Raw genomic sequence first — 61011 nt, forward strand, 5'->3', positions numbered from 1 at the left:
AGATTAGCAGTGATGTCATCATGCATGTGGTTGGCTGACACTGAAATGTATCGAACTCCAGATAAAATGTCATATATTTTAAGAAGAGATAAAATAATTCTTTTAGTCCCTCAAATGGGAAATTCTCTTATAAGGAATATTTTCTTATCAGGATCTAATGACAAATCCTCAGCGCAGACAGGTGAGCTGGCACAAACACAGTGTAAACCATGTGTTAGCTGCGATCCTCAGAACTTTATCTGGGCTTATTTCTTTGAGCTATCTCGGTTTTCCAGCAATCGGTGTGTGTTTATTTGCACGAAAAGAGATGAGAGCCGTTCAGTCAGCTTAAAACTCAAGCAGTAAGTGCAGCGCAGGTAAACATGGCCTGCTTCACCTCTGGACTTACTGCATATGAACGGGTATAAAGGAAAAGGATCAGTGTGCAGCTGATGCATGGGAGCTTGTGCTCGCATCCTAAGTGACCCGCTGTGTAAATAATGATTATCAGGGGCCAGGTTGTGGGGGCAGCAGTCTAAGCAGAGACACTCAGACTTTAAAGAAAATGTTTTTACACAGAAGGGAGGCAACAAGTTTCACTTCTTCCTGTTCAGATGTGAAGACGCTTCATCCCCGTCGTCCACCCTCCATGTTACTCTGCGGCACGTGCATAAGCTCAAACAGAGCACTGTTTGTTTGAGCAGTGAGATCCATGTTTGTACTGAGTGATGAAGGATTTCAGTTTATCTGAAGGTGATGGAGAGTCTGAGGGTCAGTGTTGTTGTTTATCACCCGTTATCTGAGCTCCACATGCATTTGCTTGCTGAAAAAATCCGTGATAAACACGTTGAAGTGTGTGACGTACAGGTCGTCCTGTACATATTATGCACTATTTATCCAAATCTGTGTGCGTCCTTACACTGAGCCATCAGCACTGCCTTATTGACTGGGTCCTCCACCTGTGCAGGTGTAATACACTCACCTTCACAGTCTGGTCCAAGGAGGAAGTGGCAACTCTTGCCTGAGGTCCCATCAGCCCACAGTGAAGGTCTGTGATTGGTAGGGTGTGACGGGACAGGACATGTCTTGGCTCAGGGGTGTGGCTTATATCCAGCTGGATCACACTGAAACACACACAGATCGTGGCTCATTCCAAAACAACCTTTACAGCCGTTTCAGAGCTTCCCCGCCTCCTTACAGCTGTCATTTTGTCCACATTTACTATAGTGTGGTACAGGTGTTCATCAGGTGTGTGTGTGCCATTGACAGTTTGATTCTGATTTCTAAGCCCTAATATTATTAAAGCAAGTGGATTATAAAAAAAATTCACCCTCTGTACAGTTGACACCAAAAGAGAATGTATCAATAGAGACCAGGATCAGCCATGGGGACTGACTCACCTTTGAAGCCAGTCCCTAGAGGCTGTAGGGTGAACTGCAGTTTTCAACACTTCCTCATTGGTGTCATGTCTCAGCCCCAGAGGTGGCTGCTTTTTGTGTGTGTGTGTGTCTCTGTCTGTGTGTGTCTGTGTGTGTGTGTGTCTCTGTCTGTGTGTGTCTGTGTGTGTGTCTGTCTCTCTGTCTGTCTCTCTGTGTCTGTGTGTGTGTGTCTGTCTGTGTCTGTGTGTGTCTCTGTGTGTGTGTGTGTGTGTGTGTGTGTGTGTGTCTGTCTGTGTGTCTCTGTATGTGTGTGTGTCTCTGTGTCTGTGTGTCTCTGTATGTGTGTGTGTCTCTGTGTCTGTGTGTCTCTGTGTGTGTGTCTGTGTGTGTGTGTCTCTGTCTCTGTATGTGTGTGTGTCTCTGTGTCTGTGTGTGTCTCTGTGTGTGTGTGTGTCTGTGTGTGTGTCTCTGTGTGTGTGTCTACCTGTGCAGACTCCACACCAGTGCCAGGTTGTCTTTCCCTCCAGAAATAAAATGGCTGTTGTCATCTGTAAACTTCAGACAGGTGATGTCCTGATAGTGACGACTGAGGACAGACAGCAGCTTACCTGTGCACACCTGAGCAATCAGACATGAATACAAACACACTGTGACCAATCAGACATGAATACAAACACACTGTGACCAATCAGAGCAAAACATAGACTAATGATGATAATAATAATAAAGTGCGCCTAAACACACCGGAGCAAGTTAAACACGGTACAATGTACTGGTCCCTGTCAGGCTGGATGCCATGGAACATGAGTCTTTAATAGGGAGAAGAAGCAGAGCGGACTGACCTCCCACAGGTACACTGCCTCACCCACTCCAGTCGCGAGGAAGAGTCCGTTGTGTGAGGCGGTCAGACAGGTGACGACACCTGGACACACGATCTTCTGCTGCAGTTGGTCCTGGAAAACATGTATTGATGAAGTATCAGTGATTGTGTGGTTACAGACAAAGTCGACCGTTACTGCAGGCCGTGTAGGCGGAGCCAGACGTTCCGGACCATGTGGAGCCCCGCGTAAACTGAACTGTTCTCTGAGCTGTTCTGGCTCGATCCTGACCCACTCCGTAAACACCGAGAGTCTGTGGTTACGCTTTGTCCGACCGAGGATGAATGTTCAGGAGCGTCCACGACTTCCTCCATCAGTGTGTGTGTGTGTGTGTGTGTCAGAGAGACGGAGAGCTCGGTGTACCTTCCTCTGGATCTCCCACACATTGATGAAGTTCTTGCCCAGCTGGGCGGACAGCAGGTACTCTCCGCTCAGCACCGTCAGTGTCCGGGCCGCGCTGTTCCCTCCGCGGTAGGACAGCAGACTGGAGCCGCTGTGGAGGTCGAACACGGAGATGTTCCAGAGCTGAGCGCTGGAGTCACTGCTCACTATCACCTCCAGAGGAGCCGCCATGTTTATCACAACACAGCGCACACGCGAGACTGCTCTGCTACGTCATGTCCGGGACATTACGTCACAGCCTCCGCCTTCTTCGTGTTCGTATTAGTGTTGTTATTATTGCTGTGGTTTAACGGCGGGTTCAGCCCACATTATGGCGCTTAACTTAAAAAACAGAAGATCGCAGATTTCTGAGCGTCCCTTGAACGCAGCACAGGCGAGTTTCCCGAGAACAAAACACATGACACCAGAACAAAGTGTCTTTGTGAGACTTTGGATCTTACTGGACATTTTGGGATCCTTTTGTTATAACAATAATACTATAACAAATCAATATCCAACAGGATCAGATCCAGCCCTCTCTTGTGCTGCCCTCTGCTGGACTTCTTTTCATATGCTCACGCCATTCTGTCTGTCACTTCTTCAAGATTTATTGAATGCTGTTACCATAATATTATGTTGTTTAGATCTAAAACCACCTGACTGTGCTACTTGGACCGGTCTTCAGTGATGAACCCAGGATCACTGGGTCATCAGACACCCTCAGCAGGGGCTGGCATTGATCAGTTTCTGACTTGTGTCCAAGTGGCCCACTACATCATAGAATAGAATAGAATAGAATAGAATAGAATGAAAAATACACTACATTTCACTATTGTAGCAGCAAAATACAGGCACTCACTCATACTAAAAATATACCTCTAGTGGTAAACATGAAACAGTATAAACATTATTTACAGCAAAACACACAAAATAAACATAGGTGCAGAAGAAAAAAATGTACGTATAAACATAAGTCTAGACATGATATGAAAAAACAAAAACAACAGTGTGCAATTTGAAAGTTAAAAACCTGAACCTTGTTAAAAACCTGAACCTGAACCTTGTTTAAAACCTGAACCTTGTTAAAAACCTGAACCTGAACCTTGTTTAAAACCTGAACCTTGTTAAAAACCTGAACCTTGTTTAAAACCTGAACCTTGTTTAAAACCTGAACTTTGTTTAAAACCTGAACCTTGTTTAAAACCTGAACCTTGTTTAAAACCTGAACTTTGTTTAAAACCTGAACCTTGTTTAAAACCTGAACCTTGTTTAAAACCCGAACCTTGTTTAAAACCTGAACTTTGTTTAAAACCTGAACTTTGTTTAAAACCTGAACCTTGTTTAAAACCTGAACCTTGTTTAAAACCCGAACCTTGTTTAAAACCTGAACTTTGTTTAAAACCTGAACCTTGTTTAAAACCTGAACTTTGTTTAAAACCTGAACTTTGTTTAAAACCTGAACCTTGTTTAAAAACCTGAACTTTGTTTAAAACCTGAACTTTGTTAAAAACCTGAACTTTGTTTAAAACCTGAACTTTGTTAAAAACCTGAACTTTGTTTAAAACCTGAACTTTGTTTAAAACCTGAACCTTGTTTAGAAACCTGAACTTTGTTAAAAACCTGAACCTTGACTTATCTCTCTTGATAAACAGCCACCGTGAGGCTTTTTCCGCTGCCTCTTGGATGTTGTTGGTGGCTCTTTGTAGTTGCTGACCTTCGATTCCAAGGAGCCACAGAGCTCGTGGCAACGAAGGCCTGACAACCTGAACCTATCTCTCCTGGTTTGCAGCAGTCTCTCCAGGCATTGTCCTGGCATTTGGCAACCAGCTCGGCATATTTTCCTCTTTATGCCGATTGGCTTCTCCAATACAGTCTTCCCAATCAGAATCAGAAATATTTTATTAATCCCAGGGGGAAATTGCTTAAGGGGTGGTAAGTTCCAACAGGACCACTTGCTTTTGTTAACACCATATCCAGAAAGAGCAAGGGGCTGCGATTTGCTCCGGGAACTTAAGCTGCTTTCTTTGGTCGATCTGACCTGCCAGTCATGTGCGGTAGTAAGAAGCCCTCCTCAGGAGGGGAGTGGTGATGTATTTTCTCCCCAGCTCTAACGAAAGTGATGAACCTAGTTTGGGTTTGTGGTTTCTGCTGCCCTGGATGTTGTACAGACTGTGGCTGCTAGTACCCTGTCATACCTGTGCTCCAAGGACCCCCTCCTCAGGCACAGTTGACATGCTGGGTTTGGGAGGACATCATACACTGATGAGATAAGGAACCTGATGCAGAATGGTTCTGCTCTCCAGAGCTCTGACCAAACTCTCTTGCGTCACCGTGTTCCCACCTGGTCCAGGCACCTTGGACATACCTAGCATTCTCCTCTTAAGCAGCACCAACTCAGTTACATACAATGTGGCTAAACATCAGCCATTCTGTCTCCATTGTTGGGAACACAACATGTTCACAACTCACAAGACTTTGTTGTTGAAGTCAAACAGATTGACATGGACAGAAACAACGCCATGGTCTCATATGATGTAACTTGTCTTGTCCCAGTACAGATGCCAGGATGTTTGTGAGAGAACAGCTGGCCCGGCACAACACCCATGCAGACAGAACTCTCTTAACCCCAGACCACACGTGACATCTACCTAACCAGCACCTACTTTAAGTATGACAGCAAATTCTACAGACAGAATCATGGCTGTGCCATTGAGGTGTACAGGAAACCAACCCATTCACATTTTTCCATTTAATTTTATTTATATAGCGCCTTTTTACAATCAGACCCAGAGCCTGAACCCCCAAGCAAGCAGACAGTAAGACACGAAGAAACCTCATGTGTGAATATTGCTTCATATATTTCATTTAACATATGCTGTCTTGTTTGAGTGAAGAAGATTGCAGTGATGCCAAATCTAATTGAGATTCGGAGCAAAGGATGACCTTATTGAATTTCTCATTTTCTATCCATATCTATAATCTCTACTCTAAACACTGCTAAATGATCTAATGTTCTTCTTTCAAGTTTCCCATTGTGGGTCAGATAAAGGTTTTCATTGATGTCTAATGTTAATGCAGGGACTGTAACTGAAATCTTGTTTTTCCTGTATCGGGATTCAATTACATTTTTTCAGTTGAGTTGAATCCCAGTACTTCATGGAAAACAGGTACGAATACACAGGGTCTGCAAACAAACAGTACTGGAAGAAGTAAGATGGGAGAGTATGTTTAAGGATTATGTTGTTTTTAAAGATGGATCTAAAAAGACCAGATGGACCTTGTGAGCCGGGTCCGACCCAAGGTTATTTCCTGTTCAGGCTCTGGGTTTCTGTGTAGCAGCAAGAACTACACACCTGGTCCAAATTCCCTCAGAAGGCTTTAAGAAGGAAGGCTGCGCCCACATTTTCTCTTTGTTTCCCCAGCAGGCAGACTGGTTGGTTTAAGTTGTGCCTTTGTCTCATTTACACACATAAATGTGCTTCATTACTGAGCTTACAGATTTAAGATAGCAAATGAAATGGGGTTTAGCTGTCAGTCGTTGGTGGTGTGTGTGAGTTACCTGCTCAGCCGTGTCTGCTGTCAGCATCATGTCTGATAAATTAACATCAAGGGAATATAAGTGTTGTGCTGACTGAGCTCTGCTGCGTCTGAATGCACACATACACAGTGCTACTTGTACCTCCGGCAGTATCAGTCTTATCTGACAATATGAATGCACCAGGGCATGTTTGGTGGAAAGAATTTCGCCCCAGGGATAAATAAAGGAATTCTGATTCTGAATCTGTTCATGGTTGAGGAAATCAGCCATGTCTCCTCAGACGTCTCACTAAGTTCAGAGCCACTCATGACAGACCCACACCTGGTGGGTACATCCCAAAGGGAGGTCAACAGAGCTGGACAGAGTTTGTCCAGGAGGAACATGTGGGAGAGAATAGATAGCTATAACCAGGACAAAAAGAACCACAGTGGTAGCAAATAAGACCAGAAGGCATGATCAAACAGAAAAAAAACATATTTATGTTGATCATACATTCATTAATTTCACCATTCAATGCTCTTATATAACTGCATGGCCAGCCATACCATTCAGTCTCTCAGTGAGATGGATGTGAATCCCTCCCACTCACAGCAGTACCATTTAGTACAAACCATATGTTACCAGTTCACCCCGCCTACTTGCTTGCTACATAGGCCAGTATGTCAACCATGCTAGCGACAGATATCCTAAAGGGAATTATAATTCCCTAACTAGTAGAGTATAATAGCCAGGCAGAGTGGACTGCAGAATGCTTTTGATGGTTATATCCACAACATTATTTGTCAACGTTCAGACAGTATCATCAGAATTGATGTGATCACTAACAACACAACATAGCTGTTGTCACCGATCCTCTCGATGTTCAGTTGCGCATGACTCCTTCCACACTGCTTAATCCATACCTGACATCTGTCCAGCTGCGTTTTGGGTTGGGGTTGATTTATATAATCTGTATTCACACCACTAAAGCATTGTTACCTTGCCAGAAAGCTTGTCAGGCTCCCGCGCATATGGTTGCTAAGATATAATTGGCTAGTAGACGTTTGGGAGGAGCTTCCGTAGGGTGAATTGTAACTGAAATGGGGCAGACTATGTGAAAATATTGGCAGAATTGCTGACAAGCCCTTGGATTTTCACGTTTTTAATAGTTTTTAATGTTTAATGGCGTACCTCTAAGATGTGGATAATATCGTCCCTTTTCATTGAGATGAAGGATGGTGGGGGAGCAGAGAAAGGTCTTCCAGAGAACTCTACAAGTCCCGGGACCATATTCACAAAGAATCTTAGAATCCCTTCTGATCTTAGCCTAAAAAATCTTAGTAAGGACTCCAAGCTCAAACATGACTTAAGAGTGACTCTGAGGAAGGAGCAGACGTTTGAAAAGATACTATACAAATAAAGACGGAATTGAACTGAGTTAATGTGGTAGGTTGTTGTTGGTAGTGTCTGGTTTTGTTTCCAAGTGAAAAAACACTCAAACCTCTGGTTGAAGGTGCTTCAACCAAAGTGTTCTGAGCACAAACACACACATACACACTGGGTGTGCTGATGTAAACAGTGTGGTCTCATCAGGGTAATTGGACCTGACAAGCTTGTCTGTTTAATCCTCCTTCTCGGTCACACCGACCAATCATAGCTGCTGATGTCATACTCTCCCCTCCCCCACTATGCCTGTTCAGCTTCTTTGTGGCAGCTTGGTTACCACGGCAGCAGCAGAGTGAGGACAGAGCTCGCATGAAGCGGCGCCGCTTTCCTCTGAAAGGAGACCACAACCTGCTGACCCCCGACACACATACACTGTGAGTAACACACACACAACCTGCACACCCTGACACACACACACATCGCAGTGTGCTACACGTGTGTGTTGATCTTATGGAAATGAATACATGTTGTCATTTTTCAGAATTTTTTGTGTCTTCAAGTTCATTCTTCATCACTCATGATGAGTTCACTGTCAGGCTACAAACTTTTTTAAACTTGTAAATCCTTCATGTTTCAAGTCTGTGTTCAAATCGATACATTTAGGACACCACACTCACAAGGCTTCAGTGTTAAAAGCACAAAGGTCCTATAACTGAGCCATTTTGTCTGATTTATACAGCAACTACTTTGTCTCTTAACAACTTGTTTTAGTGCTTCTACAGTGTACGTGCATTTTACTTATTGCTGCTAAGTGTGACATGGAGCTGTGTTTCTTGTTTGCTAAGCCAGGGAAGGAGGAGCAGGAAAGCAGTTAGGGTGCAAAACACTGAAAACAGTAAGATCAGTATGAGGCCTTAGCTCATATAGTTATTGATGTGCCATCAAGTTTTCCTCTTTTACTATTTTTACTACTACCAAAGACACACACATGCACTCATACACACAAACTTCCTTCAGGCAGGAGGTTACGGTCCATTCAGACCAGAACCTCATGCCACAAGAACAGCTTCTCCCCCTCTGCTGTTGGACTAGTACTGCTCTGTCACTTTATAATGTCACTTTGCTGCAGTCACTGTGCCATGCTCCATGATCCACCTGATGACTATTTGCACTGTTTACTTTCCTGCTTGCACTACTTAGCACACTGTACCAGCTCACAGATCTGTATGTGCTGTCTGTTACACTGAAGCCATATCAGGCTCTGTCGTGCTCTGTCTGTCCCCTAAGCCCAATGCATGCTTCATATTTTTGCTTGGTTTATGTTTTACGTACGCACTACTCCCTAAGGTACATTCCTAGTAATGTGAAACCTCTTCACTTACATGGCAATAAACACAAGTCTGATTCTGAAACGCACACAACCTGCTGAGAAACACACACTGAGTAAAACACATGCACACACACACACCGTGCTAACCCCTGACACACGTCTGGACTTTGATGCCCTCTTACTGTTGTCTTTCTGCAGGTCGGGGGTCAGACAGGAGCCGTCGGGGTGTGTGGCCCTGCTGTCAGGACATCCAAGTAATCCATGTGCAGCAGCCTCCAGGTCAACAAGGCAACACCAGGGAGCTTCTCCAAATCGTCGTCTGCGTTTTGAGGATGAGACAGAGATGGAAGCAGAAACTCGATACTTGGAGCGACTGAGGAGGCCTGGGGGGCCGCGAGGTACAGGAGTTCTCGTAGCTAAACCAGACTTACATATGTACATCAATGGCAGAAAAGGGGTGTGGCTGAAGGATGTGAGGCATGTTGTTGACATGCAACAGAACGGACGAATTGCGATGGTGGGAACTCATCAGAGTGATTCTCAGACATTGTTAGGAGGTGGAGTCGGCTTGGACCTGAACCTCCAGGTACACCCACCTGTAACTGACAGGGGAAGGAATCTGAGCAGGTACAGCCAGGTGCGGACTGAGCCCATTAGAGAGACCTACATTGGCACTGTCACACTGAGTGACACCAGCAGAGGAAATGGCAGGGTCAGACAGGTCTCTCACATGCAGGTGAGACGAAGCGCCAGTCATGAGGAACTACAGGGATCACAGGTTACCGTCTTGGGGACATCAGCTACTGACTTACCAATAAACCCCTACGCCCCTCACATGGCCACGCCCAGTCCAGCCTCCTTTTTAGGGCATCCTCTGTCACAGAATGACAGGCTCAGTGGCACTAAGGCAGAGCCAGATCTGAACCAGAACCAGAAGGAGAGTTGCCCCTGTGTGAAGGAGAGAGATGTGAAGAGCACAATGAAGAACTCATCCTCCTCTTCCTCCTCCTCATTATCAGGAAAGAGCTCAGAGACAACAGGTCAGTGCAGCGGACATATTCACTTATTTAAGCATGAGGTTTATCTGTATAAGTGTATTTCTTCCTGTGTTGTTTATTTATTATTATATATCTTCAAGCCAGAGTAAAATATTGTTAGCTCGTCTGTTCCTGAGTCAATGTTTAGGCCGTCCAGGTCATTGTGTCTTCAAGACATGCCCTTGTTATTGATCCATTTCCTCTGCTTTTATAGATCAATACAGCTGTATGTCAATGGAGTAATGACATGATAATATAGCTATAAATAGATAGAATTTCCCAGGAGAAGCATGTATGAGGTGAAGACAATTGGTCCAAACACAGAACCTCATGGAATTCCTGGTCTTACATGTGTTTCATGACACATGCCTGTAAACATCAGTATCTTAACTTCTGATTGGTTTACAGCTGAGAACCAAACCCCGGCCGCCTCCCACAGCAGTGACGGACAGCCCCACAGTGACAAAGCTCCGCCCGTGGAACAGTGAGTGTAAATTCAAACTAAACTGTGATGGTGTCATTGTGATAGACGAGGGAAACAAGTTTATTAGCGATACAATTTATTAACAATTAGTAAAAGTTTGGTGAGATCAGATACAGCAGGTCGTATTGATTTATTGATTTCAGCTTTATCATCTGACCAAATGTAACCTAGACTGTCTTCAGCTGATGGGTCCAGTGTAATATACTTGATCAGAGCATGTAATGGACTGGATGACTTTTCTACATTTGTTGATCCACCTTTTCTTTCTGGTTTTTGAGGGTTTCTGCAGTGATGTCAGCCTTTAGGTTTGTAAGGTCACGGGGGTCATAGAGTTGTGTCTGATGTTTCTACACAGTAAAAGTAAACCTGTGTGTTTCCCTTAGCTTCAGCAGCAGAGACGATTCCTCTCGCCTGTCTCTGCGTCATCTTTTCTCCACTGTTAGACTGAGCAGGGCTCGAACTGGCAGCCTCGACCGTTTCAGCACAAAGGCCTGCAATTCTGATTCTGACCTGGGTCCCTCTGGTAACAAGAAGTCCTCCAGCCTGCTGAAGAAATCTCCTTCAGTTCAGTCTCTAAGTATGGTGAGTACATTAGTTATATCTTGTCATCAGGTGAGATGTCATTCAGGTGCTGTTAAGAGTGAGTGTGTTTCCTGCCTGCAGGGGTCGCCCATCTTGCAGTTGAAGAAGTCGTCCTCAGTTCACAGTTTTGGGTCAGAACAGAAAAAGAGCAAAGACCGTTCTGCTGACTACAGACCTGCTGATCAGTAAAATGCCTGCTTCTGTTGGACTCCAATTAGCCACTCATGTCTATGACTGACAATCACATCTCCACTGCCTGTTTGTCTGTCAGGTTCTTGCAACGTTGCCTCAGTGTCAAGGACGTCAGTCATCCCTGTTCTGCCCGTGCTGTGGGTCGAGTTCTTCAGGTTTGTTCTGATGGAACAATTGTATTGGAGCTAAACCAACCAATGGGCCGAACATATGGATTCATCATTAGCCGAGGAAAAGGCCGACCTGACTCTGGTACTGACACCATTTGACCTCACCTATCCATTTTAACTGCCAATTCTGGTCCCAGTGTCCCTCTAAGTAGCAGGGCCTTCTCATCTCATGGAGTAAATCATCTGATCCACCACTGAGATACATATGAGACCAGTAGGTGGATATGACACAGAATTTCTCAGACTGTGGGGTTCATTCAGAACTGATGGTCCTGCTGTGATCCTAGTCACTGGTAGACACAGATCCACCACTGAAAGGTGTTCAGTGGCCAGAGACCAGAGATGGCAGAGTCCCTGAAACTGATCAGACAGCTGTTGTTGTTACTAATGACAGAGTCTTATCTGGAAGGATGTGCGTGACGCTGCTAATTAGAGGGACATACCAGAAGCTTGTGGTACCTGTATTGGTGTATATACCATTGATAATGTGGTACTGCTGGAGGGCTCTTTACACTAAATCATTATTTAGTGTCAAATACAGTTTGTAGTTTAGTGATGATCCTGACATGGCAGTACTAAGGTATTCAAGCAGTGCATGTATAGCCCTGTACCCTAACAGTACAATATGTGTTGTAGGAGTGTACGTGGAGGACATGGGGGATAGCAACACTGCAAAGCTGTACGCTGGCCTGCTGGCAGTTGGAGACGAAATCCTAGAAGTAAATGGGGAGAAGGTGGCAAGTCTCAGTCTAGACCAGGTGACTTACCTGCTGGCCCAGAATCCATCTACAGCTGTCCGGGTCCTCCGACACAGGAAGACATCTTCACGGTGAAAACAACAGGCCTGTCTGTAAACAAAACAGGTGCCATGTCCACGACACACACTATTGAACTGTCTGAACTGGGCGTAAACTTTGACAGTATTTCTTTAGAAAACAATGCAGTATTTCTGTCTGTACCGTTCATGTGTTTCATATCTTTATGGTTTTGGACAAACTCAAGGAACTGTGATGATATTTTGTCCTAATGTTTCTAAACAAAGAAAACAATCAATTCCGAACAACTCTAACATGAAAAAAAACGACCTAGATGAATGAGAACTTCGTCAGAACTTCTTCTTCTTCTTGGGCAGCAGTGGCTCAGTGGCAGAGCAGGGTTGTCCAATAACCACTGGTTGGTGGTTCGATCCCAACTCCTCCCTAGTCACTGTTGTGTGTCCTTGGACAAGGCACTCTACCCGCATAGCCTATGGCGCTCTTTGCTGGGCTGCCTTAAGCAATTTCCCCATTGTGGTTTCTTAATTTAATTAAAGAACGCATTGCCAAAAAAACAAACAAACATCAATTTCATTGGTAAACAGGAATTCAGCTGATAAACATCTGTTAAAAAAGACCACTCTGCTTTTTCCAGTTTATTGAAATAAAACCTAACTGCACACACAGTAACTCAATAATAATGAAGACATTGAAACTCCTCATCGATAACAGTTTAACAGAGTCACCTGATCAGTAACAATTCAACCCTTATTTCGTCTCATACTCTGTTCTGTGTAATTGCTTTGTGGATTTATTTATAATACTGGTGAAATAATGGATGTGATGGCTCTGTGAGGCTGATGATTGCAAACACAGTGACCATTTCGGATGTAAACAGGTACATTGATGACCACAGTAAGATGAAATGTCATCTCATCTCCTGAGTGGGAAGTGTAGTGACAGTCCTCGGAGAACCATAACTTTAGATCTGCTTGACTCTGACCATCACTATGGACAGGACAACACAACCCAAACGGGTTATAAGGAACAGAGGAGTCCATGTCTTTGGACCTTGCTGGGCCAGACATCAGACAGCTGGACGTCCTGGTTCAATACAACTCTAGAAGGTTTTGTAAGTACACTGCACTCTTTAATTATAACTTGAAATGTTGTGTTATCTACAGAACACGGGTATGCTGTCAAATCTCCGTGAGTACCATAAGTCTCATGAATTATCTGCAGATCCTGTTTGAATTGTTAGGAAACAAATTGTCTAACACTGGAGAAGTTTTCAGTCAATAAACAAAAACAAGCTCAAAAACAAACTCAAAACATCAATGCAAACAGGAAGTTTTAGTGTTTCTATGGGGTTTCAAATAAGTGTTCACAACCAATTCAACCATTGAAATGTGAGCTAACAAGAAGTTGCTACAAAGGAATTAAAATGGAGTGAGCCAATAAAATAAATTAAAAATAAAAATGTTTGAACCCTGACCTCAGGAAGAGCCCAGCAGACTCCAGTAGATTCAGGGAGAACAGCTGGTTGAGGATTCTGTAGTGGAACATGAGAGGTCACAGACCAGAGGACAAGGAGTCCATTGGAGCACAGTCCAGTAGAGTTCAGGAGGGTGCAGTAGAGTCCAATACATTGCAGCACAGTTTAGCAGAGCCCAGTAAAGTAGATTCTAGTAGACACATGATTAAGACCAGTTTTGTGCCGGAATCAGTCAGAGGATGAAGAAGAGCAGGATGACGACGAAGATAATGGCAAGCAACACGCCGATAGCACACCACTGCCGGCGATCTGCAGAGACAAACAGTGTAGGTGATGCTTCGGTTCCTGCTAAAAGTGAGGCCTAATATCATAGTTATGCTGCCATAGGCCTACACCGCCGCCACCATCCCTACTCCCTCACCTCCAACCCTCTTCTTCTCTCTTCGGCTCTTCTTTTTTTAGTGGAATTGAAAGTATTTCTAGTCTATTTCAGGCCAGCCAGATCTGCATGCTGACCAACTCGAGTGTTTACTGTATATGCCTGCCTATGTTGTTCATCTCTGTAGTACTAGTATACTTAACAACCAGCAGTAATATGAAGTTTTTCAGCCTTATAACAACAATAGCCTGCCATGTATGATTGCTGTATCTTTGCCTTTAAGTGTTTGCTCGGAGGTCAGACTTCTGTGAAGCACATAGACAATCTAATAGTAAAATAGCCTGCACAAATCAAATTGAACTAAACTGAACCTTCAACCAATTGAAACTCACAGACCTCAGTCTTTGATGGATCTGTGCGGCACTCTCTCTGATAGCTAAACACTCATTTTTACAGCCTTATTTGTACTGCAACAGAAAGAGGTGATGGTTGTGGGGTGTTGGTTGCTGCTCAGATTACCACTGGTCATGTGGGACACTTTGGCCAGTTTCTTCATGACGTTGTCTAGTCTGGACTGAGTGTTATCCATCTCATGACTGAAGTCATCCAACATCCTGTGGGAAACAGCAAAGAGCACATCACACACAGGAGGACACGCACTGTGACCTACAGGCTGAATAATCTGTCATCAATCATCAGCTGGCCTGCAGCATCGTTCTTACACGGCCTGCTCGTCCAGCTCCATGCCGATCCTCTCTGACATGTTCTTCAGAACCCCTATTGTTCCTGACACAAGCTCCAGCTGTTCATCCTGCTGCTCTACAATCAGCTGACAGGGAAACAGACAGTCAGTTGGTCCACCAATTAGAAACATGTGTGGTTCCAGGTATTACTGTACCTGCTGCTGAGTCTGCTGCTCTCCGATGAACTGAGAGTTGGCATTCTGCAGCTGGCGGTCCAATCGGCTGTATTTATCAGGACCTGGCTGCCAAATGGGACTTTGACCAGCATGCTCACCGATTGTAGCCTGGACACCATGACATGAAGTTTACATTAGCACCAACTGCCAGATCCTTTACAGACCCCAGTGGAACCCCATGTTCTGACCACCCCCCCCCCCCCATGAATCTGTTTATTGTTTCTGTCCTTACATTTAATACATTTAACAGAAACCTTTGAACCACTTTGTTAAGAAGTGTTGGTCTGTGGCATCTTTTTTCTAAAGGTGGTGGTGGAAATACACTCGATGGTTGTGGGTCCCTTTGAGTATCTACCTGTTTGTTGTTTCTCTCAGAGGAAGCAGTAAATGGACTCGACATCTGTTCCTTCATTTCCTACAAACGAGACAAAATCAGCCAATCAGATGAGTTCTTCCAATACCTCAACACACTTGATGATGTACATGAATAATCTGGGAACACTGTGTTTACTCTCTTTACATCTTCAGCACAGGATCTGTAGGCCACAACTCATCACAGGTGTGTGCACAGCTCACACTGTAAATACAGTTTACCTTCACTGTCTGCCTGGTACTGGTGATGAAGGCTTTCCTCTTAGACAGCTCAGCAGCATCCAGGTTGAACTTCTTTGGGTTTGACTCAACGATACGTTCACTGACCATTAAGGAACACATTAATGTACCAAGAGCAATGTCTCAAACATATTTTAGAAAACCTGTGGCCTTTAGGTTTAAGGATATTGATGGTCTCATCGAGATCCTCCAGGTCCCACTCAATGGAGCGCAGGCTGTTCCTCAGCTCATTGGTTGTCCAGTCAATTTCTTCTTTGGAGGCCCCATCCCCCTGCTGTAGCAGCTCGCTCCACCTGTGATGTAGGCTTTGAGCTGCATTCACTGCCTTCTGCACCTCTCTGTAAATCACACATTTATTACAGTTATTAGTAAGATATTAGTAAGAATCATTTTGACACTCGTCGGAGATATTTAAACAGACACTTCGTTAAAAACAAGCTGTTTAGAACTCCTCATAAATAAACTGTAAAGATTTATATGAGGCCGAGCTGTTTCTGCAGGGTCACATCCAGATCCATCCACCCATCTTCGGAACCCGCTTTGTCCTGTAGTTTCAGACACAACTATGAAACAGCCGGTGCCTTGTAAATGTACATTCACATAAAACACTCATATCGGAACATTTCATTTCACTGAGGACTTAATCACAGTGAAGGGTCAGTGGGTCACAGTGTTCTGATAATACACCGAGTGGACCTCCTGTTAGCATAGACAAGCTGTGTTAACATGCCTGTGATCATACTGGCGGCTAGTGTTACCAAAGCCGTTCTGGTCGGTTCATTTAACATTAAGTGATTCTTGTCTTCGTGGCTCTTGCGCCGTTCTCCGCATGCTAACGCTAGCTGTTAGCTCCTTAGTTACGCTAGCTTTCAGTTAGCATAAGGTTCGTAAGCACAGTGCTACTTTTCTGACCCTTTGACGACGAAGAAGGGGTCTTCCATGGACATGATTGTGGTTCCACTTCATTCCATCAGTCACACCGTGGGCTCCAAAACCGTGACGCCAAACTCAGTGAATTCAGTTTGTGTGTTTGGATCGGCGCGTCTTCATCTGAGCCGCTGCCAACACCTCTTTGTTTACATGCAACACAGCTTCCGCAGTGGAAACTTCTCCCTCTTCTTCTGTGGTTTGAGACCAGACGCTTTCATCTCTGGCTCTGCTGTGGTTGACTCGAGAGCTTTTAACAGCGTTGCTACCACCTAGTGGAATGAAGTGTGCACAAAGCCTTTAAAATGCGAGTCACTGAGCAGCGTGTCATCGATTATCGAAGATGATCAGACAAGACTTTATTAATCCAGAAGGAAATCCTGCCACAGGGTATCAAGTTACATTAAATGCAGTTAAGTACAGACTACAGGAGTTTAAGTGTCACTACAATCCATCAGAGTGCAGTCTGCAGTATGAGCACAATATACGGAGCATGGATCCAGATACAGACCAGGAGGTTAACAGCTCACTGTAGAACGGTTCAGAGTATTTAGTGTGTTGTTTCCTACTACTGTTGATTTTGTGTTAGATTCGCCTACAGTTTGTAAACAATGAAGCGCTTTAGTTTTTACTGTCACAGGTTGTAATCATGTGTATCTGCAGTTCGTCCGGCAGGGGGCAGCAGTCACGTCCTTCTATTCTACATTAAAAGACGAAGAAGAACGGGCGGTCTCTGCTCGCGATATGTGATTCTGCGCAAGTTCTTTTTCTTTGTGTGCAGCGACTAACCTGCCTCTTATACGGCGTGTTAGCTTGGTGTTAGCAGGCCGTTCTTCTGCAGACCCATACACGTAGGAATTTACGTTTCGCTACTTATACAGGTAAGAACCACGACGTGTGTTCGGAGCCGGGCTTCTGTGTGTTCGCTTCGAACGACGCGCCAGCCGGCTTAGCTGCTTAGCAGACACGCAGCTAACACGCGGCTAATGCTAGCAGGCGTTAGCAGTTTAGGTCTGTTTATTTGTTTCAGTCTCTGATGACAGAACTTTCTCACTGGTCCCGGAGCGGCTGGACGTGAGTTTGGTCTCGGTGTGTTCGGTTTAGGCCTCAGACCTGCTCCAGTCAGTGAAATGTTGGTGTTCACGGGCTGAGGCTGTGAAAAGGAAACGGAACCGTAAATCACTTGATTCTTTCTGGGCTGTTTCTGCGTGCAGCCTTCAGTCTTCAGACGACGTCAGCTCATCACCTGCATTAATAATCGCAGAGTCCAGTGTTTAATGTGACCAGCTCTATGACCCCACACGTGTTTGATCAGTCAGATCTGAACGAGATCACAGCCACAGCTCCTCCGTCTTTGTAACGGTTAACTGTTGAATCTGCTCAATAACAGGAAGCCTGGTTCTTCTGGACGCGGTGAAACATCAGAGCTCTTCATGGCGCTAAGACGAGGACACATCCGGTACCTGAAGGTAAGCAGCCTGTCGGTTACATTCGGTATTGATTACTTGTAGTAGTTTCAATCACTAGTGACACCAAGCTGCTGGACGTTATCTACAGTCACTGCATCAGTCACAGTCAGTGCTGTGGGAGCAGAGAGTTCACAGTCACAGTCTGTTTGTTGCCACTTCACCATCAGAATTGTTAGAATGTTTGTACACATGGCTCTAGGTTTCTGTACAGTTGCATGTATTTGTTAGTGTTGCAGCGTAGTAGACCTGAAATACCACGGACCCTCAGCAGACTCAGTGAAAGTTTCTTTGATACATTTCCACAAACGAGGACACTGAAGCTGTTTAATGTTTGTGTTTCAGGTGTGTGAAGTTCAGAGTGATGTCAGAGACGGGCAGCTCACTTCCAAAGGAAGTGCTGGAAAGGTGAATACAGCTGGGTCCTTCTTTTCTAAAATGGTTCTTTAACTGTAGTTAAAACGGAACAGTTAAATGTTAATCATGGTAATCCTCCTTTTGAATCTGATGCAGCATCTTCAGTCGGAAGTTTTGGTGGTATGTAACTCTTTTAGATCAGAGACCCTCCTTCCTGTCTCCAGATTAATTACCGTCTTTAGCCTAAAATCTTTCAAAAATCGGCCGCCTTATGTATGGGTTGAGTACCTGACACAGGGATGTAATCTGTACGTACGGGACCAGCGCGGTATCGATACGCAGCACGGGGCATGAAAAGTCGGCTTTCGCTGTTGTTCTCGGTTGCCATGGTAATGGACAGAAACGCCCGCCTACCGCCAGGAGGAAGACGCTGCCAAAAGAACAGTTTCCAGCAGGAGTCATCGTGAAGGCCGATCTAAGGGGCTGGATGGACGAGGAGGAAACGAGTGGCTCAGGGAGGTGTATGAAAAGAGACCGGAGGGTTTTTTCACGCATCACCCTCGCTGCTGATCTGCGACTCCATGCACCGGTGTAAAAAACCAGGTGAAGCAGATGAATTCGGAGCTTGCCACGTTCCCGGGAGGGTTAATAAAAGAACTCCAACTGCTGGACATCGGCGTAAACAGGACGTTCAAAGTAAAGTTGTGAGCGATGTGGGAGCGATGGATGGCAGACGGCGAGCACTGCTTAAAGGCTGTTCCATACTCCACGAGAACAGAGAACTTGAGAGAAAACTGACGTCATTTTGTGGGCGTAACATCGGCAGGGGGGAGGGAGTTCTCTGTTCTCGTGGAGTATGGAACAGCCTTTACTGTGAGGCAGCGCCGGGCGAGTTACAGCCAGCCGGCAACGACAATGACTGACGGTGATGAGAGGGAAGCTGACATGTTTGAACTCGCACCGTTGTTTACTGTTCATTGTTATAATAAAGCTTCCGTTACCCTTTTTGGGTAGAATGTATGTTTTAGCGTAGCAAGCTTTAGTGCAGCAGTGGCGCAGTGGTATAGCAGGGTTGTCCAATAACCGGAAGGTTCGATCCCAACTCCTCCCTAGTCACTGTTGTGTGTTCTTGGGCAAGACACTTCACCCTAGCCTGTGGCGCGCCTTGCTAGTCATTGTATGACACTGCTTGGCAGCAGCCTTAAAGAATTTCCCTCTGGGATTACTAAAGTTTCGCAAAAACACGCTACATTTGTCTCTGATACAGAAACGGGACGAACAGCACCTCGGACCAGAGTTGGCACCGGAGCTCAGTTGCTGCATCAAATTCAAAACGATAAATTTCTGAAATGTTGCTAGTTCTGTTGAATCATTTTTCATCAAGTTTTTGTTTGCATTGAATGCACTGAGCTGCTGTTTAGATGACAAATATTTGATTATGTATTACTGTTATGTAACCATACTTTAGAATTATGTATTTTTGGGAGTATAACGGTTGTTTATGATGCAATACAGTTCTAATGCTGTAATCACCACAGGAGATGTATGATAACGGGTACGGGGAGCAGATGATGGAGGACGACGATGCCCGCACCAATCTGATCGTCAACTATCTGCCGCAGAGCATGAGTCAGGACGAACTGCGCAGCCTGTTCAGCAGCGTCGGCGAAGTTGAGTCCGCCAAACTCATCCGGGACAAAGTGGCAGGTAATTCCTGCGTTATGAGTAGTGCACATCTGTAATTCTTCAATACTGTAATACCACAGCAGTGCAGATCAGTACTCGTGCTACAGACCAACACCTTACAGAGCTACGTGCTCCCACTGCGGTCTGAGTGTTGGTATCAGTAGTGCTGCACTAGGTGACCAGAGGTAAACGCTGTAGGTGGACGTGTATTGTATTTGTTTTTTAATGCTAATGCTTAGTACAGATGCCACAGTACTTCTAGTTAAATGAATTGCTGTCTGATGCTGCAGTGCTGTTACAGCTAGTTTCATTCACTTTGTAGTAATTGGTTGGTTGCAGCACGTAGTCAGTCTAGTTGCACTGTATGCAGGTTCACTTCCCTGTGCTTTGTTTCTATTAAGCAGCTTTTTTGTTGGTTTTCACTGATGATCAGTGGATTTTTGTTTTTTTTCTCTGTTTTTAAATCACTGTTCATTTTTTCAGACAAAGTGATATTCGAGTCTTTGCTGTTGATGTGTTTGTTTTTTTTACACCAGGTTTTATGCCAACAGTTCTGAACAGGTATTTGATGGTGATTGGTGATACAGGGCTGGGTGACACATGTGACCTAACAGTAACAATATATAATGTAATATAATAATGCTTTAGTCTATAGAATTCACCCAACCTTCATGTGTTTTTTTTTTCATTTTCTGTGTACAACTGTTTAACGTGGTTTTTCACCTGTTTTTATTTATTTTTTTCAGGTTCTGAAAATGTTTGTAAAATATTGATTCAAATGTCTTTGTTCTGAACAAGTCCAGAAAATGTCAGGGGTTGAAGGTGAAAGCATTCCAACGTGTTCGTGTCCAGGGTGAGCCCAGACCCCAGCTAAATTGTATTAGCGGATTTCTTTTACATCAGCGTATTAATTTATCGGTAAAATAAAAAGATTTCATGCTTTTTTCCAGGTCCTTGCTGGCCTGAACTTCCAGCTGCTAGCACGGTGTTTTTTTCCTGTATGTTGTCATTCTTGGTCCATGTATTTTCATCTGGATTGGTCTGTGTGTGTGTAGGATTACTCCTTGTTATACTTTGAATTTTCTGGGTTTGTTCAGAAGGACGGTTGTTTCGCACCACTGTATGAACTCCGTGCTGATGATCATCTGTACTAAGTTTGAACTGTTTTTGTCCAGATTGTGTGGTGCTGTACCACAGACAGTTTTGTTATTTTATTTTGTTGTTTTCCTTTGTGTTTCTCTAGGCCACAGTTTAGGTTACGGCTTTGTTAACTTTGTTAACCATAGTGATGCAGAGAGGGCTATCAGTACCCTCAATGGCCTGAGGCTACAGTCTAAAACTATCAAGGTAATGTGCCACAGGTGCTCTTTGATTTTCCTGTCTCAACTGATAGATGTGTTATGTTCCCTGGACAGTAGAGGGCGCTGTCACCTGCAAACTGTCTAATGGATGAAGGTATTTTTTTTAAACTCTGCTGTTGTTTTTTTTCTAACTTGGTAAATTTATTGTTTATTTTTTATTTTTAACGACACATGTTGACACTGAATCTGTGATTTTCTTCAGTTCAGTGAGACCAAGTGCCAAAAGTTTTTTTTCTTTAATAAAGTAATGCTTTTATTTTGCTAAATGACTTATGATCTGAGCCCATTTGGATGCTTTTGTGTTTTTGTTTTGTTTTGTTTGGGGCAGTCTGAACAACTGATGTTTTTTTTTATCTTGAATATTTAAGCATATTGAAGTAATATGGATTTTTTTAACACTTGATGTAACTTGTACATTTTGTTCTGTTCAGTGTTAAATGTTTTTTTTTATTGTTCCTAGTTCTGCTGATGATAAGCTAAAAAAACTTCCCGTCTCCTCCTGCCAGGTTTCGTTTGCACGCCCGAGTTCGGACTTAATCAAAGATGCAAATTTGTACATCAGTGGTTTGCCCAGGACGATGAGTCAGCAGGACCTGGAAGACATGTTTGCTCACTATGGACACATCATCAATTCCAGAGTGCTGGTTGACCAGGCCTCCGGTAATGCAAATGTCCCATGAGCACTCAAGCCATGTAACCATTCAAGTCCCTTCTAACGGTTCTGTTCTATTGGTAAGGTCTGTCTCGGGGCGTGGCCTTTATTCGCTTTGACAAGAGGGCTGAGGCTGATGATGCTGTCAAACACCTGAATGGGCACACACCTCCTGGCAGCTCTGAACCAATCACAGTCAAGTTTGCTGCCAACCCAAATCAGACCAGGAACTCCCAGGTGATGTCACAGATGTACCATGGCCAGTCGCGGCGTTTTGGAGGCCCTGTCCATCACCAGGCGCAGAGGTTCAGGTACAAAGTGATTCAACCGCTGATGAAAGAACAAGCAGCAGATTATAGTAAACTGTGTTTCTCTTAAATTGCAAAGCTTAAAAAAGCCACAAGTTTACCATTGTGAGGGTGATGTATAACAATGCTGATGTACTCAGCCTCAGTGCTCTAATACAATTGTCGATTTCACTTGTTTGGTTCCAGATTTTCTCCCATGAGTGTGGATCACATGGGTGGAGGTGGTGGTAGTGGTGGTGGTGTCTCAGGGAACCCGTCCTCTGGTTGGTGCATCTTCATCTATAATCTGGGTCAAGATGCAGATGAGTCCCTACTGTGGCAGATGTTTGGACCATTTGGTGCTGTAGTCAATGTCAAAGTAATCAGAGATTTTAACACCAACAAGTGCAAAGGATTTGGCTTTGTTACCATGACCAACTACGAGGAGGCTGCCATGGCAATTCACAGCCTGAATGGGTATCGGATGGGGGACAAAGTCCTGCAGGTGTCTTTCAAGACCAGCAAAGGACACAAGTAAATAAACAGAGGGGTGTAAACAATTTATATTTTTTTCTTTTGGATTTTCTCCTACCCCCAGCATGCCCAGTGTCTATGACATCACTGTAAGCAGTTGGTTTGTTTTCCTGTGAATGTGTGGAGCTGTCACATCAGTTGTGGATTTAGCCGAAGGTTTGATTTACTTTCTGGGGAAAAAAATCACTGTAACAAATGGTAAATTGTCTTTTTAAGTGTCTGATGAGACACTTTTTTAATATTAAAGTGGTCATTTTGTATTTTACTTTGTAGATGTACATGTTTCTTTATCTTCAGATGTGGATGTCTGTTTAAATGATTATACACATCTTTCATACAGATACAGAAAGTGAGAAATATAAGGAACATCATCACGGCTTCAGATATGAGCGACTGGCATGTAATGACCATCTTTATTTAAGTTTTGTACTACAGCTTTATTGTGACTGTTGATTGGAAAATAAATTAGTTAGAAGCCCAAATGGTTTGACGTTGTCTGTGATGTCTCACTGTAAAAGGTTAAGGGTACATCCACAGAGACGATATTGTTTTCGTTTCATTAAATCTCTTTGTCCACACATCTTCTGATCCTCCCTCTCTGTCCTCGGGCTTCTCTCTGGCCACCTCCATATTGGAAAAGAGAGCCTTTTTCCTACATTTTAACAAATTGTCTGTGCTAATCCCTTATCCACCACTGTTTACCCACGGGGCCTTCACTATATACTTAGGCTACACTCTCCCACAATCAGTATTCTGTCTAACCCATAGGAGGAACCACCATCCTCAGGCTACATTCTGAACACCTCTATTTCTCTCTCCACAGTTTTTATCCTATGTCTTCGTAATCCTCTTATGTATTTAAAATATGAGAGGATATTCACTAATCTTAAAAAAGTAACCTCTGGCGAAAGAAAAAGTTTGATCCTATCTTAAGATCTCTACCAAAAGTGACATTCATATTCTTAACTTATCCAAAAAACACATACAGTCATGAAAAAACCCAGAAACAGAAAAATAACTTCTTTTTTTTAAAAAAATGTATTTATTTATTTTTTAAATTAACTTATTTTTTTCATTGATGGATCATAACCCGGCTCTAAGTAGATAAAACGCAAAAAGAATTAACGGGAGCAAGAGACAATTGTTAGTAGGAAACTCATTTTTATTTCTTTTACATGGAAAGAGGCTTTTCAGCAGCTCGGCAGAATTTGAGCAAAAACCTGGCTTTCATGTCATGTTTGTCTCAACACAACCTAGCAGTGAGTAGCCTCACCATAGTTGTTGATCACTTTAAACATTCATTTAGGCATGCTTGATACAAGTGTTTTCAAGAGGCTGGATAGAAACATTGCTCCATGTGGTAAACAAAAGAAAGTGCCCACCTACAGCCCACCTCTGTACCCAGAAATTCCATTCTAATCCCTAAACCTTCCATATTCTCCATATTTATCACTAATCCATAAGGGTCAGACACTGACCTCCTCACCCAGGGTTCCTCTTACTCTCCTCATGCCACCCACAGCTGACCTCTGTAGCCAAAAACACCATTCTGATCCCTAATCCTTCCATATTCCACATATTTATCACTAATCCACAGTACCCTAACCACGTTCAAAAAGGAGATATTAATCTCTAATGGGCCCATGAATTGCATATTTCTCCCTAACTGTGTTCACAAAGGAGATATTCATCTCTAATCTGTCCAGAAATTGTATTTTTCTCCCTAGTTTCTGCCACATTATAGACTAAAATCACCCGCACCCCCAATCCAAGATGGCGGCCAAGACAGATCTGTGTTCAGTGTCAGTACCTGAGGTCTGAGTTTTTGTGTTTTCTGTGTGAGATTTTCTTACGTTTGAGTTTTTATGGGTGGTACATGGGTGGTCTGCAATATTGACAGGCTCTCTGCAGAGGGGTTTCTCTGGTGGATACATGGTCATCGGATGACATTGGATTATCTCTGGCTTCGGCCTACCTACAATTCACCTGTTGGAGTAGTAATAGAAGACAGCTAGCATCGTTAGCTTCCACCTTCCATCTATTTCCTCCTGCCTCCGCCTGCTTGTGGGCCTTCAGGCAGAGGCCTGCTTGCTAGCCTCTTGTTAGCCTTCAATCATTGGTAGAGAAGATTGAAGCAAGGCGTCTGGACTTGTAGAGTTTTCTTGAAGACATTCAATCATTGGCCTGCCTGCTAGCCTTTGGCCTTCACCCTTGTTTGTTTGCTAGCCTCCAGACTCTCCAGCAATGAGCCTGCCTGCTAATCTCCAACCAGTGGCTTGCCTGTTACTCTCCAGGAATTAGCCTGCCTGCTTCTTTCTTCAGTATTGGGACTACCTGCTACATTCTACATACAGTAGTCTGAAACTTGGCTAAATCAATCTGTGCATAATAAAGATATTTACATCTCTGGCTATAATGTTTTCGTACTGATCACCATAGAAAAGGTGGTGGAGTAGCCATATATGTTAAGCGGAACCTTGATACAAAATGAGTGCTTGAGACTGTAGGTAAAGAGCTTGAACATTTAGCAACAGAGATTAGATTAACCAAAAACCACCACATTATTTTAGTGGGATGTTACAGACCTCTGTCTGCGCCTAGTAGCTCTCTACCCTTCTGAAACTTTTAACACAACTGAAATACAATGAAATCTCTCACATCTGACGGGCTCACATGTGTGTCTGATCCACTGAAGGCACAATGTGAAGCTTTAAATTTTACACAATTAACTCACCTACCAGACCCAATCTTCAAAGCTTTCAAAAATCTACTCTTATTGAATTATTTTTAACAAATATGCCTTTTATATATGTTGCATCAGGTGTTATCTCTAATGATGTGAGTGATCATTGCGTGAGACACAAGGATTCCTAGAAGTGAGCCTCGTTTAGCTGAAAAACGTAATGTGAAATTATTTGAGGCACAAGCTTTTATACATGACTTGTACCCGTTTAATAGGGCTAGAATTGTACTTTTTGATGATGTTGAACTGGCCTGGACATATTTCCACAAAAACTTTTTGAGTATTGTGAATAAACATGCCCCTTTCTGCAAATTTAGAGTGAAAGGACATGATAAGCCATGGATTACAACGGAGCTGTCAGATGGAATGCATGAGCAAAATACTGCTTGGGTCAGGGCACGCAAGTCAGGATTAGAATCTGATTGGCTGAATTTTAGACAATTAAGAAACAAATTTACCTACTATTTACTAATTATTCGGAAAGCAAAATCTGAATTCTATTTCCCCATGACAACAGAGAGTCTCAAAAACCCAAAGAAGTTCTGGGCGTCCATCAAATCCTTGTCTGCTCGCTGTAACTCTGTCAGTCTGCCAGCTAGCATACTTGTTGATGGCCTCAGAGTAAGTGACAGAAGAGAAATGCTAAACTATTTTAATAATCATTTTATTTCCTCTGGTCATCTGTTTCAATTGGACAATTCCAATGAAGTACCTCCATCTCCTGATAAACTTATTGGGAATACCCATGTTTTTAACTTCAGTCCTTTTACTTCAATTCAATTAAATTCAGTTTTATTTATACAGAGAATTTTACAATCAGAAATTGTCTCAAAGTGCTTCACAGAAACTCAGAGCGTGAGACCCAGAGCCTGAACCCCCTAAGAGCACTGTGGCCAGGAAACACTCCCTTTAAGAGGAAGAAACCTTGAGCAGGAGAGAGAGAGAGGAGAAGAAGAGGGAGACAGGACAGAGAGGATGAAGGAGAGGAGGGAGACAGGACAGAGAGGATGAAGGAGAGAGAGAGGAGAAGAAGAGGGAGACAGGACAGAGAGGATGAAGGAGAGAGAGAGGAGAAGAAGAGGGAGACAGGACAGAGAGGATGAAGGAGAGAGAGGAGAAGAGGGAGACAGGACAGAGAGGATGAAGGAGAGAGAGGAGAAGAAGAAGAGGGAGACAGAACAGAGAGGATGAAGGAGAGAGAGGAGAAGAAGAGGGAGACAGGACAGAGAGGATGAAGGAGAGAGAGAGGAGAAGAGGGAGACAGGACAGAGAGGATGAAGGAGAGAGAGGAGAAGAAGAAGAGGGAGACAGGACAGAGAGGATGAAGGAGAGAGAGGAGAAGAGGGAGACAGGACAGAGAGGATGAAGGAGAGAGATTAATGCAGCGTTCCCTTGCAGATGAATGAGTTGAAGCTGTAGGTGTCCTGCATGTGTGTTATGTGAAAGACCAACACAAAGTGGCACACAATTATGAAGCAGAAAGAAAATTAAACATGAGTTCATTTATTTTACAATTAAAAAACTGAAAACTGTAGTGTGCAAAAGTATTCAGCCCCCCTGAGGCAATACGTTGTGGAACCCCCTTTTGCTGCAATTATAGCTGCAAGTCTTTTGGGGTATGTCTCTACCAGCTTTGCACATCTACAGACTGAAATCTTTGCCCATTCTTCGTTGCAAAACAATTCAAACTGAGTCAAATTAGATGGAGAACGTTTGTGAATAGCAGTTTTCAGATCTTGCCACAGATTCTCGATTGTATTTAGGTCTGGACTTTGACTGGGTCATTCTGACACATTAATATGTCTCATTTTAAACCATTCCACTGTAGCTCTGGCTTTATGTTTAGGGTTGTTGTCCTGTTGGAAGGTGAATCTCCGCCCCAGTATCAAGTGTTTTGCAGACTCCAACAGGTTTTCCTCCAAGATTGCCCTGTATTTGGCTCCATCCATCTTCCCATCAACTCTGACCTGCTTCCCTGTCCCTGCTGAAGAGAAGCAGCCCCAGAGCATGATGCTGCCACCACCATGTTTGACAGTGGGTATGGTGTGTTCAGAGTGATGTGCAGTGTTAGGTTTCTGCCACATATAGCGTTTTGCATTTAGGCCAAAAAGTTCAATTTTGGTCTCATCTGACCAGAGTGTCAGCCGAACAGAAATGGTGGAAATGTGAGCATGACTGCAGGTATGTGTTTTTTCTGTATGTTGTCTAGTCGGATAGAATTGGAAGTCTAAAGTTTATGTCTTGTTGTGTTTATGCTTTAGGTCCTGGCCCTGGCCCCATCCCTGGCCCCGGCCCTGGCCCTGGTCCTGGCCCTGGCCCTGGCCCTGGCCCTGGTCCTGGCCCTGGCCCTGGTCCTGGCCCCGGTGTGAGGAGCCACAGCAGCTGTCGATCAGGTGATGGTTTGTCCTGGTGTGTGTTGTGTTGCCAGTTAGTGCTCAGTAGTTAGAGATTTTGATTGTACATGAGTGTCGTTCCTTTGAACCACTTTGTCCTCTGAGCGGGTCAGTACTACTTCCTCGTGTGCAGACATAGTCCATATTTTTCCAGGTCAAATTCAGTGAGTAATGTTAGAACAGAACAAGTCAGTACATGAATGTAAGTACACTGTAAAAAACGTTACTCATTTTCCACGCAAAATTTTCCACTTTCCACTTTTTGTTAGTTTAGTGAACGTCTTGGAATTTGAAGTTGGTAAAAATCAGTATGATCAAAAACAAAACATTTGAGTTTAACCAAACTGAAAGAGCAGCATTTAGACCACATCATACTGACTTAAAATAAGTAACATTTAAATAAAAAACATTTTTCTGATTTGAATGAGGCTAATTCATGTGCTCTCATTAATTTAGACTAATTATATCCACTTCAAAACTTAGTTAGCATGGCTCTAACTTTAACAAAGGAGGAAAGAGAGGTAATAGTTTCCAGAATTTATTACTGTAACAGTTTCCATATACATACAACAGATCCATGCTCAGGACATGCACAGGAGTTCAGTGACTCTCCACAGACAGACCTGCATTCTCCTCCTGACACTGGTCTCCATTTCTCTGTGACATAAACAGAAAAATAATCAGCAGAGAACAGTGTTCACACACACACACACACACACACACACACACGTAGCCTTTACATATTTACACATTTTTATGACACCACGCTGCACAGGGAGAGACACGCTGAAATATATGATGTCCTCATCTTTTGCAAACATGCAGGGACGACAGTGACTACAAACCCAGCGTCACTTTTAACCGACATGTGAACCAGGACGGGCGGCTGCGCTGCTAGCGTCTGCTAGCTGGACAGAGGCTAACATTTCAAACCAGTGACTTGAGACAGAACACTGACCGAGGCTAACGTTACTTTAGAGTCAACTTGCAGCAGCCCGAACATCTCTGCTTCCACGGTCAGCGTAAATGTTCTGTTAGCTCTACTTTGACATTCCTCTGCCTTCAAAGTGCAGCTATGACCGACACTCTGTCTGTTGTTGGTTACTGGATGAATCCTGACTTTCAGCCAGGTAAATAGCTACATGTGCTGCGTGTTGTATGTAGCCCTCAGGCACTCCACAGAGACCCCAACAGATGGCGCTGCTCCGGTGTAGGTGACAGTGAGGAACGGTGCCGTTGCTCTGCTGCGGGTGAGCGGGTCCTGACGTTTTCCTTTGGATATAGACAATTACATTGAGTTCTGTAGAAGCAATTTATTATTGACGTTCAGTCAAATCTGTTTTATACGACGGCGTATTAGGGCCAATGTAAGAAAAAAAAATACTGACCCGGAAGAGGAGGGGGGGCAATATTCTGAGATTTAAAGTCGTAAATTTACGAGAAAAAAAGTCAGAAATTTGCATCCGTTTTTCCTGGTCATGGAATTATGTCGCGTTTCCATACATGCATACATGCACACGGTTTATGTGTACAGTTTACATATGTGTAAACTGGATAAAAAGCAACTGTTTAAAGTTTTTAGTTTTTATCACGGTGTTGTGAGAGTTGTAGGCCTATATGCCTTATAATAGGAAGGCAGTGAGTACGTGTGTGCTTACCTGTGTGTGAGTGTGCAGGATACAGGACAGCGTGTTTGTGTAGGAGGGGAAGAGAAGATGACTTGTTAGCTTGAGAGAGGAGCGATTTATTAACAAGAAGTATATGTACAGCGTAAAGAATATGAGAACACAGCTGCCTGCAAGCACAGGAAAGTGCTCTGGTCCTCCAGCTGTTTGTGACGGTGGGGGTTAACCACGAGCACCGTAGCTCGTCCTCTGCACTCCCTGACTATGGTCGGGAGGTTGAAGCAGGAAAGGTTATGAACGGTGCTGTCTTCTTCACAGCATTGTCACAACTTGATGAGCTTTTCCACGGCGACCGTGACAGCAAGCAGCGTGTCTCCAGATTTGCGACTTTATAGCCTAATGTCAGAGAATATCTGAGGTCTTCCCGTAAATTTGCGAGTTTTTTTCTCGTAAATCTACGACTTTTTTTCTCGTAAATTTACGACTTTAAATCTCAGAATATTGCCCCCCCCCTCCTCTTCCGGGTCAGTATTTTTTTTTCTTACATTGGCCCTAATACGCCGTCGTAGTTTTAATATTAAGCTACCAAAAGATTCACACTTTTTACTTATGTGCAACTTAAATAAATTCAGAAAGAAAAGGGAATGAACTTACTGGAAGAAATATACTTTATAAAATGAAGTCCTACAGACGACACCATTGAAGGGCTTTATACAGTGTAGGCAGTTGGTGTGCATGTTAGAATCAGTGTGATGGTCTGCCTCAGACAGACCGGACCAAAGCAGCAGTACAGCTTCAGGCAGCCTTAAACATAGTGTGTAGAGGCTGACGTGGCCTCAGCACAGGACATGTTTTAGCATAGCTGAGCTGCTGTAATGTTACTGTTGCTGTTAGACGTGCTTTGAGGTAGCTGACACTGTTAGCAGTATTTAAATTGCAATATTAAAATAGTGGAAATGAGTTGAATGTGTTTTTTGTGTAGGTCCTGGAGCAGAAGATGATCCAGCTGAATGAAGTGTAGAGTGAATCAGCAGTGATGCAGGTATGTGCGGTTTGAGTATGTTGTGTAACTGAGTAGAAATGTCGTCCTGAAGTCCCACAGTTAATGTGTTGTTGTTGTTGTGTTTATGCCACAGGCCCTGTGTGTGATGGTAACAGAAGCTCGACAGCCAGTGTCAGGACACAGCAGCTGACCCTCAGGTCATGGTTTGTCAGTGTCAGTGTGTTGTGTTGCTAAATATTTCCCATTCACAAATAGTTTGTGAGGTTAGGTAGTTGTTTAATAAATGTCCAAAGGTCTTAGAAGCTCATGTGATGAGTCATAAAGATTTTGAAGAAGTGTGCAGTTGTCTGTGTGTGTGTGTGGAGAGGGAAGCAGTGAGTCGGGTCACTGTGTGTTCATTACGCATGGAGCCAGATGAATTTTGAATAGACGTAAATATGTTGACAATCAGAGTTTATGTTGCTACTGATTAGATTATGATTTGAATTGTTTTTATGGATAGAATGTACGGATTGTATAGAATGAATGGATGGCTCCTCCCTGGCAATCAGCTCTAAAACACCTGCAGACAGGCGGGGCGAGGTGTGTGCAGGAGGAGGAAGGCAGGAGGAGAGATCCGGTTTTGTTGCCGTGATTTGATTTGATTAGTTCTTATTTTGAATTTCTTTTTTGGTGAGAAAATTATTTTTTTGTCACAAACCTCCTCCAAACAAAGGGCCTAACCACTGGCTGTGACACATGGGATGAAAAGAGTCTCTGGCTAATGTGTTGAGTGGTGTTTGTGTGATGAAGGCCAGCCAGAGGTTTGCAGTGTGAACGAAGGCGGAGATTTCATATGTACAACACAGTCGGCGGTTGGTGAGTGAGTGTAATGTAGCTGTGTAGTTGTAGACATTTGTGTGTCTGCATGTGTCTGCAGGCTGGATTTATGCCGAGCTGCTGTCTGGGCCTGTGACCCATCAGAAGCAGCTGTATAGAAGCTAGGAAGCGTTCCAGTAAGAGGTACCGGAGGAGCTCAGAGAGGTTCCTGGTGAGGGAGGCCCGTCAGCACGTTGCTGCACCTGTGTCATACAGAGCAACATCGGCACCTGGACGCACCGGGTCAGTTCAGACAAGCAACGGGCCAAATGGGTCCATGTCAGTGAATGATACTGTTCATGTTTCAAGTAGAACCAGAGGACGAAAGAGAAACATTGTGATGTGGAGTTGTGTAGTGTTGTTGTGACGGGTCCTGTTGGAGTGGGACCAGTGATCCTGTTTGTTGGTGATGACACGTTGTGATGTGTTATAAACTGATAGTGTTTGGTTGGTTTGACAGGAGCTGAGGCTGCTGCCTGTCAACCAGAGCGACAGGCATGTGCGGATGCAGGTGTTGTGTAACTGTTGTGTGTGTGTGTAGTTTATGTGATTAATGAGACGGTGTTGTGTGTTGTCTTTGACGTTGTGTTTTGTTCCTGAAGGTCCTACGAGGTGTTTCCTGTCGGTGTGGTAAATGGGCTGTTAGAGAGCAGCGGGTCATGCTGTGATGTGTCTGTGTGCGGTCATGTAGTTGAGAAGGTTGTGGCATGTGTTCATTTTGTGTGTGTGTTTTCTGCGGGTGTGTGCTGAGCTGCAGCAGGGTGCTGTGAGTGAGCAGAGTGTACCAGTGTTAACAGGTATGTTTTTGTATATATATATAAATATATATATATATATATATAATATATTGTATTGTTATTTAATGGAATATATACAAAGGTGAACAGAGGCACTTCCAGCAGCCATCACTCCTGTGTTGTAATTAGGTTTGGGCGATATTGGCCAAAGAATGAGTCACGATTATTTATGGCATTTAGCTGATAATGATTACACATCAGTGATTATTTAAGGTTAAAAAAATGTCTGTGCAAACAGACCTGCTAACCTGTGGCTGGAATACGTCCCACACTAGTGCATGTTTTCACTCATACTGTAGAACAGCAGCAGAAAAAACAAACAAACTGGACAATTTCACATGTAACTGTGTGTTTGTGCAAATCAACCTGCGTTACGTTAGGTTGGTTGTAAGGAGCATAATACTAAACATGTCGCGGATTCTCGGCCGAGTGGAATTCCTTCCAATATCTGCTGGAGGAGGCCTCGCTGTAGCTGGCGTTGTGACCTCGTCACGCTTTCTTCGCCTTTCTTCGTGCTCCAGCTTATGGTGACAGACGTTGAACCTCTGTTAGAATGTCCTGCTCCGCGTCATTTAACTGAACACCACCGCCTTCTGCCATTATTGTGATTTATTATTGTGGGCTTACATGTGTGCACTTGCAGGGGAGAGTACGTCACACAAAAATGCATCATCATGACGAGGCACTAATTGCAATAATTGATGAGTGGTAAATATAGTAATCGGTGACAATTTTTCTGACGATTAATCGCACACGATCAGATTTTGGCACAAGCGTCGTCCTAATGGTGCATTGTGTTAGCCGATTGTGTTAAAAAGGCTAATTGATGATTAGAACAGTGCTGTGAGATGATGTTAACACAGCTGAGTAATGCTGATCAGAGAAGCTCTAGAAGTGGCTCGGTGACCCCAAACTTTTGAATGGTAGTGTCCACACATGATGTCATCATGGTGCATGTGTAATGAGATGTGTAGCATTGGAGATCAGACATTTCCCCCTCTGTGCAACACAGGAGGAAGATGTAGCATCCTCTTTGTCAAATCTTCTTTGTTCATATTCAAATTCAAATGGCCTGCAGACTTTAAAACAGTTTATGTGGGTTGTCTGATTCACATCTGTCCTATAAATACTGCTGGGAGAGTTTCCTAAGAACAACATTTTGGTGCATTTGTCTCTTCTTCTTTTTAAAGAATTCCATGTTTTTTCTCTATATTTGGCTTCATCAGTGCCCTCTGGTGGCCGCGTGTTGGTATTGTCAAATAGCTGCAAGTATCAGAATTCCTTTATTTATCCCTGAGGGGAAATTCTTTTTTGTTACAGACAAAGAAATCAAAGATAAATTGAAGTTTGAAATAGAAATATATAATAATCTAAATACCTAGACAGCATTTAAATCCCTGAGTTGTATCTAAAGAAGAAGACACATATTTACTACTGTATAAAAACCTTTACATAGTAAAGAGCAGGACATGAATGTACCAGTATGAATGTACAGTGTCTGAGTGACTGTCACAGTTCAGAGTTCAGTAGTTTGATTGACAGGCAGGAATGACTTCCTGTGTCTCTCAGTGGTGCATCGTGGGAGTCGGAGTCTGCTGCTGAACGAGCTCCTGTAGCTGGTCAGCACAGTGTGGAGCGGATGAGAGGGACAGTCCAGTATAGTCTTTATTTTGGACCACGTCCTCCTCTGGCACACCTCTGTCAGAGAGTCCAGGCCCTGTCCTACAACATGGCCTTATGTGATGGACGTGTGTGCCGCGTCTCCTTGGAGACTCTGAGACCAGTTTAATGTTTACAGACAATGAGGAAGTGAACTCTGATCGCAGGCGTTTGCAGTGTCGGTCCTCTGAGGGTCAGACGGAGGGACCTGAACGGACCGTGGTCTGCTGCCTGTGGAGATGAAGGTGGAGGAGAAGCTGGAGGTGAAGGTGGAGCTGCTGAAGTTCTGCTTGGCAGTCTTTAACACCGTGTTTCTGGTGAGTCCATCTTCACATCCTTCAATAAGCTCAGAGGCCTTTTTCATCCAGGAGGTCTGAGAAAAGATTCCTCTGGATTAATCAGTCAGAGTCCTTCTGATCATCACGGATACATTTTCAATGTGTTCTTTTTCTGTTTCTTTTCGTTTGTTTTGAATTGCTGATGTCAGCTGGTTTATTTAGTAGTTTCCTCTTTGAAGCCAACAGTAGGAATAGATGTTCACTTTAACAGTAAAGCACAGTCTGAACAGCGATGATGCTCAGAGCCTTGTCTTGACCTTTGACCTCTGTAGTTTGTGGGTCTGAGTGCGGCCGGCTGTGCGATCTGGATCCTGTTCGACAGAGGAAGCTTCCTGAACTCCCTCCCCTCCGGTAAAGACTGCAGCTTTAAAGGATCAGCCCAACATTTACAAAGAGGACGCTGCTTTAGCCTAGCTTAGCACAAAGACTGTAAACAAGGGGGAACTGTTAGCATAGCTCAATGACACTGTGTGTGTGTGTCTGTCTGTCTCTGTGTGTGTGTCTCTGTCTCTGTGTCTCTGTGTGTGCAGAGGAGGTGCAGGTGGTGTCCGTGGGCCTGCTGGTGATCGGTGGTGTTGGCGGTCAGCGTGGCAGCGACCTGTGAGATCAGGTTCCTACTGCTGACGGTGAGTCAGCGTAACGTCTGATGCTGCATTCAGGTCACGTGGGAAAATGCTGCGACCACATCCAGGGCTCAGTCAGGTGTTTTTTACCTGTGTCCCTCGGCTGATGTGTGGTGGGTTTCTTGAAAGAACACTGTGAGAAATAAAATCCAGTTTTGTTTCTTAGTGCTGCCCCCTGCTGGTACCCTGTGCTATTATTACACAGACACTGGCACACACTGACACACAGACACACACACTGACACACATATACACACACACTGACACAGACACACGCACACACACACAGACACACACACACACACACACAGACACACACACACACTGACACAAACTAAAACACACACCGACACTGTGACTGACTCACAGGGCGGCTGCTGTGGCAGAACCGGTGCTGCTGATTGGCTGAGCAACACCTACATCCAGAGCCTGAACCTGACGAGTCCAGACGTGCTTCCGTGTTCCTGCTTTCACTCGTTTCAGCGCAGCGTCAACTCTTCCTGGTGCTCCGAGCTGCTGAACCTCACTCTGATTGGCCAAGGGAGCGGCACGAGCTCGCTCCTGAGGGGGCGCCGGCGGCTCTAAACCTGCTGTGTTTCATATCGCTGGTGTGATGTGATGTTTTACCCATGATGCTGCTGGGTTTGTGGTTTTCAGGGCTGCAGTCAGACGTTCAGTGATTGGCTGCAGGAGAACTCCCTGACCATCATCGCCATGGACGTCGCCCTGCAGTTACTGCAGGTAGTAACACTGCACTGCCTGCAGAGGGTGCAAACACACCTTTGTCACAGTCTGAGGGTTTTTATGTGTCTTCACTGAGTCACCAGCAGATCACTTTGACGTGTCAGGACTTCCTGTCTGCTTCTGATTGGATGGTTTTGAATCAACATGGCTGCCTGTTTGTGGTTATATGACATAAATATTTATTAAGGGTGAAGAAGAAGGAAGATCAGCGCAGCTCTGTATCTGTTAGTAGATGAGGTACTGAGGTAGGTACTGAGACCAAGCAGCACAAACTGCAGTTCCTCCAGTGTCCACTAGACGCTGTCTCATACAGTGAGTCTGGATGGTAACCTTATGTTACTCTAGCTCCATCACACTGAGTGTTTCCGCCTCTCTGCAGGTGGTGCTGTTCGTCATGGTGGTGTATCTGTACCGTGCATTTGGAGAAGGCCGCGCCCTGAAACGGACCGATCTGCTGGCTGGCAGAGACCACGCCCCCACCGATGACCTGGGGGAGCTGAACTACGCCTACAATGACCAGGTTGGAGCTTACATAGACCCCCATCACCTGCCTTATCACCACGATGACCACGGCCAGGTGTATGTGGACCAAGTGCAGAGCTACTAACCTGCTACAAACATTATAGGCTCAGGTTCTGGTTCTGGAAACATGAGCCTCCAACCAGCCTGCGGTCTTATACCCTCTGTTATCCAACAGACACAGCTTCTCAGAATACACACACACATCTTAGAGCAGGCACAAGCACAATCATATTTCACAGTAACATATCATGGATGAGATCATCGGAGTGACATCACATATACGTCTATAGTAAGACATCTATAAACACACCAACACCTGTGTGGAAAACAACGAACGATGGCAAAAACACAGCTAACACTACACAACCAATACTAAAACAACACAACTGGGGAGATGACGTACACAGGCAGGCTAAGTCTATACGTGTGAAGCTTGAAATTTGTAGGAGGAGATAAATTTGGCAGATGACCCTGGTTGAAGGGCTCTCTCATAGACTCCCATGTTAAAAATGACACAGGAACTGCTTAATATGTGAAAAACTATAGTCTTTTGAAAAAAATAACATTAATTTAGCTTAATGAGGCAGGCAGAGCTGTTGCCATATTTGGCAACCATATGGCATTTGGCAGCCATATTTGTAGTCTTTATCAGACTTTAAGCATTATATCTGTCATATTGATCATCCTTCAGCTGTATAGTATTTGGCTGCTTCTTTATCAATCGTTACGCATGATATCTGCCATATTCATTGCTATGGAGCTGTTTGCTACATGTCCACATCGCCTATACTGTGTTGTAGAGCAACATCTTGTGATTCTGGCTGTGTCCATACTTTTTGTCTGAAGGCTTCGGTTTGGACAAAAGCAGCAGTTGTTTAGAGGGTGTTTTTACATCAGAAATGCATTAGGAGGGGGACAGAGAGAGCTGCAGTTAGGGGCAGTTGAGAAACATTCAGGTTGCCATGGATACAGGCAGGCAGGGCTGTTACCGTGGTGACAGGCTGACAGGGGTACCTTTGATGACTCAGAGATCAAAGGCATACCAAAGTTATATAAAGGTACACCTTTGTGCAATAAAGGTGTTGGTGGACAGTTTCAAGGAGAGACACAGCAGGAGATTTTGGAGAGTTCGTGGAAACGAACCTGCCTAAAGTGCAAAGGAAAATAATCAAACTGATTACTGGACTAAACTCGGAGAAGAGAGGGATCAGAGAGGAAGAACGAAACACAGCTGCAGAGGAGGCTAACATCTTTTACACATTTCTTCATACAGTCAGATTCGTGGTGAGTACCAACAGTAGTGAGTGATAAGTGCAACTTCTTCATGTTTATTTAAAGAGAGAGTTGTGCGCATTTATGCACATGCCGTGTGTGTGTGTAAGTGTGTAAGGGCGAACTCCATTCTGCGTGATAGAGAGACCAGAGAAGTGTAAACCCAGGGACTGTAGAGACGGTAGAGCTCCTGGTGACGTTAAACCAAACTGTTTTGCCTGTAGAGCCAGCTGTTCGGGGAGAGTGCCGGTCTTTTTGCTCATTCATGGTGAAGTGACTGGACCAGAGCAAACCTATTTTCTAACTCGCTGCCATTTCCACATCTTTTACAGGATCAACATGAAATTGCAGACATTTGTAGAGCAAACACTTGTGATGCTCACGGTTTTTAAATTGTTGAGTGTTTTGGTTTGGACACACCAAGCAGTTGTTCAGAGGGTGCAACCCCTATTAAAATACATGGGATCTGCCCTGAGAGGAGTAACAGGAGGCTGACACACCTCTCTCTCCAACATTAATTAGGCTTATTTAGGCAGGCAGAGCGGTTACCATGGTGACAGGCTGTCAAGAAGCATACAAAGCAGCCATATTTGTAGTCTTTATCAGACTTTAAGCATTATATGTGTCATATTGATCATCCTTCAGCTGTATAGTATCACTAGTATTACGGCTACTTCTTTATCAATCATTACACATGATATCTGCCATATTCATCGCTATGGAGCTGTTTGCTACATGCCCACATCAAAATCGTTTAGTCTCCCTAAGCCTCAGCTATTATTCCAAGATCAGACAATTCACCTGCTGTTCAAAGCAATTATCCAGCTGCTGTTCAGGTTAATTCGGCTGCTTTTATGACTGCTTCAGCTTGTGTTCAGAGGAATTCAGCCCTTGTTCTGCCATTCAGCTTCTATTCATATGCATTTAGATGTGTTTTTTCATACTTTTAGAGTTCAAAGCAATCATTCAGATAAGCTTTCAAAGCAATGCTTCAGCTTCTGCAATCAAACTTGCATTTCCTTCAGGAGCCTTTTACAGCAGCGTATCTTCAGCATACATTGACCGATTTCAGCCATTCAGCTATCAAAATGTTCATCTCACAGAGGACATTCCGGGTCAACCTCAAGTTTTTTTAAAAAAACTAGAAGAGTGCATTTCCTGAAGAAAATGCAAGTTTGATTGCTGCAGCTGAAACATGCTTGCTTTGCTTTGCTGGAGAATCATAGCAATTCAGAGCTTTGTATGCCTCTGTGTGTCAGCTTGTCACCATGGTAACCGCTCTGCCTGCCTAATTAAGCCTAATTAATGTTGGAGAGAGGGGTGTGTCAGCCTCCTGTTACTCCTCTCAGGGCAGATCCCATGTATTTTAATGGGGGTTGCACCCTCTGAACAACTGCTTGGTGTGTAGTTTTTTGGCGCAGCGTATCTTCAGCATACATTGACCGATTTCAGCCATTCAACTGTCTCTGTCCCCTTCCTAATGCATCTCCAATGTTTCCCATCCAGGGTGTGTCGTGTCCTCACAGGGTATACCCCGCCTCTCACCCAAAGCTAGCTAGGCTAGGCTCCAGCCCCCCGTGACCCTCCACTGCAGGACAAGCGGGTTAACAGAAGATGGATGGATGGATGTCCAAACTGATGCCTTCAGGCAGAAAACAAGAAGAGAAGCGCGAGAAGAAAGAGCGCCAAGAACGAGAGAAGCACGAGAAGAAAGAGCGCCAAGAACGAGAGAAGCGCGAGAAGAAAGAGCGCCAAGAACGTGAGAAGCGCGAGAAGAACGAGCGCCAAGAACGAGAGAAGCGCGAGAAGAAAGAGCGCCAAGAACGTGAGAAGCGCGAGAAGAAAGAGCGCCAAGAACGTGAGAAGCGCGAGAAGAACGAGCGCCAAGAACGAGAGAAGCGCGAGAAGAACGAGCGCCAAGAACGAGAGAAGCGCGAGAAGAAAGAGCGCCAAGAACGTGAGAAGCGCGAGAAGAAAGGACAAACGGTGAAGCAGTTTATTGTGAAATCAGACGGCTTGATCACTGGACTGGAAAAGGCCAACGGGACCGTCCTCACAAACGAAAATGAAAATCTCAGAAAGGCTGCCGAAGAACATGCCCTGTGTTCTTCCAAGTGTGAGGAGCTGGCCAACGAGCTCTGCACTCTGAGGAGTGACCTAGAGAAGGCCAAAAAGACCGTCCAGGAGAAGGACAGTAAGATCAGCCAACTGTCAGAGGACAGGTCCTCCTTACAAGATCAGCTGAAACGTGAGCAGGAATCAAGAGAAAGCATTGAGAAACACCTTGATGAGCTCGAGAAACGTAACAGTGAAATTCAATCAGAGCTGGTTAGTAAGGAGAATGTCATCACTGACCTGTTTGCTGAAAACAATCATGTCTGCAACGAACTGGCCAAGAGCAAGGCCAAGTTCAGACAGTTGGAGGAGGGAGAGCTGGAATTTGAGCAAACGCAGAAAAGTTTACAGCAGTCTCTGACTCTTCAGCAAAAAGAGGCTCTAGAGTTAAGGGTAAAGTGTGACCAGCTCAGAAAAGAAAATGAAAACCTCAGAAAGGCTGCCGAAGAACATGCCCAGTGTTCTTCCAAGTGTGAGGAGCTGGCCAACGAGGTCTGCACTCTGAGGAGTGACCTACAGAAGGCCAACAAGACCGTCCAGGAGAAGGACAGTAAGATCAGCCAACTGTCAGAGGACAGGTCCTCCTTACAAGATCAGCTGAAATGTGAGCAGGAAGCAAAAGAACCAGAGGAGCTCAAGCAACATGGCAGCGACCTGATTGCTGAGAGCAAGGATCCCTGCAACCAGCTGTCCAAGAGCAGGGACAAGTACAGACCGTTGGACCCCGAACAGCTGGTAGACATCTTTCTGCCAAAATGGGTAAAATTACAGGAACCTCCAAAAAGAGAACGTGTTGCAGAGACACCAGATAAGAGATTGGACTGGCTGTTCCGCATACACGAGCAGGGCACCCTAGACCCGGACAACCTAAGCGACCAGGAATACGCAGACTACCAGCACGGCTGGGACTACAACGAGAGTGTAGACCACCAGGACCAATACAGCCTGGGCAACCCGAAGATTGGGGATAGTTGTGGAAAGGAGACAGGCGAAAGACAGACAGGACGAAAGAAGAAAAAGAAGACACACAGAAGATACTGAAGTAGACCTAAGTCTCTGAATTTAACCTGTTTTTTTTTTCAACAACCACCACTCATGTTCTGTTCTGGTCATTGTGTGTCTGTCATGTCAGTTTATAGCCTCACATTTAGTTTACATTGTTCACCTTGGCTTTTACCACTTTTATGCATGTTTTATCTTGTTTACTGTACTTTTATTATTTTACTTTTAATAAATTTAATTTTTTAATACATGACTGACTCCTGTCTACAGCACTTTGTTCAATGAAAGTTGTTTTTTCAAATGTGCTTTATAAATAAAATTAAAAAACTTGACTTGACCTTGTTTACTTGACCTTATTTTATCTAACAGTGTCCAAGTCCAGTTTGTGGTCCAAGTACATTCCCAAGTAGTAGATACACTGATTAATGGATGGATAACATTTACATGTCAGTGTCAGAGTCTCAAATCTGTGGGGTATTTTATGGTAAACTGAATAGAGTTGGATTTATTGAACATAAACAGACAAATGTATTGCTTGAAATAAATGATTTGCTTGGCTTTGATCATTTGATTTGATTGATTATGTTAATCAGGGATAAAAAATGGTTAGTTTTACTGTTAATTAATCATTAATGTTGCTTTACATGCAGGTTCTCAACTGTAACCTCTAATTTTAATTGATAACAAAATGAGATTTACACATGTATTAATTCATGTTAATTTTTGCTCATTAAGATGTTACATCAATCACTTCTGGTGCATGTGTGCGGGCTTCTATATTATATTTATTCATGTACCAATAACAGAGTAGTTAATTATTCATATCTACTCCACTAGGTGGCAATATAACACCAAAGCTGGTGGAGCTCTGCACCTGTTCCCTTCTCTTTGCAGCCATGCAGCTCCACATTGATGGAGCTTCATCCAGGTCATTTTTGGAGCAGGGCAGCTGGACTTGTTGGAGCTCCTTGAAGAGGTTTTGCTGCTCTGCTCCAAGCAGCTTCATCAGCTCTGCTTTCATCAGAAGCTGCAGAAGCTCCTCATTAACAAGATAAAAGAAAAGAAATGCAGCTATTTAACAGTTTCCTCTCATACACACACACACTATATATACTCTACATATATATGTAAGACAGGTGTTTATTTTGGCCACTAGGTGGCAGCCGTGTAACAGTTTACCCAGACTTAGTGAGCCCCCCGGGACACCGTAGTTTGGGCGCAACCCTCCTGAACAAGCGCCTGCTCACGTTCAGTGTCGCTGTTCTACCTTGAAGGTAAGCTGGGTTGTGTGCTCCAGTGATTTTCGTTGGTTTATGAAGCTAAAACCGCCTTTACTCTGTTGTATTTTTGTTAAGTACGTAGTTTGGTATCTGGCGGGTCTGAATAGTACGTGATGCCAGTAATGTTTGTTTTATTGGTGGCAGCTGGAGTGGGGTGCGGCCGCTAGCATGTTACTGGCGAGCTGTCGGTGGGTCTGCTAGCAGGCTGTCTATGCAAAGGATGCGGGCAGATATGACTTTATGTTTATGTTTCATCGTTCGTATTTATTTTTGATATATTGTTATATTGTCATCAGAGAGGAAGAACAAAAACACAGCTGCAGAGGAGGCTAACATCTTAGCAACAGAGTTCTTCATGAAGTCAGATTCGTGGTGAGTACCAACAGAGAGGGAGAGAGAGAGTCGTGCACATTTACGAGCATGCCGTGTGTGTGTGTGTGTGTGTGTGTGTGTGTGTGTGTGTGTGTGTGTGTGTGTGTGTGTGTGTGTGTGTGTGTGTGTATTGGGGCGAACTCCACTCTGCGTGATCCAATCCATCTTTATTTATAGAGCACTTTTAAAAACAACAAAGGTCAGCCAAAGAGCTGTACACAGCCTATAGAGTGTAGAATAAATTACTAATAAATAAAATAAAATGAAATAATATAAAGTCTAAATTTGATAAAGCACAGGAATATACAACAGTACAATAAAAACACCAGTCAGGTGTAAGAGCAATAAAACAAATAAAAGTCAACAACTCAGAGTTAAAAGCCAGAGTAAAAAGATGTGTTTTAAGTGATGACTTAAAAGCCATAAAAGAATCCATCTGTCTACGGTGCAAAGGCAATTCGTTCCACAGTTTAGGAGCCGCGACAGAGAAGGAACGGTTCCCCCTGAGTTTTCTCTGGGTTTTTGGGACGACCAAGAGAGACTGGTCAGCTGACCTGAGACAGCGAGCAGGGCAGTAGAGCTGGAGCATGTCAGGCATGAAGGGATTTAAAAACAAATAAGAGAATTTTAAAATCAATGTGAAAATGAATCGGGAGGCAGTGCAATGACTTTGTGATACAGAGACCAGATGAAGTGTAAACCCAGGGACTGTAGAGACGGTGGAGCTCTCTGTGACGGTACATTGATGGTTAGACTCAACTTAAAGAAAACGCTGGGAGGAAGCAGTTGTCTACTTAAAGGTACAGTAGATGGTTTTATTTGGCTGATGATCTGTTGTTTGCCATATCTGCGATGGACATGAGGAGAAGGGTTACAGGCTGGAATTAGTAGATCTGATTCCAGAATGGGAAAATAAGCGTTTACTTCTGTATGTAACACAGGTGTTTAACAACCTGTTAAAATCCACCAGTATGCAGGAAATGGCTTCTAGTAAATGAAAAACTTTCTGGGGGACCACCCCCAGACCCCCTTCTGTCCTATAATAATGGTAATCATAATAATAATAATTAGATGCCCCAAGTCACATTTTTAAACTGGAACCCCAGTTTGAAATGATGCGATGGTTTCTGGGGTAACAGGTAGGGAACTCAAATGTTTTGAATATAAAATGATGCATCTGGACTTTTGGCTCAGCCTTTATCCGTAAAACACAAACAACTAAGAAGCATATGGAGTATCATTCTTTGTGGAGCCTCAGGTCCAAAGCTTCCAGCTTTTCAATTGAAACTGAACACTGCTGATGACTGTATAATTCTATACAACCAATGGGTTAATAATCACATGCATAATAATCAGCTTTGTAAATGTTTAATTTCAACACATCAAGCTATTGTTGCATTATTACATGAGTCTGTGAAGATGCACTCACTGCATGTCAGTGACACAGCTCCTATCAGATTTTTTCTTATGTTTGGAGTGAGGTTGTTCTCGCTGCTCCTGTCTGTGAGCGCCTGCAGCTCCTCTCTGTGTGCAGACTCGTCACCATTCCTAATCAACCCCACCACTGTTGTGTCGTCTGCTCATGTGATGACCATGCTGGTGTCCTGTGATGGGGTGTAGATCCTTAAAGGTTGAACATATGTAGTTTTTAATTTTCATATTATAATCATGTTGATGAAGATTCTCAGTCATCCAGGTCATCATACGTAGAGCAGAGTAGAGTTTTCTTGAAGACGTTTCTCTGCTCATCCAAGCAGCTTCATCAGTTCTGACTGGTGGTGGGAAACATGGTTTATATGTGGTTGCAGACCTCAGTGGGTGGGTCTGGGTAAAATTTAAATAAACAAACACTTGCTGTGTGTCTGTGCAAACTTCCTGGGAATGGATGGAATCACTGCATTGTATGTGGTAGAAAGATGATGTCTGAAGCCACTGCCTCTGTTAAGGGAAGGTTCTTCCAGCTTCACATAGATGCTTCCTGACTCCTCTTTCAAACCACCTTTCCTCCCTGTCTAAAATGTGGACATTGTTGTCCTCAAAGGAGTGTCCTTTGTCTTTGAGGTGGAGGTGAACAGCTGAGTCTTGTGCTGAGCCATTCTTCTGTGGAGTGGTTGTTTAGTTTCTCCAATGTACAGATCAGAGCATTCCTCACTGCACTGGACTGCATATATCACATTGCTGTGTTTCTCCCTGGGAGTCTGATCCTTCAGGTGAACCAGTCTCTGTCTCAGTGTTGTCATAGGTTTGAAATGGACCGGGATGTGATGGTTGTTGAAGATCCTGCGGAGTTTCTCTGATACTCCTGACACATATGGAATGGAGATGTTCTTCCTCCGCCTGGTGTCGTCCTTCTTCTTGTTGTTGGGGGGTCTTGTTTTTGTGGCTTTGATGAGTGCCCACTTGGGGTAGCCACAGGTCTGCAGGGCCTTCCTGATGTGGTGTTGCTCCTTCTTCTTCCCCTCTGAGCTGGTGGGTACAGTTTGTGCTCTGTGCTGCAGGGTCCTGATGACTCCCAGTTTGTGTTCCAGTGGGTGGTGTGAATCAAACAACAGGTACTGGTCCGTGTGTGTGGGTTTCCTGTACACTTCCACATTGAGGCTCCTGTCCTCCTCAATATGTACTGTGCAGTCCAAGAAGGCCAGATTGTTGTCCCCGGTGTCCCGCGATACAAGTCACCAAACACAGAAGCTAACTCTCTGCACAGCTAACTAGCCGAGTGACAACACTTCAGTCATTATAAACTATCCGCCATTACATTACGGTGCTAACTTGCAAATTAGGTATTTATCTTGACCTGAGCTGCGGCCGGACTTCTACCCAGTTTGCTCGCCGTTTATGTTGTTGTCTTCTTCTTCTTCTTCTTCTAGTTTATTGGCAAGTGGCATCCTACCCCGGTGCATTACCACCCATACTATACTGCAGTGTGGGCCTGAGTGGAGAGAGCGAAACAAAACAGCTAAATCCTAAAAACTAAGCCTGTTTAGATAACTTAGCAAATATCTCCAAGGTTTCCCTTTTAGAATAGATGGTATCTGAATTCATTCATGCTGCTTTCCTTAGCTTCCTCCCTCTGGAACTTGTTTCTTTCTGTTGTGTGTGCTGGACATATGCAGAACACATGAGGGACTGTTTCTTCTTCAGTACAATCCTCCAGAGCCCTGATGTATGTTTACCTGTTCGTTTCAGTGTTTGTTTAACCCAGTGTGTCCAAGTCTGAGTCTTTTAATGCATCTTTCTTCTCTCATACTGCCCCCTGCTGGTCTAATTCTGCCTGCTTCCCTTTGAACTGAGTATAAATGTCTTGTTGTTAGTTAGTTACTTAGATAGTTACTTAGATAGTTGAATCAGTGTGATGGTCTGCCTCAGACAGACCGGACCAAAGCAGCAGTACAGCTTCAGGCAGCCTTAAACATAGTGTGTAGAGGCTGACGTGGCCTCAGCACAGGACATGTTTTAGCATAGCTGAGCTGCTGTAATGTTACTGTTGCTGTTAGACGTGCTTTGAGGTAGCTGACACTGTTAGCAGTATTTAAATTGCAATATTAAAATAGTGGAAATGAGTTGAATGTGTTTTTTGTGTAGGTCCTGGAGCAGAAGATGATCCAGCTGAATGAAGTGTAGAGTGAATCAGCAGTGATGCAGGTATGTGCGGTTTGAGTATGTTGTGTAACAGAGTAGAAATGTCGTCCTGAAGTCCCACAGTTAATGTGTTGTTGTTGTTGTGTTTATGCCACAGGCCCTGTGTGTGATGATAACAGAAGCTCGACAGCCAGTGTCAGGACACAGCAGCTGACCCTCAGGTCATGGTTTGTCAGTGTCAGTGTGTTGTGTTGCTAAATATTTCCCATTCACAAATAGTTTGTGAGGTTAGGTAGTTGTTTAATAAATGTCCAAAGGTCTTAGAAGCTCATGTGATGAGTCATAAAGAATTTGAAGAAGTGTGCAGTTGTCTGTGTGTGTGTGTGGAGAGGGAAGCAGTGAGTCGGGTCACTGTGTGTTCATTACGCATGGAGCCAGATGAATTTTGAATAGACGTAAATATGTTGACAATCAGAGTTTATGTTGCTACTGATTAGATTATGATTTGAATTGTTTTTATGGATAGAATGTACGGATTGTATAGAATGAATGGATGGCTCCTCCCTGGCAATCAGCTCTAAAACACCTGCAGACAGGCGGGGCGAGGTGTGTGCAGGAGGAGGAAGGCAGGAGGAGAGATCCGGTTTTGTTGCCGTGATTTGATTTGATTAGTTCTTATTTTGAATTTCTTTTTTGGTGAGAAAATTATTTTTTTGTCACAAACCTCCTCCAAACAAAGGGCCTAACCACTGGCTGTGACACATGGGATGAAAAGAGTCTCTGGCTAATGTGTTGAGTGGTGTTTGTGTGATGAAGGCCAGCCAGAGGTTTGCAGTGTGAACGAAGGCGGAGATTTCATATGTACAACACAGTCGGCGGTTGGTGAGTGAGTGTAATGTAGCTGTGTAGTTGTAGACATTTGTGTGTCTGCATGTGTCTGCAGGCTGGATTTATGCCGAGCTGCTGTCTGGGCCTGTGACCCATCAGAAGCAGCTGTATAGAAGCTAGGAAGCGTTCCAGTAAGAGGTACCGGAGGAGCTCAGAGAGGTTCCTGGTGAGGGAGGCCCGTCAGCACGTTGCTGCACCTGTGTCATACAGAGCAACATCGGCACCTGGACGCACCGGGTCAGTTCAGACAAGCAACGGGCCAAATGGGTCCATGTCAGTGAATGATACTGTTCATGTTTCAAGTAGAACCAGAGGACGAAAGAGAAACATTGTGATGTGGAGTTGTGTAGTGTTGTTGTGACGGGTCCTGTTGGAGTGGGACCAGTGATCCTGTTTGTTGGTGATGACACGTTGTGATGTGTTATAAACTGATAGTGTTTGGTTGGTTTGACAGGAGCTGAGGCTGCTGCCTGTCAACCAGAGCGACAGGCATGTGCGGATGCAGGTGTTGTGTAACTGTTGTGTGTGTGTGTAGTTTATGTGATTAATGAGACGGTGTTGTGTGTTGTCTTTGACGTTGTGTTTTGTTCCTGAAGGTCCTACGAGGTGTTTCCTGTCGGTGTGGTAAATGGGCTGTTAGAGAGCAGCGGGTCATGCTGTGATGTGTCTGTGTGCGGTCATGTAGTTGAGAAGGTTGTGGCATGTGTTCATTTTGTGTGTGTGTTTTCTGCGGGTGTGTGCTGAGCTGCAGCAGGGTGCTGTGAGTGAGCAGAGTGTACCAGTGTTAACAGGTATGTTTTTGTATATAAATATATATATATATATATATAATATATTGTATTGTTATTTAATGGAATATATACAAAGGTGAACAGAGGCACTTCCAGCAGCCATCACTCCTGTGTTGTAATTAGGTTTGGGCGATATTGGCCAAAGAATGAGTCACGATTATTTATGGCATTTAGCTGATAATGATTACACATCAGTGATTATTTAAGGTTAAAAAAATGTCTGTGCAAACAGACCTGCTAACCTGTGGCTGGAATACGTCCCACACTAGTGCATGTTTTCACTCATACTGTAGAACAGCAGCAGAAAAAACAAACAAACTGGACAATTTCACATGTAACTGTGTGTTTGTGCAAATCAACCTGCGTTACGTTAGGTTGGTTGTAAGGAGCATAATACTAAACATGTCGCGGATTCTCGGCCGACTGGAATTCTTTCCAATATCTGCTGGAGGAGGCCTCGCTGTAGCTGGCGTTGTGACCTCGTCACGCTTTCTTCGCCTTTCTTCGTGCTCCAGCTTATGGTGACAGACGTTGAACCTCTGTTAGAATGTCCTGCTCCGCGTCATTTAACTGAACACCACCGCCTTCTGCCATTATTGTGATTTATTATTGTGGGCTTACATGTGTGCACTTGCAGGGGAGAGTACGTCACACAAAAATGCATCATCATGACGAGGCACTAATTGCAGTAATTGATGAGTGGTAAATATAGTAATCGGTGACAATTTTTCTGACGATTAATCGCACACGATCAGATTTTGGCACAAGCGTCGTCCTAATGGTGCATTGTGTTAGCCGATTGTGTTAAAAAGGCTAATTGATGATTAGAACAGTGCTGTGAGATGATGTTAGCACAGCTGAGTAATGCTGATCAGAGAAGCTCTAGAAGTGGCTCGGTGACCCCAAACTTTTGAATGGTAGTGTCCACACATGATGTCATCATGGTGCATGTGTAATGAGATGTGTAGCATTGGAGATCAGATATTTCCCCCTCTGTGCAACACAGGAGGAAGATGTAGCATCCTCTTTGTCAAATCTTCTTTGTTCATATTCAAATTCAAATGGCCTGCAGACTTTAAAACAGTTTATGTGGGTTGTCTGATTCACATCTGTCCTATAAATACTGCTGGGGGAGTTTCCTAAGAACAACATTTTGGTGCATTTGTCTCTTCTTCTTTTTAAAGAATTCCATGTTTTTTCTCTATATTTGGCTTCATCAGTGCCCTCTGGTGGCCGCGTGTTGGTATTGTCAAATAGCTGCAAGTATCAGAATCAGAATTCCTTTATTTATCCCTGAGGGGAAATTCTTTTTTGTTACAGACAAAGAAATCAAAGATAAATTGAAGTTTGAAATAGAAATATATAATAATCTAAATACCTAGACAGCATTTAAATCCCTGAGTTGTATCTAAAGAAGAAGACACATATTTACTACTGTATAAAAACCTTTACATAGTAAAGAGCAGGACATGAATGTACCAGTATGAATGTACAGTGTCTGAGTGACTGTCACAGTTCAGAGTTCAGTAGTTTGATTGACAGGCAGGAATGACTTCCTGTGTCTCTCAGTGGTGCATCGTGGGAGTCGGAGTCTGCTGCTGAACGAGCTCCTGTAGCTGGTCAGCACAGTGTGGAGCGGGTGAGAGGGACAGTCCAGTATAGTCTTTATTTTGGACCACGTCCTCCTCTGGCACACCTCTGTCAGAGAGTCCAGGTCCTGTCCTACAACATGGCCTTATGTGATGGACGTGTGTGCCGCGTCTCCTTGGAGACTCTGAGACCAGTTTAATGTTTACAGACAATGAGGAAGTGAACTCTGATCGCAGGCGTTTGCAGTGTCGGTCCTCTGAGGGTCAGACGGAGGGACCTGAACGGACCGTGGTCTGCTGCCTGTGGAGATGAAGGTGGAGGAGAAGCTGGAGGTGAAGGTGGAGCTGCTGAAGTTCTGCTTGGCAGTCTTTAACACCGTGTTTCTGGTGAGTCCATCTTCACATCCTTCAATAAGCTCAGAGGCCTTTTTCATCCAGGAGGTCTGAGAAAAGATTCCTCTGGATTAATCAGTCAGAGTCCTTCTGATCATCACGGATACATTTTCAATGTGTTCTTTTTCTGTTTCTTTTCGTTTGTTTTGAATTGCTGATGTCAGCTGGTTTATTTAGTAGTTTCCTCTTTGAAGCCAACAGTAGGAATAGATGTTCACTTTAACAGTAAAGCACAGTCTGAACAGTGATGATGCTCAGAGCCTTGTCTTGACCTTTGACCTCTGTAGTTTGTGGGTCTGAGTGCGGCCGGCTGTGCGATCTGGATCCTGTTCGACAGAGGAAGCTTCCTGAACTCCCTCCCCTCCGGTAAAGACTGCAGCTTTAAAGGATCAGCCCAACATTTACAAAGAGGACGCTGCTTTAGCCTAGCTTAGCACAAAGACTGTAAACAAGGGGGAACTGTTAGCATAGCTCAATGACACTGTGTGTGTGTGTCTGTCTGTCTCTGTGTGTGTGTCTCTGTCTCTGTGTCTCTGTGTGTGCAGAGGAGGTGCAGGTGGTGTCCGTGGGCCTGCTGGTGATCGGTGGTGTTGGCGGTCAGCGTGGCAGCGACCTGTGAGATCAGGTTCCTACTGCTGACGGTGAGTCAGCGTAACGTCTGATGCTGCATTCAGGTCACGTGGGAAAATGCTGCGACCACATCCAGGGCTCAGTCAGGTGTTTTTTACCTGTGTCCCTCGGCTGATGTGTGGTGGGTTTCTTGAAAGAACACTGTGAGAAATAAAATCCAGTTTTGTTTCTTAGTGCTGCCCCCTGCTGGTACCCTGTGCTATTATTACACAGACACTGGCACACACTGACACACAGACACACACACTGACACACATATACACACACACTGACACAGACACACGCACACACACACAGACACACACACACACACAGACACACACACACACTGACACACACTAAAACACACACCGACACTGTGACTGACTCACAGGGCGGCTGCTGTGGCAGAACCGGTGCTGCTGATTGGCTGAGCAACACCTACATCCAGAGCCTGAACCTGACGAGTCCAGACGTGCTTCCGTGTTCCTGCTTTCACTCGTTTCAGCGCAGCGTCAACTCTTCCTGGTGCTCCGAGCTGCTGAACCTCACTCTGATTGGCCAAGGGAGCGGCACGAGCTCGCTCCTGAGGGGGCGCCGGCGGCTCTAAACCTGCTGTGTTTCATATCGCTGGTGTGATGTGATGTTTTACCCATGATGCTGCTGGGTTTGTGGTTTTCAGGGCTGCAGTCAGACGTTCAGTGATTGGCTGCAGGAGAACTCCCTGACCATCATCGCCATGGACGTCGCCCTGCAGTTACTGCAGGTAGTAACACTGCACTGCCTGCAGAGGGTGCAAACACACCTTTGTCACAGTCTGAGGGTTTTTATGTGTCTTCACTGAGTCACCAGCAGATCACTTTGACGTGTCAGCACTTCCTGTCTGCTTCTGATTGGATGGTTTTGAATCAACATGGCTGCCTGTTTGTGGTTATATGACATAAATATTTATTAAGGGTGAAGAAGAAGGAAGATCAGCGCAGCTCTGTATCTGTTAGTAGATGAGGTACTGAGGTAGGTACTGAGACCAAGCAGCACAAACTGCATTTCCTCCAGTGTCCACTAGACGCTGTCTCATACAGTGAGTCTGGATGGTAACCTTATGTTACTCTAGCTCCATCACACTGAGTGTTTCCGCCTCTCTGCAGGTGGTGCTGTTCGTCATGGTGGTGTATCTGTACCGTGCATTTGGAGAAGGCCGCGCTCTGAAACGGACCGATCTGCTGGCTGGCAGAGACCACGCCCCCACCGATGACCTGGGGGAGCTGAACTACGCCTACAATGACCAGGTTGGAGCTTACATAGACCCCCATCACCTGCCTTATCACCACGATGACCACGGCCAGGTGTATGTGGACCAAGTGCAGAGCTACTAACCTGCTACAAACATTATAGGCTCAGGTTCTGGTTCTGGAAACATGAGCCTCCAACCAGCCTGCGGTCTTATACCCTCTGTTATCCAACAGACACAGCTTCTCAGAATACACACACACATCTTAGAGCAGGCACAAGCACAATCATATTTCACAGTAACATATCATGGATGAGATCATCGGAGTGACATCACATATATGTCCATAGTAAGACATCTATAAACACACCAACACCTGTGTGGAAAACAACGAACGATGGCAAAAACACAGCTAACACTACACAACCAATACTAAAACAACACAACTGGGGAGATGACGTACACAGGCAGGCTAAGTCTATACGTGTGAAGCTTGAAATTTGTAGGAGGAGAGAAATTTGGCAGATGACCCTGGTTGAAGGGCTCTCTCATAGACTCCCATGTTAAAAATGACACAGAAACTGCTTAATATTTGAAAAACTATAGTCTTTTGAAAAAAATAACATTAATTTAGCTTAATGAGGCAGGCAGAGCTGTTACCATATTTGGCAACCATATGGCATTTGGCTGCATTTGGCAGCCATATTTGTAGTCTTTATCAGACTTTAAGCATTATATCTGTCATATTGATCATCCTTCAGCTGTATAGTATTTGGCTGCTTCTTTATCAATCGTTACGCATGATATCTGCCATATTCATTGCTATGGAGCTGTTTGCTACATGTCCACATCGCATATACTGTGTTGTAGAGCAACATCTTGTGATTCTGGCTGTGTCCATACTTTTTGTCTGAAGGCTTCGGTTTGGACAAAAGCAGCAGTTGTTTAGAGGGTGTTTTTACATCAGAAATGCATTAGGAGGGGGACAGAGAGAGCTGCAGTTAGGGGCAGTTGAGAAACATTCAGGTTGCCATGGATACAGGCAGGCAGGGCTGTTACCGTGGTGACAGGCTGACAGGGGTACCTTTGATGACTCAGAGATCAAAGGCATACCAAAGTTATATAAAGGTACACCTTTGTGCAATAAAGGTGTTGGTGGACAGTTTCAAGGAGAGACACAGCAGGAGATTTTGGAGAGTTCGTGGAAACGAACCTGCCTAAAGTGCAAAGGAAAATAATCAAACTGATTACTGGACTAAACTCGGAGAAGAGAAGGATCAGAGAGGAAGAACGAAACACAGCTGCAGAGGAGGCTAACATCTTTTACACATTTCTTCATACAGTCAGATTCGTGGTGAGTACCAACAGTAGTGAGTGATAAGTGCAACTTCTTCATGTTTATTTAAAGAGAGAGTTGTGCGCATTTATGCACATGCCGTGTGTGTGTGTAAGTGTGTAAGGGCGAACTCCATTCCGCGTGATAGAGAGACCAGAGAAGTGTAAACCCAGGGACTGTAGAGACGGTAGAGCTCCTGGTGACGTTAAACCAAACTGTTTTGCCTGTAGAGCCAGCTGTTCGGGGAGAGTGCCGGTCTTTTTGCTCATTCATGGTGAAGTGACTGGACCAGAGCAAACCTATTTTCTAACTCGCTGCCATTTCCACATCTTTTACAGGATCAACATGAAATTGCAGACATTTGTAGAGCAAACACTTGTGATGCTCACGGTTTTTAAATTGTTGAGTGTTTTGGTTTGGACACACCAAGCAGTTGTTCAGAGGGTGCAACCCCTATTAAAATACATGGGATCTGCCCTGAGAGGAGTAACAGGAGGCTGACACACCTCTCTCTCCAACATTAATTAGGCTTAATTAGGCAGGCAGAGCGGTTACCATGGTGACAGGCTGTCAAGAAGCATACAAAGCAGCCATATTTGTAGTCTTTATCAGACTTTAAGCATTATATGTGTCATATTGATCATCCTTCAGCTGTATAGTATCACTAGTATTACGGCTACTTCTTTATCAATCATTACACATGATATCTGCCATATTCATCGCTATGGAGCTGTTTGCTACATGCCCACATCAAAATCGTTTAGTCTCCCTAAGCCTCAGCTATTATTCCAAGATCAGACAATTCACCTGCTGTTCAAAGCAATTATCCAGCTGCTGTTCAGGTTAATTCGGCTGCTTTTATGACTGCTTCAGCTTGTGTTCAGAGGAATTCAGCCCTTGTTCTGCCATCCAGCTTCTATTCATATGCATTTAGATGTGTTTTTTCATACTTTTAGAGTTCAAAGCAATCATTCAGATAAGCTTTCAAAGCAATGCTTCAGCTTCTGCAATCAAACTTGCATTTCCTTCAGGAGCCTTTTACAGCAGCGTATCTTCAGCATACATTGACCGATTTCAGCCATTCAGCTATCAAAATGTTCATCTCACAGAGGACATTCCGGGTCAACCTCAAGTTTTTTTCAAAAAACTAGAAGAGTGCATTTCCTGAAGAAAATGCAAGTTTGATTGCTGCAGCTGAAACATGCTTGCTTTGCTTTGCTGGAGAATCATAGCAATTCAGAGCTTTGTATGCCTCTGTGTGTCAGCTTGTCACCACGGTAACCGCTCTGCCTGCCTAATTAAGCCTAATTAATGTTGGAGAGAGGGGTGTGTCAGCCTCCTGTTACTCCTCTCAGGGCAGATCCCATGTATTTTAATGGGGGTTGCACCCTCTGAACAACTGCTTGGTGTGTAGTTTTTTGGCGCAGCGTATCTTCAGCATACATTGACCGATTTCAGCCATTCAACTGTCTCTGTCCCCTTCCTAATGCATCTCCAATGTTTCCCATCCAGGGTGTGTCGTGTCCTCACAGGGTATACCCCGCCTCTCACCCAAAGCTAGCTAGGCTAGGCTCCAGCCCCCCGTGACCCTCCACTGCAGGACAAGCGGGTTAACAGAAGATGGATGGATGGATGTCCAAACTGATGCCTTCAGGCAGAAAACAAGAAGAGAAGCGCGAGAAGAAAGAGCGCCAAGAACGAGAGAAGCACGAGAAGAAAGAGCGCCAAGAACGAGAGAAGCGCGAGAAGAAAGAGCGCAAGAACGAAAGCCGAGAAGAGCGCCAGAACGTGAGAAGCGCGAGAAGAAAGCGCCAAGACGTGAGAAGCGCGAGAAGAAAGAGCGCCAAGAACGAGAGAAGCGCGAGAAGAAAGAGCGCAAAGAACGAGAGAAGCGCGAGAAGAAAGAGTGCCAAGAACGTGAGAAGCGCGAGAAGAAAGGACAAACGGTGAAGCAGTTTATTGTGAAATCAGACGGCTTGATCACTGGACTGGAAAAGGCCAACGGGACCGTCCTCACAAACGAAAATGAAAATCTCAGAAAGGCTGCCGAAGAACATGCCCTGTGTTCTTCAAGTGTGAGGAGCTGGCCAACGAGCTCTGCACTCTGAGAAGTGACCTAGAGAAGGCCAAAAAGACCGTCCAGGAGAAGGACAGTAAGATCAGCCAACTGTCAGAGGACAGGTCCTCCTTACAAGATCAGCTGAAACGTGAGCAGGAATCAAGAGAAAGCACTGAGAAACACCTTGATGAGCTCGAGAAACGTAACAGTGAAATTCAATCAGAGCTGGTTAGTAAGGAGAATGTCATCACTGACCTGTTTGCTGAAAACAATCATGTCTGCAACGAACTGGCCAAGAGCAAGGCCAAGTTCAGACAGTTGGAGGAGGGAGAGCTGGAATTTGAGCAAACGCAGAAAAGTTTACAGCAGTCTCTGACTCTTCAGCAAAAAGAGGCTCTAGAGTTAAGGGTAAAGTGTGACCAGCTCAGAAAAGAAAATGAAAACCTCAGAAAGGCTGCCGAAGAACATGCCCAGTGTTCTTCCAAGTGTGAGGAGCTGGCCAACGAGGTCTGCACTCTGAGGAGTGACCTACAGAAGGCCAACAAGACCGTCCAGGAGAAGGACAGTAAGATCAGCCAACTGTCAGAGGACAGGTCCTCCTTACAAGATCAGCTGAAATGTGAGCAGGAAGCAAAAGAACCAGAGGAGCTCAAGCAACATGGCAGCGACCTGATTGCTGAGAGCAAGGATCCCTGCAACCAGCTGTCCAAGAGCAGGGACAAGTACAGACCGTTGGACCCCGAACAGCTGGTAGACATCTTTCTGCCAAAATGGGTAAAATTACAGGAACCTCCAAAAAGAGAACGTGTTGCAGAGACACCAGATAAGAGATTGGACTGGCTGTTCCGCATACACGAGCAGGGCACCCTAGACCCGGACAACCTAAGCGACCAGGAATACGCAGACTACCAGCACGGCTGGGACTACAACGAGAGCGTAGACCACCAGGACCAATACAGCCTGGGCAACCCGAAGATTGGGGATAATTGTGGAAAGGAGACAGGCGAAAGACAGACAGGACGAAAGAAGAAAAAGAAGACACACAGAAGATACTGAAGTAGACCTAAGTCTCTGAATTTAACCTGTTTTTTTTTTCAACAACCACCACTCATGTTCTGTTCTGGTCATTGTGTGTCTGTCATGTCAGTTTATAGCCTCACATTTAGTTTACAGTGTTCACCTTGGCTTTTACCACTTTTATGCATGTTTTATCTTGTTTACTGTACTTTTATTATTTTACTTTTAATAAATTTAATTTTTTAATACATGACTGACTCCTGTCTACAGCACTTTGTTCAATGAAAGTTGTTTTTTCAAATGTGCTTTATAAATAAAATTAAAAAACTTGACTTGACCTTGTTTACTTGACCTTATTTTATCTAACAGTGTCCAAGTCCAGTTTGTGGTCCAAGTACATTCCCAAGTAGTAGATACACTGATTAATGGATGGATAACATTTACATGTCAGTGTCAGAGTCTCAAATCTGTGGGGTATTTTATGGTAAACTGAATAGAGTTGGATTTATTGAACATAAACAGACAAATGTATTGCTTGAAATAAATGATTTGCTTGGCTTTGATCATTTGATTTGATTGATTATGTTAATCAGGGATAAAAAATGGTTAGTTTTACTGTTAATTAATCATTAATGTTGCTTTACATGCAGGTTCTCAACTGTAACCTCTAATTTTAATTGATAACAAAATGAGATTTACACATGTATTAATTCATGTTAATTTTTGCTCATTAAGATGTTACATCAATCACTTCTGGTGCATGTGTGCGGGCTTCTATATTATATTTATTCATGTACCAATAACAGAGTAGTTAATTATTCATATCTACTCCACTAGGTGGCAATATAACACCAAAGCTGGTGGAGCTCTGCACCTGTTCCCTTCTCTTTGCAGCCATGCAGCTCCACATTGATGGAGCTTCATCCAGGTCATTTTTGGAGCAGGGCAGCTGGACTTGTTGGAGCTCCTTGAAGAGGTTTTGCTGCTCTGCTCCAAGCAGCTTCATCAGCTCTGCTTTCATCAGAAGCTGCAGAAGCTCCTCATTAACAAGATAAAAGAAAAGAAATGCAGCTATTTAACAGTTTCCTCTCATACACACACACACTATATATACTCTACATATATATGTAAGACAGGTATTTATTTTGGCCACTAGGTGGCAGCCGTGTAACAGTTTACCCAGACTTAGTGAGCCCCCCGGGACACCGTAGTTTGGGCGCAACCCTCCTGAACAAGCGCCTGCTCACGTTCAGTGTCGCTGTTCTACCTTGAAGGTAAGCTGGGTTGTGTGCTCCAGTGATTTCCGTTGGTTTATGAAGCCTGCTAAAACCGCCTTTACTCTGTTGTATTTTTGTTAAGTACGTAGTTTGGTATCTGGCGGGTCTGAATAGTACGTGATGCCAGTAATGTTTGTTTTATTGGTGGCAGCTGGAGTGGGGTGCGGCCGCTAGCATGTTACTGGCGAGCTGTCGGTGGGTCTGCTAGCAGGCTGTCTATGCAAAGGATGCGGGCAGATATGACTTTATGTTTATGTTTCATCGTTCGTATTTATTTTTGATATATTGTTATATTGTCATCAGAGAGGAAGAACAAGAAACACAGCTGCAGAGGAGGCTAACATCTTAGCAACAGAGTTCTTCATGAAGTCAGATTCGTGGTGAGTACCAACAGAGGGAGAGAGAGAGTCGTGCACATTTACGAGCATGCCGTGTGTGTGGTGTGTGTGTGTGTGTGTGTGTGGTGTGTGTGTGTGTGTGTGTGTGTGTGTGTATTGGGGGCGAACTCCACTCTGCGTGATCCAATCCATCTTTATTTATAGAGCACTTTTAAAAACAACAAAGGTCAGCCAAAGAGCTGTACACAGCCTATCAAGTGTAGAATAAATTACTAATAAAATAAAATGAAATAATATAAGGTCTAAATTTGATAAAGCACAGGAATATACAACAGTACAATAAAAACACCAGTCAGGTGTAAGAGCAATAAAACAAATAAAAGTCAACAACTCAGAGTTAAAAGCCAGAGTAAAAGATGTGTTTTAAGTGATGACTTAAAAGCCATAAAAGAATCCATCTGTCTACGGTGCAAAGGCAATTCGTTCCACAGTTTAGGAGCCGCGACAGAGAAGGAACGGTTCCCCCTGAGTTTTCTCTGGGTTTTTGGGACGACCAAGAGAGACTGGTCAGCTGACCTGAGACAGCGAGCAGGGCAGTAGAGCTGGAGCATGTCAGACATGAAGGGATTTAAAAACAAATAAGAGAATTTTAAAATCAATGTGAAAATGAATCGGGAGGCAGTGCAATGACTTTGTGATACAGAGACCAGATGAAGTGTAAACCCAGGGACTGTAGAGACGGTGGAGCTCTCTGTGACGGTACATTGATGGTTAGACTCAACTTAAAGAAAACGCTGGGAGGAAGCAGTTGTCTACTTAAAGGTACAGTAGATGGTTTTATTTGGCTGATGATCTGTTGTTTGCCATATCTGCGATGGACATGAGGAGAAGGGTTACAGGCTGGAATTAGTAGATCTGATTCCAGAATGGGAAAATAAGCGTTTACTTCTGTATGTAACACAGGTGTTTAACAACCTGTTAAAATCCACCAGTATGCAGGAAATGGCTTCTAGTAAATGAAAAACCTTCTGGGGGACCACCCCCAGACCCCCTTCTGTCCTATAATAATGGTAATCATAATAATAATAATTAGATGCCCCAAGTCACATTTTTAAACTGAACCCCAGTTTGAAATGATGCGATGGTTTCTGGGGTAACAGGTAGGGAACTCAAATGTTTTGAATATAAAATGATGCATCTGGACTTTTGGCTCAGCCTTTATCCGTAAAACACAAACAACTAAGAAGCATATGGAGTATCATTCTTTGTGGAGCCTCAGGTCCAAAGCTTCCAGCTTTCAATTGAAACTGAACACTGCTGATGACTGTATAATTCTATACAACCAATGGGTAATAATCACATGCATATAATCAGCTTTGTAAATGTTTCATTTCAAACACATCAAGCTATTGTTGCATTATTACATGAGTCTGTGAAGATGCACTCACTGCATGTCAGTGACACAGCTCCATCAGATTTTTTCGTATGTTTGGAGTGAGGTTGTTCTCGCTTGCTCCTGTCTGTGACGCCTGCAGCTTCCTCTCTGTGTGCAGACTCGTCACCATTCCTAATCAACCCACCACTGTTGTGTCGTCTGCTCATGTGATGACCATGCTGGTGTCCTGTGATGGGGGTTAGATCCTTAGTTGAACATATGTAGTTTTTAATTTTCATATTATAATCATGTTGATGAAGATTCTCAGTCATCCAGGTCATCATACGTAGAGCAGAGTAGAGTTTTCTTGAAGACGTTTCTCTGCTCATCCAAGCAGCTTCATCAGTTCTGACTGGTGGTGGGAAACATGGTTTATATGTGGTTGCAGACCTCAGTGGGTGGGTCTGGGTAAAATTTAAATAAACAAACACTTGCTGTGTGTCTGTGCAAACTTCCTGGGAATGGATGGAATCACTGCATTGTATGTGGTAGAAAGATGATGTCTGAAGCCACTGCCTCTGTTAAGGGAAGGTTTTTCCAGCTTCACATAGATGCTTCCTGACTCCTCTTTCAAACCACCTTTCCTCCCTGTCTAAAATGTGGACATTGTTGTCCTCAAAGGAGTGTCCTTTGTCTTTGAGGTGGAGGTGAACAGCTGAGTCTTGTGCTGAGCCATTCTTCTGTGGAGTGGTTGTTTAGTTTCTCCAATGTACAGATCAGAGCATTCCTCACTGCACTGGACTGCATATATCACATTGCTGTGTTTCTCCCTGGGAGTCTGATCCTTCAGGTGAACCAGTCTCTGTCTCAGTGTTGTCATAGGTTTGAAATGGACCGGGATGTGATGGTTGTTGAAGATCCTGCGGAGTTTCTCTGATACTCCTGACACATATGGAATGGAGATGTTCTTCCTCCGCCTGGTGTCGTCCTTCTTCTTGTTGTTGGGGGGTCTTGTTTTTGTGGCTTTGATGAGTGCCCACTTGGGGTAGCCACAGGTCTGCAGGGCCTTCCTGATGTGGTGTTGCTCCTTCTTCTTCCCCTCTGAGCTGGTGGGTACAGTTTGTGCTCTGTGCTGCAGGGTCCTGATGACTCCCAGTTTGTGTTCCAGTGGGTGGTGTGAATCAAACAACAGGTACTGGTCCGTGTGTGTGGGTTTCCTGTACACTTCCACATTGAGGCTCCTGTCCTCCTCAATATGTACTGTGCAGTCCAAGAAGGCCAGATTGTTGTCCCCGGTGTCCCGCGATACAAGTCACCAAACACAGAAGCTAACTCTCTGCACAGCTAACTAGCCGAGTGACAACACTTCAGTCATTATAAACTATCCGCCATTACATTACGGTGCTAACTTGCAAATTAGGTATTTATCTTGACCTGAGCTGCGGCCGGACTTCTACCCAGTTTGCTCGCCGTTTATGTTGTTGTCTTCTTCTTCTTCTTCTTCTAGTTTATTGGCAAGTGGCATCCTACCCCGGTGCATTACCACCCATACTATACTGGAGAGAGCGAAACAAAACAGCTAAATCCTAAAAACTAAGGCTGTTTAGATAACTTAGCAAATATCTCCAAGGTTTCCCTTTTAGAATAGATGGTATCTGAATTCATTCATGCTGCTTTCCTTAGCTTCCTCCCTCTGGAACTTGTTTCTTTCTGTTGTGTGTGCTGGACATATATGTATTGCTTGAAATAAATGATTTGCTTGGCTTTGATCATTTGATTTGATTGATTATGTTAATCAGGGATAAAAAATGGTTAGTTTTACTGTTAATTAATCATTAATGTTGCTTTACATGCAGGTTCTCAACTGTAACCTCTAATTTTAATTGATAACAAAATGAGATTTACACATGTATTAATTCATGTTAATTTTTGCTCATTAAGATGTTACATCAATCACTTCTGGTGCATGTGTGCGGGCTTCTATATTATATTTATTCATGTACCAATAACAGAGTAGTTAATTATTCATATCTACTCCACTAGGTGGCAATATAACACCAAAGCTGGTGGAGCTCTGCACCTGTTCCCTTCTCTTTGCAGCCATGCAGCTCCACATTGATGGAGCTTCATCCAGGTCATTTTTGGAGCAGGGCAGCTGGACTTGTTGGAGCTCCTTGAAGAGGTTTTGCTGCTCTGCTCCAAGCAGCTTCATCAGCTCTGCTTTCATCAGAAGCTGCAGAAGCTCCTCATTAACAAGATAAAAGAAAAGAAATGCAGCTATTTAACAGTTTCCTCTCATACACACACACTATATATACTCTACATATATATGTAAGGCAGGTATTTATTTTGGCCACTAGGTGGCAGCCGTGTAACAGTTTACCCAGACTTAGTGAGCCCCCCGGGACACCGTAGTTTGGGCGCAACCCTCCTGAACA

The 61011-nt window shown here is 44.1% G+C and overlaps 4 protein-coding genes and 2 long non-coding RNA genes across 7 annotated transcripts in view; 4 read left to right on the forward strand and 2 right to left on the reverse strand.

The window, feature by feature from the left end:
- Window positions 1-2862, reverse strand: part of wdr18 (WD repeat domain 18) — a 14918-nt gene extending 12056 nt beyond the window's left edge. Inside the window, exons 1-4 of the mRNA XM_028404129.1 lie at window positions 2600-2862; window positions 2201-2311; window positions 1843-1976; window positions 962-1103 (exon numbers count right to left, since the gene is read on the reverse strand). Coding sequence (XP_028259930.1) covers window positions 962-1103; window positions 1843-1976; window positions 2201-2311; window positions 2600-2809 — 597 coding nt within the window. The 5' untranslated portion in view covers window positions 2810-2862. The remainder of the gene's footprint in view (window positions 1-961; window positions 1104-1842; window positions 1977-2200; window positions 2312-2599) is intronic.
- A 4860-nt stretch (window positions 2863-7722) lies between these two features.
- LOC114434978 (uncharacterized protein KIAA1614-like) lies at window positions 7723-12725 on the forward strand. The gene is made up of 7 exons (XM_028404462.1): window positions 7723-7954; window positions 9049-9890; window positions 10296-10371; window positions 10755-10953; window positions 11035-11138; window positions 11225-11397; window positions 11952-12725. The coding sequence occupies exons 1-7, from the start codon at window positions 7890-7892 to the stop codon at window positions 12146-12148; spliced, it is 1656 nt and encodes a 551-aa protein (XP_028260263.1). The 5' UTR covers window positions 7723-7889; the 3' UTR covers window positions 12149-12725.
- On the reverse strand, window positions 12714-16600 carry stx6 (syntaxin 6). Its single transcript, XM_028404463.1, has 8 exons — window positions 16388-16600; window positions 15644-15813; window positions 15458-15552; window positions 15219-15278; window positions 14843-14971; window positions 14667-14773; window positions 14464-14558; window positions 12714-13874 (listed from the first exon to the last, which is right to left on the reverse strand). Exons 1-8 carry the CDS (start codon window positions 16420-16422, stop codon window positions 13798-13800), a joined length of 768 nt encoding a protein of 255 aa, XP_028260264.1. The 5' UTR covers window positions 16423-16600; the 3' UTR covers window positions 12714-13797.
- A 513-nt stretch (window positions 16601-17113) lies between these two features.
- On the forward strand, window positions 17114-23227 carry LOC114434766 (ELAV-like protein 1). 2 transcript variants are annotated; one of them, XM_028404151.1, is made up of 8 exons: window positions 17114-17283; window positions 17793-17871; window positions 18214-18276; window positions 19764-19932; window positions 21155-21258; window positions 21779-21932; window positions 22010-22235; window positions 22419-23227. In XM_028404151.1, the coding sequence occupies exons 2-8, from the start codon at window positions 17836-17838 to the stop codon at window positions 22747-22749; spliced, it is 1083 nt and encodes a 360-aa protein (XP_028259952.1). In that variant the 5' UTR covers window positions 17114-17283; window positions 17793-17835; the 3' UTR covers window positions 22750-23227. The 2 variants fall into 2 exon arrangements, with proteins under 2 accessions (XP_028259952.1, XP_028259953.1); XM_028404152.1 differs by lacking the exons at window positions 17114-17283; window positions 17793-17871; window positions 18214-18276; window positions 21155-21258 and having other exon boundaries at window positions 19796-19932.
- A 5852-nt stretch (window positions 23228-29079) lies between these two features.
- LOC114434826 (uncharacterized) lies at window positions 29080-34468 on the forward strand. Its single transcript, XR_003670512.1, has 5 exons — window positions 29080-29131; window positions 30489-30548; window positions 30643-30706; window positions 33991-34140; window positions 34434-34468. It is a non-coding gene; the product is annotated as an uncharacterized LOC114434826 (long non-coding RNA).
- Window positions 34469-45828: 11360 nt separating this feature from the next.
- Window positions 45829-49653, forward strand: LOC114434791 (uncharacterized). Its single transcript, XR_003670507.1, has 3 exons — window positions 45829-45891; window positions 49176-49325; window positions 49619-49653. It is a non-coding gene; the product is annotated as an uncharacterized LOC114434791 (long non-coding RNA).
- The last annotated feature ends 11358 nt before the right edge of the window (window positions 49654-61011 follow it).

Source organism: Parambassis ranga, chromosome 4 (assembly GCF_900634625.1).
Source record: "Parambassis ranga chromosome 4, fParRan2.1, whole genome shotgun sequence".
Taxonomy (NCBI): domain Eukaryota; kingdom Metazoa; phylum Chordata; class Actinopteri; family Ambassidae; genus Parambassis; species Parambassis ranga.

Coding starts and splice junctions, on each gene's coding strand:
- stx6 (XM_028404463.1), bottom strand. CDS start 16,422: ATGTCCATGGAAGACCCCTTCTTCGTCGTCAAAGG. Junction 15,814..16,387: donor CCCTTCTTCGTCGTCAAAGG/GTCAGAAAAGTA, acceptor TGTGATTTACAG/AGAGGTGCAGAAGGCAGTGA. Junction 15,279..15,457: donor GTACCAGGCAGACAGTGAAG/GTAAACTGTATT, acceptor TCTCGTTTGTAG/GAAATGAAGGAACAGATGTC.
- LOC114434766 (XM_028404151.1), top strand. CDS start 17,836: ATGGCGCTAAGACGAGGACACATCCGGTACCTGAAG. Junction 17,872..18,213: donor GACACATCCGGTACCTGAAG/GTAAGCAGCCTG, acceptor TTTGTGTTTCAG/GTGTGTGAAGTTCAGAGTGA. Junction 18,277..19,763: donor CCAAAGGAAGTGCTGGAAAG/GTGAATACAGCT, acceptor TAATCACCACAG/GAGATGTATGATAACGGGTA.
- LOC114434978 (XM_028404462.1), top strand. CDS start 7,890: ATGAAGCGGCGCCGCTTTCCTCTGAAAGGAGACCACAACCTGCTGACC. Junction 7,955..9,048: donor ACCCCCGACACACATACACT/GTGAGTAACACA, acceptor GTCTTTCTGCAG/GTCGGGGGTCAGACAGGAGC. Junction 11,139..11,224: donor GACTACAGACCTGCTGATCA/GTAAAATGCCTG, acceptor TTTGTCTGTCAG/GTTCTTGCAACGTTGCCTCA.